The 57,938-nt window shown below is 42.7% G+C and overlaps 1 long non-coding RNA gene across 1 annotated transcript; it reads left to right on the plus strand.

Annotated features, from left to right (window-relative positions):
• Positions 1-523: 523 nt before the first annotated feature.
• LOC134808501 (uncharacterized) lies at positions 524-43,209 on the plus strand. The gene is made up of 5 exons (XR_010151576.1): positions 524-659; positions 5,849-6,118; positions 13,635-13,700; positions 16,092-16,152; positions 40,360-43,209. It is a non-coding gene; the product is annotated as an uncharacterized LOC134808501 (long non-coding RNA).
• Positions 43,210-57,938: the final 14,729 nt, after the last annotated feature.

Raw genomic sequence — 57,938 nt, forward strand, 5'->3', positions numbered from 1 at the left:
CCTACTTCATTATCAAGCTATATTATTTTATTAATGTAGTTCGATGATCTTACAGCAAAGCTGAAAGCTGTATCTTCAAAATATGTCTATTTGACTAAAAAGAAGTTATTCAACAGGAGTTATTTACGAAAAAATACAACAGGAATATAAAAAACTTAAAGAGGATAAAAAGATGTTGGAAAAAGTAATATTAAATCTTAAAAAACATATGGAAAGTACACATTGGTCAAGACACATTGGTGAAGTACAAAAATATAAATTGGATCTAGAAGAAAGGGCAATGCAGGCAATAGAAAAATTAGTAGAAATCCCTTTACAGGTTAGTTTGTAAAATCAGGTAAGTTTATTTATAATTTGCTTTCATTTATTTCACTGCAAATTATATTTTGGATATATATATATATTGTGCTTCCTCTGCCTGTCTTACAGCAATTTGCCTTGCAGAGTTCTAGCAAGAAGGTGGCATGTGTTTTTAATTTCAAATATTTAAATTTCTATCATTATAACAAAATCAATTTTTCAGAGTAATGATTCTCACTGTGGAGTCATTTGATTATTAAGACCCGTTGGCATAAGATTCCATCCTCTGACTATAAAAATCCTGGAAGAAAACCTAGGAAATATTCGTCTGGACATTGCACTTGGCAATGAATTTATGGGTAAGTCCTCAAAAGCAATTGCCAGAAAAATGAAAATTGACAAGTGTGATTTAATTAAACTAAAGAGCTGCTTCTGCACAGCATGAGAAACTCTCTAGGGGGATTGAACAGACAGCCTACAGAGTGGAAGAAAATATTCACACACTATGCATACAGCAAAGGCCTATTATCCAGAATCTATAAGAGACTTAGACAAATCAAGAAGCAAAAAATAACCCCATTAAAAAATAGGCAAAGAACATGAACAGACAGTTTTCAAAAGAACACATATGTGGCCAACAAACATATTAACACATGCATACCATCACTAATCATTAGAGAATGCAAAGCAAAACATCAATTAGATACCATCTCACACCAGTTAGAATGACTTCTGTTAAAAAGTAAAAATAATAAAAATATTTAAATATTCAATAATGAAATGTTATTTAGGTTGAGATAAATTAATTTGTCATTATTCTCAAAACGTGGATATTCAAGAATAACCTTACTTCACATGTAATAACACAACAACTACCTTAAAAAATAAAAGCTGGGGCCTAGCACAGTGTCTCAAGTCTGTAATCCCAGCACTTTTGGAAGCTGAGGTGGGCCGATCACGAGGTCAGGAGTTTGAAACAAGCCAGGCCAACGTGGTGAAACCCCATGTCCACTAAAAATACAAAAATTAACTAGGCATGGTGGCGGGCACCTGTAATCCCAGCTATTTGGGAGGCTGAGGCAGGAGAATCATTGGAACCTGGGAGGTGGAGGTTGCAGTGAGCTGAGATCAGGCCATTGAACTCCAGCCTGGGCAACAGGGCGAGGCTCCCTCTCAAAAATAAATAAATAAATAAATAAAATTAAATGAAGAAAAACAAAAGCTGGAAGTTCTATGAAAATATTAATGCACATACCATCTTTTGAAAATGTTCATGGTTTCTCTAGAGATTTCAATACCTATTCTAGCTTATTATAGTAACCTATAATTTGTATTATACCAACCATGGTATAAAAACCTTAAAATGTATATTTTTGTTTCTCCTTTATACTATTTATGTCATGCATTATAGTCTCAAATATTATGAATTCCATAATATAAAGTTACTCTTTTTTTAAAAAAATAAGACAATTATCTTTAGAGCAATGTAAAATAATTGGGCTATATATCTTTATATCTTCTCTGGCACTCTTTATTTCTTTGTGTAGTTTCAACTTTCATCTGCTTCCATATTCCTTTTGCCTCAAGAAATGATTTTGACATTTATTTTAGTGCAGACCTGTTAGCAAGGGACTCTTGCAGTGTTAATCTGAAAATGTCTTCATTTCATTGTTATTTTCACTATATAGTTAATGGATGTAAGATTGGGGGTTGACTTTTTTCCAGTTATTTAAAAATTTTGTATCATTGGTTTCTGACTTGTAGAGTTGCTGACACGCAGTTCACTGTAATGTCTATTTCTGTTTATCTCTCTACACAGTGTTCCTATTTTTCTGTGACTGAATTCAAGATTTTTGCTAATCGTTGGTTTTCAGCAGTTCGACTAGTGTGATTATTCTAGCGTTCTTTAAATTTTGTATGTATCTTTCTTGGATCTTTTTGAGTTTATTTGGTCTCCTTAGTCATCTTTTTCAAATTTTTCTTCCCTTACATTCTGTTTTTACTCTCCTGGAATTCCAATTAATTGTATTTTACTTAATTTCATGTTACCAGAGAATTCTTGGATTCACTGGAGTATTTTATTTGCTTGGCTCATTGGTTTATTTTGTTTTTCTCTTTCCTCCCTTTGTGCTACCATTCAAATAATTTGTATTGACCTAGCATAAAATTTACTGCTTCTTTCTTTAGCTCTGATGACCAGTCTGCTAATCAGCTTGCTGTTGTAATTCTTCATTTCTGTTCTCATGCTTTCACTTATTTCTAGCTTTTGCCTTTTACTGTTCCCATCTCTGCTGAAATTCCTCATTTTTCCATACATGTTGTCTTTTTTTAAGTAGATTCTTTAACATTTTGATCATTATTATTTTAAATTAGTTGCATTTAGTTCCAACATCTGAATTATCTCTGAATTTGATTCTGTTGACTTTTTATCTTTTGAAAATATTATAACTCATAACCCAAATTTCTAACTTGGTTTTATGTGTCTCCCAATTTCTAAAAAATGCAAATCATCAGATGTAGAAAATCAGGAGATCATGAGATAATTGTTTATGTTGAGATTGTTTTATATTTATGTTTCATTTTGGTTTGTGTCATGCTATTAGTGTGGGCAGGAACAAAGGTTGGTTTTTGCTGCGGTGTCTGAAACATTCAGTGAACCACGTAACTCAGATTTCTCCAGCAGCAGGCTGCTATATCATGTCCCTTGTGTGGGGCCTTAGGCTCTGGAGGGCATATTCCAGTGCTCCTGTTCCAGTTATCTTTCCGTAGTCCTTACCACATATGTCATAGGAGGGTCTCTCTCCACTTTCTTGTTCCTCTCTAACTGTAGAACATCATTTTGTGTGTGTGTGTGTGACTAGGCAGAAAATTCAGGTTGGGGGCAGAGGGATGATTCATGTTATTTTTGAGCCAGTTTCATCATTGGACACTCAGAGAAGGGGTATTTTTAGCACTTCCTGACTCTTATTCTAGTGGGAATCAAACTGTCTGTTATCTGTGTTGTTTTTTGAGGAAGAAATGATACCTTGCCCTCCTCCCACCTCAGTGGTAGAAAACCTTTGATTTATATCATTGCAAGTTTTCAACCCCACACTAAGGACATACTATTTTATTTCTTCTTCCATAGGAACAATGCACCTTTGTCTGTGTCACTGGATGGAGATTTTCCAACCCTTTACCACAGTAGCACAACTCTGCATTAGTGCAAAATCCTGGGCCCCAAAACAATCCTTGCTCCTCTCCTGATGGAGAAGTATTTTTCTTGCATCCCTCCCCCAGAAGCAGTGATCCTTTGCCTGGTCTCAGGTGGGATAGGGTAGGGTATGAGAGGTTTCTTAACCTTCTCGGAAAGCTGTTGTGTTTTGCTGCTTCTTATCTCCCAGAAACAGTAGACTTTTTTGCGTGGGTTCATGGACCCAGATGCTTTTTTGCCACAGAAAATGAAGGGTTTTGATTCTTAGGAGAGAAGCAAATGTTCATGTAGTCAATTTTTTTCTTATTTATTTTTTGCTTTGTTTTATTATTTCGGTAGTGATGAGTATGATCATTATTTTCCACTTATGCCACTTGCAACTCTAATATTTTGTTTTTATTAGCCCCCCTTTGACAGTTCAGCACTAAATCAAATGCAGATGATCATCAGTTGTGTGAATAAAGTGTTTTTATTGAGAACAAAATTGTTGATATAGACACAAATTTTAGGATATTATCCTACTTAGCACAATATGTCACTGGCTCAAGATGTAAAATCCTCTTTAGGCTGAACAAAGAATGGTTCTTAAAACTATTGTCCCTTTTTGACAAATAAAAAAAACCCAATGCTTTTTATCTCATGGATAGATTATTAAAATAATTACATACCTGATCTTCATTTTATGTTCTCTCTCTTCAAGATATTTCCTTCAAAACTACTTTGACTGATTAGTCTCTTTTGAATTACGTTAGACTTTGTATTTTCTCCACAAGCTCATCAGGGTAAATCCTGCCTTTATATTTTTTATAAAAATTCTCTTTTTTTTTTCAAATCTTAGTTGAGCTGAAAGATTTCCACCAAATGTCTCCTATGCCACAAAGCCTTATTTTACTTATCTCCCCATCCTCCTTGCTCAAGCTCATTTAGGAATATTTTTATTAAAACATAATGCAATACTGTTTTTTAAAAAATCTGAACATATAGTATTTTCAATTTGAACACAAAATAGTGCTCTAACTTGAAAACAAGTTTTAGAAACAAATGTTTCTAGAAGGAGGATCAACAGTGTCATAAATATCATAATCCAATTTTCCTGTTTGTACTAAAACATTAGCAAATATTTATTGGGAAATTGCTGTCTGCCTGAAAGTAGAATGCTTTTGATACACATTATATCATAGAAACTATGTACTATTATTTGTAGTATCTTAAGAGTAAAAATATCGAGTCTTAGAGATGTTAAGCAATGTGCTCAAATAGCATAGGGAAAGTTGGAATTCTGAAATTCCGACTATGCCGTAGGTATGATAGGAGAATCAGTGTTTGTCAAATGTAAGTGTCAAATCATTGTGGGGATTCAGATGCCTCTGATTGCTAGGGTCAATACACTTAAGCAGATCATGTCACTACTTAGTTAAATCTATTTCATTAAAGCAAAATTCCACAAAGATTATTGGCACCAAAACCATTATTTTTCTTCCTCCCTTCCTTCTTTCCTTCTTTGCTTCCTTCCTTCCTTCCTTCCTTCCTCGCTCTCTCGCCTGCCTGCCTTTCTTTCTTTCTTTCTTTCTTTCTTTCTTTCTTTCTTTCTTTCTTTCTTTCTTTCTTTCTCTCTCTTTCTTTCTTTCTCTTTTTCCTTCTTTTTCTTTCTCTTTCTTTCTTTCTTTCTTTCTTTCTTTCTTTCTTTCTTTCTTTCTTTCTTTCTTTCTTTCTTTCTTTCTTATCTGTCTGTCTTTCTTTCTTTGAGACAGGGTCTCATTCTGTTGCCCAAGCTGGAGTACAGTGGCACAATCATGGCTTACTGCAGCCCCAGCTTCCCCAGGCTCAGGTGATCCTCCCATCTCATCCTCCTGAGTAGCTGGGAGTACAGGCAAGCCACTATGCCTGGCTAATTTTTTTTTTTTTTTTTTGGTAAAGATTGGGTTTCACCATGTTGCCGAGCCTCGTCTACAACTCCTCAGCTCAAGCAATCCACCTGCCTTTGCCTCCCAAACTATTGGGATTCCAGGTGTAAGCCTCACGCCTGGACAAAAATATTATTTAACAAGTTCAATTTAACTATTAGATTTTGGACAATGAGGGATAGAATTTTCTACATCATAATTCATCTTGTGTTCTTTATTTAAAGTAATACATAAGGATTTCAATTCAATTCAAATATATTTATTAGCAAATTAAATGGCTTTTTCAGGATTCCAAACTTTTGTTGAAGACATAAATGTTAAATGATGTCACTAATTTTAATTAGATTAACAGAAAGGTATTCTGGTGTGTAATAACAGTGACAGAATGGGCTATTAATTTTATTTTCTTTCTCTTTCTCTCTTTCCCCTTTTTAAAATATTTTACTTTTAGGCGCTTTGGAATCCTGCAAATATAATAATGATAATTAAACAAAACACTCAGAGAAACTGCCAACCCTAGGATGAAGTATATTGTTACTGTGCTTTGGGATTAAAATAAGTAACTACAGTTTATAGAACTTGTATACTGATACACAGACGCTAAAAAGGGAAAGTGTTTAGATGAGAAGCTCTGCTATGCAATCAAGAATCTCAGCCACTCATTTCTGTAGGGGCTGCAGGAGCTCCCTGTAAAGAGAGGTTATGGAGTCTGTAGCTTCAGGTAAGATACTTAAAACCCTTCAGAGTTTCTCCATTTTTTCCCATAGTTTCCCCAGAAAGGTTATGACACTTTAGAAGAATGCTTCACTTGTGAAAAACAAATATCAAAGTCTTCTTGTAGATTATATTTAAGGACAAATCTTTATTCCATGTTTAATTTATTTAGCTTCCCCTGTAGCTAATATTTCATGCTGAACACATTTTAAATGCTGTAAATGTAGATAATATAATTTATGGATCATTAATGCCTCTTTAGTAGTTTAGAGAAAACGTCAAAAGAAATGGCCCCAGAATAAGCTTCTTGATTTGTAAAATTCTGTCATTGGCTCAAATTTGTATAGTATCTCAAAATATAAATATATAGACATCTCAGATAATATATTTGAAATAGCAAATTCCCGTTAGAAAATAATAGTACTTAACTAGATGAGAATAACAGGTTGCCATTATTTGAATTGTCTCCTATTAGTTTTTCATTTGTTGTGTTACTCATGTTTTACTTATGGGGGATATATATAACTTCCGCTGTTTTCAGAATTATTGTATGCAGTCAGTATGAGAATGCAATTTAATTTTCCTTGAAGCTTTTTCACACTTCTATTACTAGAAATAAGAATACAGTAATATTGGCAAAGAAAATTGACCAGCTCAATAAAATTTTTTAGTAAATCTGATTGAAAATAAACATTGCTTATGGCTTTCTTACATCAATATTGTTATGTCCTAGACACCTTATCTGAAATTACGGCTTCAAAATTCTAATTATGTGCAAATGTGTAAAATATCAATACTTTATGTTCAAGCTGGGGCCTCCTCAGGCGTCCTGGGCTGAGAGAGAAAGATGCTAGCTCCGCAAGCCGGGGAGGGAACACCACCACATTGTTACACGGACACACCGCCACGTGGACACACGACCAGACTCACATGTACAGACACACGGAGACATTACCACATGGAGACACCGTCACACAGTCACACGGACAGACTGGCATAGTGACATGGACGGACACACAGACATATGGAGAAATTACCACATGGACACACCACCACACTATCACAGGGACACAGACACATGGAGACATCACCACATGGACACACTGTCACACTACCACAGGGACACACAGACACACGAGACATCACCACACTGTCACATGGACACACCATCACACACATGGACACACCATCACACACATGAACACACCAACACACTGCCATATGGACACTGCCACACACACTGCCACACTGTCACATGGACACACCTCCACACCATCACACCACCACACACACTGCCATGTGGACACAAGGACACACAGACACTGTCACACAGATACACAAAACGCTGTCACACGGAGACATCACCACGCAGATACACCACCACATGGACATAGCACCAGACACTCTGCCACACAGATACACCACCACACAGAAATGCGGACACACTGCCACACAGACACCACCACATCGTTGCCACACTTTCATGTGTCAGCTGGCGGTGTGGGCCCCACGACTCTGGGCTCTAATCGAGAAATTACTTGGACATATGGTGAAGGCAAAATTTTTTTTTTATTTTCTGAGACGTAGTGTCGCTCTGTTGCCCAGGCTGGAGTGCAGTGGCGTGATCTCCGCTCACTGCAAGCTCCGCCTCCTGGATTCACGCCACTCTCCCGCCTCAGCCTCCAGAGTAGCTGGGACTACAGGCGCCCGCCAACTTTTTGTGTGTTCTTAGTAGAGACGGGGTTTCACCTTGCTAGCCAGGATGGTCTCGATCTCCTGACCTCGTGATCCACCCGCCTTGGCCTCCCAAAGTGTTGGGACTACAGGCGTGAGCCAGCGCGCCAGGCCAAGAATTTCTTTCCATCTCCTGTGTCATTGCTTTGGCAGTGGAAACGCACGTGGCCTCTAAAGAGTGGGTCCCAAGGTCATGAAGGCCTGTGGGGTGGAGGGCAAGGTCTCTCTTTCCAGGCTGGAATGGCGGAAGACGCGGCGGCAGAGGGGCTGCATGTCCTCCTTGCAGCAGGCCCCTGAGGACCTTTATCCTCCTGAGCCATGAATGTCCCTCAGGAGTGTCTAAAGCGCCCGGTGGGGCAGAGGGACCCCTATAGGCCTTAGGAGCTCTGGCCCATTAGTGGTCAGTAAAACGCAGAGGTGAACACCATAGAACCACAGGTCCAGGAGAATTTTGTAAACGCTCCGAGGATGCCCTTTTTTGTTCTCCCACTGCAAAATTGTTTTAAAAAGGAAAAAAATCCAGCAATGTCTGGGGAAAGTCAATACTGAGTGTCAGCGCGGGATGCTGCCGCTGATACGATCCCGGCGTCCTGGCCGAAAGTGGCCTCGGGGACCGCATCTCCGCGCACCATGGCAGCAAACACCAGAGGTTTGTGGGCAGATGGTGTCCCTGCGGCCATCCCCGCTCCTGAGTGCGGAAGGACAGACAGGAGCGGGGACTTCTGGGTGTTCCTGGTGTCAGCCAGCTTGACGCCGTTGCTGCTCCTTGAAGTCCGGGATTTGGAGAAGCACCTGGTTCCTGATGGAGGCCGTGGGCCTCTTGGTCCCCGCTTACCAGGCAGCGGCGCCAGCCTAGTTCTCAGCCCCGACCCGGTTGGGCGCCGCCTTCCATCATGCCAAAGACTTTCCGAAACTGCCCTTCTTGGGCCTGGGAAGCAGATCCTGGGCGTCCCTGGGGCCTGTGGCGCTGGCAGCAGCTCCACGTTGAGGTCGCCTGCAGCCCCCACTGCGGAGTGCTGGAGGTCCTTGAGCCGGGCGTGGGGAGGCCAATCCGCAGGTGCTGGGCGCCTGGTGCGGGTCGCAGTCTCAAAAGCGCCTGGAGGTGACATCCAGGAGCACCACCGCGCCGCCCACAGGGAGACCCATGGCGAGGCGCGCCCCCTAAGGCGGCCAAGGAAAAAGCAGAAGGACAGGAAGGTGCCCCAGAGCTCGATCTCAGGCCGCAAGCACCGACCAAGTTCCTGGTCTCCGGGAGGTCTTTTTTTTTTTTTATTTCTTCCATATTTTATTATTATTATTATTAAGTTTTCAAGATGCATTAAAGACTTAAATGTTAGACCTAAAACCATAAAAACCCTAGAAGAAAACCTAGGCAATACCACTCAGGACATAGGCATGGGCAAGGACTTCATGTCTAAAACACCAAAAGCAATGGCAACAAGAGCCAAAATTGACAAATGGGATCTAATTAAACTAAAGAGCTTCTGCACAGCAAAAAAAAAAAAAAAAAAAAAAAAAAACTACCATTAGAGTGAACAGGCAACTTACAGAATGGGAGAAAAATTTTGCAATCTACCCATCTGACAAAGGGCTAATATCCAGAATCTACAAAGAACTTAAACAAATGTATAAGAAAAAATCAATCACATCAAGAAGTGGGCGAAGGATATGAACAGACACTTATCAAAAGAAGACATTTATGCAGCCAACAGACACATGAAAAAATGTTCATCATCACTGGTCATCAGAGAAATGCAAGTCAAAACCACAATCCGGGAGGTCTTGCCAAAGACAATCTGGGCTTTCCGGGCAACGTGCTAGAGCTTCTGGGAAGCAGTCGTGGCCCTTTGGAGATTCCACGGCTTCGGATCCCTACTGCAGGATGCTCCACTGTGTCTGCCGGACTCTGGCGTTTTGCTGAGGGGTGACCTCGGAATGGCTAGAAACAAGAACACTGGGATGGCCCAGTCGTGCCCCAGGTATTCCTGCACACGTGGTGGCAAAGGCGCGCAGACAGAGTGCCCAGTCAGCTTGGTCAGAGTTCTTTACAGGTTAGTGACAGACTTGGTCCCGCGCTTGTGTCCTCTCATGTTTTCAGTTAACCTGCGGACCCCCAGGGGCTCCTCCATCTCCACCGTGTTCTCCTCGGGCTGAAGCCCAAAGTCCCCCATTTTCTCCTCAAACAGCTCTCAGAGCCACTTCTGCAGGCAGGAGGACAGCGCGTGGACTCAGTGTCTGACTTGGGAAGCCACCTCTGAAGGAACTGCTGGGTGACTATGGTCGTAAGTCAATCAAAGCAGACTTTCCCTGGCTTGCTGCGCTACATTGATTTTATTTTCGTATTTTAAAAGAAGCAGAAGGGAGGTCCTAGGAAATTTGCCCAATGCAGATGCTGACAAGAGTGGTGACATGAAAAAGATTACCCAGAAGGAAAACAAGAGCTATTTTCTCAACATCTGAAATCTGTGTAGGCTTTTGGAAAAGTGAAACTAGATGCAAAGCACAATGATGTAATTCTGGCAATTTCCACTGACACAGAACTCAGTCAATCTGAATTAATCTAAGGGTTACAAGGAAAATGGCACTCCAAGAAGTACCTATTAACATCACTCAGCTGCTGTGAAATAGGCTTACAGGCAACATGGAGTGTCAATTATCCAGTGTTTAAAGTCAGTGATACAGATTGGACTACCATATCTAAGGCTCATAAAATCTTCTTTAAAGGATTGACAGGTGGTTTATCTGATATGTAGACAATGATTCTCAGCAGTTAACTAGCACAACTTGCTAATATCAATTGCTTGAGAAAATCAGATAATTGCTTGAGAAAATTAGGACATTGCTTTGAGGAAGTTAGGTAATTAAATAAATTACTTTTTTTAAGAATAGTTTAATATTTTGGCAAGTAGACTTTAAAGTAGATTGGTAATATCTTAAAGGCTACTTTTAAAGAAGTAGCAATATAACATATTTAATTATAAAAATAATGTTGGAAACAATTCAACTTTCTATCACAGATAATTTCACAAATGTAGAAATACCATCTCAATAATTAGAAGAAGTAGCAGCAATTTCTGTCATTTTTATGCAAGTTACTCCTAGTCCATTTATTTGGTTTTCAATAGTGTTTTTAAAATTTGTTTTCAAACAGGGCTAATCATAAATAATAGAATATATTTTACAAGAGTTGAAGGTAACAAAAAGTAAGTGCCATTTAAAAAATTGTATTAGATTGTTTAAAAATGTTGTGGGTACATAGTATGTGTATGTATCTGTGGGGTCCATGAGATGTTTTGATACAGGCATGCAATGTGAAATAAGCACATCATGGGGAATAGGGTATCCCTCCCCTCAAGCATTTATCCTTCAAGTTATAAAAAATTCAATTACAGTCTTAGTTATTTCAAAATGTACAATTAAATTATTATTGAATATAGTCACCCTATTGTGCTATCAAATAGTAGGTCTTATTAACTCTCTATTTTTATACCCATTAGCCATCCCCACCTTCCCACAACACCCCCTGCCGCTACCTTTCCCAGCCTCTGATAACCATCCTTATACTCTCTGTGTCCATGAGTTTGTTTTGATTTTAGATTCCACAAATTAGTGAGAACATGTGACATTTGTCTTTCTGTGCCTGGTTTATTTCACTTAACATAATGATCCATAATGTTCCATCAATGTTACTGACAATGACTGGATCTTATTCTTTGTGATGGCTGAATAGTCCTCCGTTGTGTATATGTACCACATTTTCTTTATCCATTCATCTGTTGATGGACACTAAGGTTTCTTCCAAATCTTAGCGTTGTAAACAGTGCTGCAACAAATACGGGAGTGCAGATATGTATTTGACATACTGATTTCCTTTATTTTTGGTATACACCCAGCAGTAAGATTGCTAGATCATATGGTAGCTCCACTTTTAGTTTATTGAGAAACATCCAAACTGTTCACCTTAGTGGTTTTACTAATTTGCATTCCCAGGAGCAGTGTACAAGAGTTCCCTTTTCTCTGCATCCCTGCTAGCATTTGTTATTGCCTGTCTTTTGCATACAAGTCATATAAACTGTGGTGAGATGATATCTTGTTGTAGTTTTGATTTAAATTTCTCTGATGATCGGTGATATTGAGCAGTTTTCTTATACCTGTTTGCCATTTGTAGGTCTTCTTTTGAGAAATACCTATTCAAATCTTTTGCCCCCCCTTTTTTTAGCTAGGTTATTAGATTGTTTCCTAAAGAGTTGTTTGAGTTTTCTATATATTCTGATTATTAATCCTTGTCAGATGAGTAGTTTGCAAATATTTTCTCCCATTCTGTGGATTGTCTCTTAACTTTGTTGATTGTATCATTTTCTGTGCAGAAGCTTTTTAACTTAATGTGATCCATTTGTCCATTTTTGCTTTGGTTGCCTGTGCTTGTGGGGTATTGCTCAAGATATTTTTGCCCAGACCAATGTCCTGGAGGTGTTCCCCAAAGTTTTTCTGTACTAGTTTTATAGTTTGAGGTCTTGGCTTTACATCTTTAAACAACTTTGATTTTACGTTTGTATTTGGTGATAGATACTAGTCTGTTTTCATTCTTCTGCATATGGATATCCAGTTTTTTCAATACCATTTCCCACCAGTGTATGTTCTTGGCACCTTTGTCAAAAATGAGTTCACTGTAGGTATGTACATTTGTTACTGGGTTCTCTATTCTGTTCCGTTGATCTATGGGTCTATTTTTATGCCAGTACCATACTCTTTTGGTTGCTATAATTCTGTGGTATAATATGAAGTCAGAAAATATAATTCCTCCAGTTTTATTTATTTATTTATTTTTGCTTAGGATAGTATTATTTCTTCTACTGAAAGCATTCTATGTTATTTATTATTAGTCTAATTTTGTAGTTTTACAATGCTATCCTCTTTTACAAAGCTATGGTCAACTCAGTGTGTCCAGATCAGGGTCATTTGTAGCTATTTGCAAATGTAGCAATATTCTGGCTGGGCGTGGTGGCTCATGCTTATATTCCCAGCACTTTGGGAGGCCAAGACAGGCAGATCACCTGAGGTCAGAGGTTCAAGACCAGCCTGGTCAACATGGTGAAACCCTGTCTCCAATAAAAATACAAAAATTAGCCGAGGATGATGGCAGATGCCTGTAATCCCAGCTACTCAGGAGGCTGAGGCAGGAAACTCACTTGAACCCGGGAGGTGGAGGTTGCAGTGAGCCCAGAATGTGTCATTGCATTCCAGGCTGGGTAACCAGGCACGACTCTGTCTCAAAAAAGAAAAAAAAAAAGCAATATACTGTGTAATTGTTGATAGCATAATTCACTATTATGTAGATCAGCGAGCAGAGGATTCTGAATGCATGAACATATCATGAACATTTCAATACATTACTCATAATTACTGATGAACTAAAGAGAAACCAAGAAATTATGGTGATAGTTACATTGACCTGGAGAAATGTAGACACAAAAGAACCATAAGATGAGAAATGTGTTAACACAGTCTATAAGGGCATGCAAGAATAAAAATAGGGGAGAAAACAGGAGAGTTTTTCAAGAGCTTTCTGGTCATGTAAGTCAATTTGTATCGGTTAATTTTTAAAAGGTTTATTTACATGCAATAAACTGCACATACTTCAATTGTACATTTTGATAATTCTTGGCATTTGTAGCTCTATAAAACCAGCAACTTATTAAAATAGCAAACATATCCATTACCTTTACCGCCAAAGTTTTCTTGTGTTTTTTCTACTCACTTTTTCCTGCCTATCCCCATCCCTTCCACAGGCAACCACTGATCCACTTCCAGTCACTATCCATGAGTTTTTATTTCCAAATACATGAAATCATATGGTATGTATACTTTCTGATCACTCAGCATCACTATTTTTGAGATTTATTCATGTTGCTACATCTATCAATTGTTCTGTTCTTACTAGGGAGTATTATTTCATTATATACGTATACCATAGTAAGTTTATAAGTCACAAATTCACCTGCCATGGACATTTGGAATGTTTTCAGGTTTTGGCTGTTGCAAGTAAAGCTGCTATGAAGATTCATGTAAAATCCTTTGAATGGGCATATGCTCTTAGTTTTCATCTCTAATAGAAGTGGAATAGACAGCTATCATGTCTGTAATATGCAAACACAAAGGCTGACAAAACTGATTTCTAAAGTGGAAACTCCACTGGATAAACTTGACTCCAGCCTGGCTTTTGAGATTATCTCCTATGTTTGTGCAATGATTGGTCCTGGGGTAGCCACATGACCCAAGGAGGACCATGTTTAAACTTCCGAGTTTTCATCGAGATTAACATGCATTTGTTGAAAGAGAAAGCCCTTTTCTTCTAATCCCCCAGCTGCAAATGCTTTCAGGGATCACATCATGTTGGAACATTTGGTTACAGTGTTTCCTAAACTTCGAGGGTAAAAATTGTTGAAGTAGGTAAAAATGGAGCAAATACAAAGAATAAAGGAGTCCAGAAACATCAAATAAAAAAGAAAGGGCCTCCATAAAATCATTTGAACTTATGATTAATTCATTAGTCATTAAAACAAGTTTAATGTACAAAGAATCATCCCCCCAACCACCCTTTATTCCTTCACCAAGTTTAAGTTACATTTTTTTAAGGTGCAAACAAAAGATTTGTCATTAACTTAGACATCAAAACCCCTTGTCCCCAAGAGCAATCATTCAACTCTGTCCCTCTCATTGTTACCATAATATGTTCACTTCATTCTGCATGCACCTGCTCTTTGCCCTTGTCTCCCTATTCTATTCTATTAAAGTTACATCCAGACATTTATTTCATTTTGTATCAAAGAAACTGTATACATGTTTTTAATCTTAGAAAAATTTCTGAGTAATTTTTTGTCTCATATTTGATTTTAAGCCACCCAAGAAGCATTATTTTTTCATTTAGTATTTTAACTTTACTAACCCAGGACTTTTATAGTAGATATTATGTCTTTTTCTAAATGCTCTGCTTCAATTTACATTTTAAATCTAATTTTTAAAAAGTGTATGTTTTCAATATTTGCATCATGTATCTCAGGCCTAAATATCCCTTGATAACCAATACTGCCTTTTTTTCTCTGCATTTGTCACATATTTCAATAAGGAGCTATATTGCCTGCCACAATAAAAGTTTTTGCCAATATAACATAACACATAGGCAAAATTTTGTTTCCAAGTGATTGATGATGTGGTGCCTTCAGTCTAGTCCCAATCCCTCAATGTAATCATCATCCCTATCTAATGAAATATGAAATAAATATTTCACTTTGTTTCTAAAATTCAGCAGACAAATATATAGCCTGTCACACCAACATATAAAAATTAAAGCAGTTCCTTCTCCACTCCCACTGCTTCACTTGACTAGCCTTGAAAAATAATAATAATAATAATAAATGAAAGCAAAATTGTTCTTTACTTATCTTTGAAATTTAATGGATATACTGTCAGCAAAGCTCTTATATATATATGGAGGGCCTCTATAAAATATAGACTCTTAACTAGAACAGTAGACTTACATGATGGTTAAATTAAAAACGCAATTATATATAGTACCTTCACAAATGCACCAGTACTTATTTCAGAATGCATGATGTAATTGACTAAACCATTTAGGGCTAGACCTCTGAAATAAAAGGCATTCACACTTTGTGATTCTAAGGGGAAAATATTATTCAAAATAGAAGCATGCAGAACCTTTACCTGATCATGATAAAAAATTTTTCCTACTTGTTGTTAATATGCCACAGCTTTTACAAGGTCAGCAAAAAGAGATTATCCCACAATATAAGCTGATGGCCAAAATTATCTGCCTTACTTTAGTTACCATAATATCTATTAAGTGTAAATTTCTTCTGAAAGAAAACAGATACATTTTTCTCAGAAATATCTTCAGATGAAGATCTAGCACATCTGTTAGTTTCTAACTTTTGAAAATTTTGTTTTTATTGATAAATATATATGGGGTACAATGTGGTACAATACATGTAAATATTGTGAAATGGACAAATTAGGCTAAATAACATATCCTTCACCTCAGATATTTATTACATTATGGTGAAACATTTAAAATGTACTATTTTAGCGCTTTTAAGATATGCACTATATTATGAGTAACTGCAGTCACTTTGCTGTGTACCATATCACCAGAATGTATTTCTCCTAACTGAAGCATTATCCCATTGAATATTTCCCCTTTTTCCACCCCCGCCGCCCGACCTGCTCAGCCTCTGATAAACCACCATTCTGCTCTTAACTTCTATGAGTGCACATTTTTGGATTTCACATGTAAGTGATATTATGAGATATTTGTCTTTCTGTGTCTGGCTTATTTTACTTAGTATAATGTCCTCTAAATTCATCCGCGTTTTTGCAAATGACAGAATTTCATTCATTTATAAAGATAAGTAGTATTTTTGTATGCATCCTACATATACTTTTAATTTTCCACAGCTTTATTGAGATATAATTCATACATTATGTAATTCACTCATTTAAAGTACAAACTTCAAATTCTTTTAGTATATTACCTGGGTGGACAAATAATCTTCATAAGATAATTTTAGAACATTTTAATGCTCCTTAAAAGAGACTTGCACCCATTAGCAATCTTTCCCTATTTTTTCCAGCCTTTTTAAAACCCCTCCTAGTCTAGGTGACCACTCATCTAATTTCTGACTATGAATTTGCCTATTCTGGACATTTCACATAAATGGAATCATAATAACACATAGTCATTTCTTACTCACTTCTTTCGCTTAACATATTTTTAATGTTCGTCCATTTTGGAGCATGCATTAACACTTTTTTCCCTTTTGTTTACAAATAAGATTCTATTTTATAGACACACCACATTTTATTCATCCACTCCTCAGTTGATGAACATTTCTGTTCTTTTCTACTTTTTGTTGCTATAAACATTTGTGTACTACTTTTTGTGTAGCATTTGTTTTCTTTTCTTTTTGGTAAATACATAGGAGTGGAATTGCTGGGTCATATGATAACTCTATGTTTAACCATTTGAAGAACTGCCAGACTGTTTTACATTTTAAGATCTCACCAGTGGTGTAGAAGGGTTCCAATTTTTCCACATATTTTTATCCATTCTTCAGTTGATAAGCACTTAGGTTGTTTCTAATTCACGGCTATTATGAATATTGCTGCAATGAACATGAAATTGCAGATGTCTCTTTTTGACATATTGATTGAAATTCCTTTGGACACATATCCAGAAGTGGGATTGATGGATCATAGGGTAAATATATTTATAATTTCTTGAGAAAGCTTCGTACTGTTTTCCAAGATGGCTGTACTAATTTTCATTCCTACCAACAGTGTACAGGGTTTCTTTTTCTCCACATCCTCACCAACACTTATCTTCCATCTTTTTTTATAATAGCCCTAGTAAAATGTGTGAGGTGATATCTCATTGTGGCTTTGATTTGCACTTCTCTGATAATTAGGAATGTTTATGATTTTTTCATGTACCTGGTTGGCCTTTTGTATGACGTAGGAAATGTCTATTCTGATTCTTTGCTTATTTTTTAATAAGCATAGTTTTTTTCTTATTTTTGAGTAGGTTGAGTTGCTTATATATTACTATATGAGCCCCTTATCTGATGTATGGTTTAAAAATATTATCCCATTTGTGGGTTCTCTTAATTCTATCATTGCTTCTTTTCCTGTGGAAAAGCTTTTAAGTTTTATGCAGTCTCATTTGTGTGTTTTTGCTTTTGTTGCCTTTTGGAATAATCTACAGAAAATCATAGCTCAGGCCAATGTCATACAGTCTCCTTCTATATTTCCTTGTAGTAGTTTTACATTTAAACTTTAATTTTGATTTGATGCTTGTATAAAGAGCAAAATAAAAGTCAAATTTTATTCTTCTGTATGTGGATAGTCAGTTTTTTCTACACCATTTATTGAAAATACTTTTCTTCACTGCGTATTTTTAGTTATTTTATCAAAAAATCAATTGACCACAGACACACGGATTTATTTACAGGTTCTATATCCCTTTGTACTGTTTTACGTGTCTGTTTTTATGCCATTGCTATGCTGTTTTAATTCCTATAGCTTTGTAATATAGTTTGGAGTCAGGTAGTCTGATGCCTCCAGCTTTGTTCTTTTTGTTCAAGATTGCTTTGGTTGGTCCAGGTCTTTTGTGGTTCCATACAAATCTTAGCAGTAATTTTTCTATTTCTGTGAAGAATGACATTGGAATTTGATAGTGGTTGCATTTAATCTGTAGATTGCTTTGGGTAGCATTGACACTTTTACAATAGTAATTTTTGAATCCATCAATAAAGGATGTTTCTCCATTTATGCCATTTTAATTTTTTCATCAATGTGCTATAGTTTTCAGTATGTAAATCTTTTGTGTTTTTGATTAAATTTACTCCTTTCTTTTATATATTTATATATCTGTTTTGATTCTATTATAAATTGAATTGCCTTTAATTTATTTTTCAGGTAATAGTTTGTCATTAGTTAATAGAAACAATAATGATATTTGTATGTTGATTTTGTAACTATTAACTTTATTGAATTTCTTCATCAGCTATAACCATTTATTTTGGTGGAATCTTTAAGATTTTCTCTATCTTAAGATTATATTTTCAAAAAACAGAAACAATCTTACCTCTTCCTTCCCTATGTGGATTTCTTTTACATCTTTGTCTTGTGTAATTGTTCTGGCTAGGCAATTACACATAATGTTTTCATCATTTGTAATTTTACATCACATCCATCTATTGTGGCACATTGATTGCTACTTTTCAAGTTGTAAACCTGGACATTTATCACTACTCTTCCTCCAGTACAGGAGTCCATGGCGTGGTGTGGGCCCTACTGTGCCACAGTCCAGGGCACGGCTGGGCGGAGGTTCTCTTGTGCAAGAGTCCATGGCTCTGCAGAGCAAGAGTTCTCCAGTGCCTTAGTCCAGGGTTAGGCAGGGGTGGGGCTCCTTCAGTAGCTTAGTCCAGTGCGCCGCCCTGCGAGTGTCCTCCTGAGCAGGAGTACACGATGCGGCGGGGTCCTACTGTGCCTTAGCCCAGGAAGCGGGCGGCTGGGTCCTCTGGTGCCATAGTCCAGGCTGCCGGGAGCTGGGTCCTCTGGTGCCACAGTCCAGAGCACGACAGGGCAGGATTCCTGCCTTGCTATATCCAGGGTGCAGCGGGGCGGGGGTTCTCTTCTGCAGGAGTCCAGGACGTGGCAGAACGGGAGTCCTCCGTGTAGGGGTCCTCCGGTGCTGCAGTCCAGAGCACAGTGAGGCTGGGTCCTCCCGTGCCATAATGTAGGGCATGGCAGGACAGGGATCCTGCCCTGTGATAGTCCAGTGCCTGAGTCCGCAGTAAGGCAGTGGTCCTCCAATGCTGGAGTTCACGGCGTGGTGGGGTCACGGTCCTTCAGTGTCTTAGTCCATGGGTACCAGGGCGGGGGTCCACAGTTGCCATAGTGAGGACCTGGGAGGAGTGTGGTTCCTGCCTCGCTGTAGTCCGGGGAGCAGGGGGCAGGGGTCCTCTCTTGTCAGAGTCTCTGGCGCGGGGTGGAGGTGAGGTGGGGGTTTTCCTATGCGATAGCCCACGGGGCGGTGAGGCCAGGTCCTCGCTTGCCTTTGTCGTGGGCACAGGGGGGCGAGGGTCTTCGGTGGTGGAGTCCTCAGAGCGGCAGGGTAGGGGTCCTCCAGTGCCATATTCCAGGGTGCGGCGGAGTGGGGGACCTGTCCTGCAGTGGTCCAGGGCATGCGGGAGTGGTAGTCCTCCTGTGCCATAGTCCAACGCGCGGCGGGGAGGGGGTCACCTCGGCCTGCAGTCCACCACGCACGAGACCCTGGTCCTGCTGTGCCTCAGTCCAGTGCGCGGAGGGACGGCAGTCCTGCTGTGCTGTAGTGCAGGACGCGGTGGGGCAGCAGTAGCCCAGAGAGCGCCGTGGCAGGGGGTCCTCCAGTGCTGGAATCCAGTTCATGGCGGGTCAGGGGTCTTATCGTTCTAAAGTCGGTGGCAAGGATCCTCCCGTGCCATAGTCTAGGGGGCGATGGGGCAGGGTTCTCTAGTGCAGGTGTCCAGGGTGCGGTGGGGCAGGAGTCCTCTGGTGCAGAAGTCCAGGACGTAATAGAGTGGGAGTACTCCGATGCCAGAGTCCAGGGCTCTGCGGGGCGGGGTTCCCCCATGCCAGAGTGTAGGGCGCTTTCAGGCGAGGGTCTTGGCGTGCAGTAGTTCAGGGTGTGGTGGGGCAAGGATAGTCCAGATCTCCATGGCGGGGGTTCCTCTGTGCAGGAGCCCAGTGCCCGGTGGATCGGGGTCCCTCCGTGCTGTAGTCCAGGGCACGGCAAGGTGTGGGTCCTCTGGTGCCCTATCCAGGGGGCGGTGGGTCAGAGGTTCTCCCCTGTCTTGGTCTAGGGCCCGGCGGGACTGAGGTCCAGGAGCCCAGGCGGTAGCCCAAGTTGCCTCAGGACCAGGTCCTCTGGATCCACAGTCCAGAGCACAGATGGGCAGGAATAGCTCAGGGCGAGCCAGGGCCGAGGTCCTCGGGAGCCACAGTCCAGGGTGTGGAGGGGTGGGGGTTCTGCAGTGGCACAGCCCAGGACACAGCGGGGCGGGGCGGGGCGGGGATCCTCCGGTACCTTAGTCCAGGGCGGAGCCACGGGAGAGGTCCTTCAGTAGCATAGTCTAGCGCATGGCGTTGCAGGGGTCCTCCAGTGCCTGAGACCAGGGCGGGTCGCGGGTCCCACTGTACTCTCGTTTAGGGCGGAGCAGGTCTGAGGTCTTCTGCTTCAGTCTAGGGCGCTGGAGAGTGGGGGTCCTCTGGTGCCAGAGTCCATGGATCCATGAGTCGGCGTCCTGCCATGTCTTAGCCCAGAACGGGGAGAGGCGGAGATCCTTCTTTGCCCTAGTCCAAGGCATTGTGAGGCCCCGCTCCTGCACAGAGGCGGTCTGTTCCTCTACCGCCGCGGGGAGAAACTGCACCATCTCTGGCAAGCCTAACCCAGTACCTGTCCTTAAAAGATTCCCGGTTGAGTGTGGTTCGGAGCAGCCCTGAGAAGTGTGCCCTTAGATGGCTTCAAGGGCTCTGGGCAGTGTTTAAGGAATCCAGCTGACCTCAGTTACTCCGAGCCCTTTTCCACTCAGCAGAACTTCTGGCCACCCGGGTCCTCCATCTGTGGAGCCCTTCTATCATCCCAGATCCCCACAGGGTGGACTCCCTCTCATCCTCACAATCTCAGCTCAGGCCTTATTCATCACTGCATTCCTGGCACCAGGCCTGGCCCATGAGAAATGGGTCAGATTAAGAGCTAAATGTGTTTCCATGGTCACTTGTTTTCTTCAGGCCTCCTTTCTTTGTGCCAACATCTTTGGGTTTCTGGTTAAAGTTTTCAGCAGCTGCATGCAGTTCCATTTTTCTTACCAAGTAAGAGACATAGCTTCATGAAAACAAAGGCAGAACGCTTGTGACCAGAAAACTCCCAGTCCTCTCCCTGCATAGGAAAACTGGACTTCTCCGGAAGGCTCCAGCTCCTGGGCAAATCTCTAGGGCCACTTAATTGGGCTATCCCCCACCTTTGTTTCTGGTTTTGAAGGGACCAAAGTTGGGAATCGTTTCTCAGTCTCTACACATGGAGCCCTTCTTTGGTGGGAAAGTCTTAACATATACCAGGATTCTCACTGACCTTTCAGAGCCTTCAAGAATCCTGAGCTGCTTTGGCTTCTGTTCCTGGAAGAGAGGCCACTGAACTGCTCTGGAGCTGGAGTTCAAGTTCAAATATTCATCGCTGTTACTAAGCCTTTACATAGCATGTGATTTCTTTCTGGCAGGCTCATGGTCACCTAGGTTTGCTTATATGTAGATGGAGGGTCTGCATCCTTATTCAGGTAACACCCTCAGTCTTTCATGCTGAGATTGGCCATTTTATTTGTAACTCACTGTACAATCCATTTGCTCTTCCAGTGTCCCTTAGAAGGATGCAGAGTGTTCTGTAGAATGCCATAGAGACCTGGGTTTAGGGAAAATATTTGACCAAATGTCCACCAACTCACATGAGTATCTCCCCACAACTTGTACAGTGCTAGTCTCTGGGTATATAGTAAATGAAACCGTGCCTGAGCAGATGTTACAAACACCCTCCACTGTGAGACTGCAGGGCTGCTTTATTCAAGCAACAGTGTGCTCTAATAAGGTCAGAGTTGAGAGAAACAAGTTTTCATTCCAGCTTTCTCAAAAACTCCCTTTGTGACTTTAGACACAATAATAATAACACTACCTAAGTAGTGAACACCTCTGTGCCAAGAAATATCATGGTCATTGCCTGAGTTGTAATTCTCACAGTAGTCCTACAGGATAGCTGCTATTACTGCTTATTATGCAGATGGACAACCTGAGGCTCAGATGGAGTTAAGTGGCTTAATTGGTAGCAATCGAGCCAGGATTTGAACCCAGGGCTGCCTGATCACCAAATAAAATTGTATTCAACATGATGCACTTAACTTTTCTGGCCTCATTTCTCTCACCTGTAAAAATGCAGGTTTCAGATGTTTGTAATATTTTACCTGTGGTTGAAAGAGTTACCAGCCCTCCCTTGATGACCCATGGTAAGACCCATGAGCCTTTGAATATAATTATAGAAAACATTTGGAGAGGGATAGAGAGAGACGAGATCATGGCTCCTTTGATAACGTCAAATTTTCAGTGCACTAAGCTATACATAGTGCAGTTTTCTAGCTTCCCTTTCACAAACGGTGTTGAAGAAAGTAAATTAAGCAACTCAGCTATCACTGGGAATGCAGTAGAAGTAATCAAGTCCAGTGCTGGAAGATAGTTGCCATGATATTCCAACATGGACACCAGGATCACAGTCGATGACTATGCCCTCCCTTGAAAATGGCGGCTTGCCTCTCTTTCTGTAAGCAAATGTCATGTCATAACAGTATTAAACAATTACAAGTAATGTCCCCATCTGCTTCTACGCTGCCTTCAAAATATTATTTCAGATCTGCCAAAATAAATTGCAAACTCATTAACAAGAAAGCAGGGTGGGGGGTGCATTCATCCCTGCCTTCCTGAGTAGTCTGTTCACCCAAAGACAAAAGGATGACCAGCTTTCATCAGGGATATTCAAAGACACAGTCACCCTGCCATGCAGCCAGAGGCTGGCAAAGGTCCAATCCGCTTTTTAAGAAGCTTGTTGGATGAGCTCTGTAAACATACAACCACAAAGGAAAGGCACAGCCAGTGTGAGGGAGGCTGATAAGATGGGCATCTTGTTTGCTTCAAGGTTAGAATGCAACTTGTCTATCAAAATGTGGTTATCTGACCTCCACAATGCTGCAGTCCAGTTAAATACTGCAAATATTCATCCACCATTTACTATGGATAAAACAATAATGTGCTGTGGGGAATCCAATTACACAGACACACACACACCCAAGAAAGTGCACACACACGTGTGCACACACACTGCTCCTGCTGCCTCAGAGCTTCCAGGCCGGCAAGGAGTAAGTGCAAACATTAGTAGGTAAGTCTGCTACCAGGAAGAATATGATAAGTAGATCCAACAGGGTACAACACAGTATGATAGGAGCAAACAAGGTTGAGATGAGTTCTGACTCCCTTTCACTTATAAAACTGATTATGGAATAGTTTATGAAAGACTCGCCTGGATGAATCTCATATTTTCCAAGTGTTTTCTATCCCAGTGATTGGAACTTTTATTCATCTATACCATTGTCCAAAAAGAAGGAACAGGAGATTTTCCTAAGACCATCCTCTGTCTTATCCCTCATATCCCAAACATCACCAAGCCCTGTCCACTTTTACCTACTCAGTTTCTCTCCACTTGCTCTATTTTCTCCATAAGCACTAGCAATACCTTGGTTACATGACATTCTGAGAAACTTCTTTGTGATGTGTGCTTTCATCTCACAGAGTTGAATATTTCTTTTGATTGAGCAGTTTGTAAACAGTCGTTTAGTAGCATCTGCAAAGGGATATTTGTGAGACCATTGTGGCCAATGGGGCAATAGGAAATATCTTCACATAAAAACTAGACAGAAACTTTCTGGGAAACTTCTTTGTGATATGTGCTTTCATCTCACAGAGTTGAACCTTTCTTTTGATTGAGCAGTTTGGAAACAGTCTTTTTGTAGTATCTGCAAATGGATATTTGGAGCACTTTGAGGCCTATGGTGAAAAAGGAAGTATCTTTACTTAAAAACTAGACAGAAGCATTCTGAGAAACTTCTTTGTGATGTGTGCATTCATCTCACAGAGTTGAAGCTTTCTTTTGATTGAGCAGTTTTGAAACACTCTTTTTGTAGAATCTGCAAGTGGATAATTGGAGTGCTTTGAGGCCTATGGTGGAAAAGGAAATATCTTCACGTAAAAACTAGACAGAAGCATTCTGAGAAACTTCTTTGTGATGTGTGCATTCATCTCACAGAGTTGAACCTTTCTTTTGATTGAGAAGTTTTGAAACACTCTTTTTGCAGAAACCGCGAGTGGATATTTGGAGTGCTTTGAGGCCTATGGTGGAAAAGGGAATATCTTCACATAAAAACTAGACAGAAGCATTCTGAGAAACTTCTTTGTGATGTGTGCATTCATCTCACAGAATTGAACATTTCTTTTGATTGAGCAGTTTGGAAACCGTCGTTTTGTAGAATCTGCAAAGGGATATTTGTTAGCCCATTGAGGCCTAAGGGGAAATAGGAAATATCTTCCCATGAAAACTAGACAGAAACTTTCTGAGAAACTTCTTTGTAATGTGTGCTTTCTTCTCGCAGAGTTGAAACTTTCTTTTCATTGAGCAGTTCGGAAACCGTCTTTTTGTAGAATCTGCAAGTGGATATTTGGAACCCTTTGAGGCCTATGCTGAAAAAAGAAATATCTTCACTACATGATGCCCACCAGCAGCAGCAGCCGGGACAACCAGCACCCTGTGGAATTCCATACGGTGCATAGAATACATCCTCCCTTCAGTCGGCTTGGGTCAACTTAGGTCATGGGCCACCTGGCTGATAGCAGTTTCCACAGAAATGCTTCAAGATGGTAGAATAATCCAAATCTCTTTGCATGGGGCATGGTGTGGCTATCTGAGAAAATCCTGGCTTTTATAGGAAGGAGAAAGAAGAATGCTTCTTGAGGGGAAGAAACCAACAGGAATGTGCCTCAGGGAAATGTCACCAGAGGAGAGTGAGCTGTAATGAGTATTTTGGCAGATGATTTCTTGTGGTTCTTGTGTTCCTTGGCCCTGCACAGAGCTACCATTTACTCATTTGACAAATATTTGAGTGGTAGACTCCAGGGTTCAATAGTGATCAAAAATGCACAGAATTTCTTCCCTAGTGGAGCTTAGAATCTAACAGAAAGAGCTGACATTAGTCACAAAATTATGTAATAAGGGAAAGTGCAGCAGACCCAGGTGTGCTGCAAGAGCCTGTGAAGGCGGACTGACCCCAAGACAGAAGCAGGAAAGGATGCCTCCAGGAAGCAGCAATTGAGCCAAAATCAGGGAGAAAACTAGGCAAAGACACAGTATTCAGGAGGAGGTAGAAGCTGGCCCATGAGGACGGTGGTGTGGAGAGGTGAACCAATACCCAGGTCCTTGGATTTATTGTTGAGCTGCTGAATGAACCAGGGCTGGCTCTTGCCCAACCTCTGCACTTCTTGTTTTGCAAGGTTATAAATTTTTTTATTTAAAAGCTAGTATGAGTTGGGATCTGTTGCTTTTCTGAGACCCCATCCTGTGAGGTAGACAGGGGGCCTCACTGTACTCTGGGGAACTAAAGATGGAGAAGGGTTTTAGAGTGCCTGGAGAAGAGGCCCTTTAATAGATCATTTAAGAAGAGGGTGCTACTGCTAGACTGCCCAGATTCCCTTTCTGTCTTTGTGACCTTGGACTCTCTGTGTCTGTTTTCCAATCTGAAAAACGGAATAATGATAGTATCTGCCTCTGCCTGCAAGACCCTGACCTATCAGACCAACTACCTTTTCACTAGAACTCTCTTCTTGCACTGTACCCCAACTGGACCACTCATTAAAACTTAAAATGGGCATATTTTCCTTTTCTAGATTTTGCTCAAGACATTTCCCTCATCAAAATTAAATTTGGTCCATCTCCCCCTATTGGAATTAAACCCATTCTCCAGAAATCAGTTCAAATTTTATCACCAGAAAGCCTCTCTCCATTACCCCCACCTTCTTTTATTCTTTGGGCCATTTCTGCTATCATTTCTGTTTTTCTTTTTTGCTACATATTGGTGTAGGTATATATGATCTCCACTTCCACTCGAATGTGAGGTTACTGTGGGCAGTCCCTATGGGTATAGTCATATCCCAAGAGTCCTGGGCAGAGGGTTTCCCTCTTTCACCCAGGCTGGAGTGCAGTGGTGCAACCAGAGCTTACTGCAGCCTCAACCTCCTGGGGTCAAATGATCGTCTCAGCCTTTCCAGTAGCTGGTACTAAAAGCGGGCACCACCATGCTTGGCTAATTTTCATATTTTTCATAGAGACGGGGTTCCACCACGTGGCCTTGCTTGGTCTGAAAGTTCTGAGCTCAAGCAATCCACCTGCCTTAGCCTCTCAACATCCTGGAATGACAGCATGAGTTGCCACACCTGGCTGCATGCCGAATACTTTAGAGTTGTTTATGCCTGGCACTTCCAGGGCATGCAGAACTATGGTGGCATTAACCGACACATTAACCAACTGCCTCGCTTACTTTTCTTTTGACTCAGTTTATAAATTTTCTTAATTTAAATTTTAATTTCAACATGTATACATCTTTGAAATAAATAAAATAATCTCTTTGAATGTTTGACGTAACATAGAAGAAATTGACAAATGGACATCTTTACTTCATTTTCTGTCTCAAAATGTGGTACAAATACCCTCCCCTAAAGTGATCCCAATTATTACATAGCCATCTTGCTGTGGCTAATGTAGAATGTTTTTGCAGTATCACATGCACGAAGGGCATATCCAAAAAACATTTGAGTGAAGATAATACTAGATTCCAGAAAGTATCTAGACACTTAAGAGCAGGTGGTGATGATGTTAATTAATAATAACAATGTTGAGGGGCTGGCTTTTGCCCTTCCCTACTAAGCATAAAGAGCATATAAACTCAGCAAATTTGCTCTTATTTTCTTCATTATTTGGTTTTTGAATCAGTAAATGCTTTCCACAGGGGTCATCTTGTTAGTCATCTTGTCATTTTGCTGTGTCCCATCTTCGTCCTTGCAATTTTTCCTTTTTCCCATTTTGGCATGTATTGAGAGGAGTGTTATGCTGATGAAATGCCCTGTCCTGAATTGCTATCTGATTAGAACTTCCCTCAATTTTTAAAATGCTTCTTGACATGGTTTGGATTTGTGCACCCCCCACCCCCAATCTCATGTGGAATTGTAATTGTCAGTGTTGGAGGAGGGGCTTGCTGGAAGGTGACTGGATCATAGAGGTGGTTTCTAATGGTTAAGCCTCATCCACCTCGTGCTGTCTGATGATAAAGTTCTCCTGAGATCTGCTTGTTTAAAAAGTGTGTAGCACCTCCCCTGACTCTTTTCAGCCATGTGAATATGTGCTTGCTTCCTTTTCACCTTCTGCCATGATTGTAAGTTTCCTGAGGCCTCCCTATAAGCATAAGTCTGTACAGCCCACAGAACTGTGAGCCAATTCAATCCCTTTTCTTTTTGAATTACCCACTCTCATGTATATCTTTATAGCAGTGTGAGAACAGATTAATACACTCCTCCTCAGAAAGCATTCAATTTAGCTGTGTCTAAAGTATGCCAGGTGTCCTAGGGTGTTATCTTAGCCAATAATTCTTCCTCTTCAGCAAGATCTATTTGCCTGTGACAGCTTGACCTACATTTCCTACCATACTTGTCAGTAACAAGTAGCCCATAACATCTGAATGGACTTCATTGAAATCACAGAGGTTCTTTAGTTCTTTACTTTATTAGCAGGCATTAGGGAAGCACATCAACTTTCTAATTTAATAAGGTGCCTGTTGCTTTGAAAAACTGCTCAAAAGAAGATAGGAGAGGCTTACTTAAAGATATCACTATAGGCATGGCATGCTGGTTCACACCTGTAATCCTAGCACTTTGGGAGGCTGAGGAGAGAGGATCACTTGAGACCAGAAGGTCAATACCAGCCTAGGTGACATGGCAAAGTCCCATCTCTACAAAAGAAAACAAAATACAAAAAAAATTTAGGCATGGTGGCATGTGTTGCATTCCCAGTTACTCAGGAGACTGAGGTGGGAGAATCACTGAGCCCAGGGAGGTTGAGGCTGCAGTGAGCCATGATCATGCTGCTGCATTCCAATCAGGGTGACAGAGCAGGAGCCTGTCTCAAAAAAAATGTTATCACTGTACTATCTATAACTATTCTTAATTGGAATAACTAGGTTTTTTTCAACAGTGGAAACTCAAAACAGACAAAATTGTTGTACCTCAAGGTGCGTTGTCATAGTCATTTAGTTCCTTTGCTTGTAACTGCCCAATAAATGGATGAGGACTCACTTCACCCATAAATAAGAAAGGTGAACAGCACATGGGGCCTGTAGATGCCTTTTGCAGGGCCCTCTTTTCCTCTTCCTAAAGTTGCAATTTGAGTATTTCTCTAGATGGGCACATCATAGAAACTGTCATCCTAGATCAGAGCCTGGGGAGAGAGATACAGGTGTCATGCTTACATCTGCAGAGTGGGAACAAACCCAGAAAAATCAAGATGATTAAGCAGAGAGCTTCCATACTGGAGATAAACCAGCTGTGTAAAAAATCATGCTTATTGAACAAAAAAGCATTGCACCATCAAAATAACTGCTTTAACTAAGAAGTAAAGGAACTGATGCCCCAGCAGAGCACAGAGAGCCACAGAGACAGGAGCTGCATTTCAAACAAGGTCATTGCTGTTGTCCCCACCCTGAGTTAAGTATCTCTGCTTCACCCTTCCTTACCAAAGTTCTGCTTGATCATCCTTTTGTTTTGTTTTCTTTTTTCTGTACTTCACTTCTTTGAGAAAATATAAACCAAAACCTTACATAAAACAGGAATTGAGCTTTTGACAATGTTAGCTCTTGAAACAACCGAACAAAAAGTTTCTATTATTTCTCATCTCTGTGCTACCCAGTACAGTAGCCAATAGCCACAGATGACTATTAAAATTAAAATTAATTCAAATAAAACAAAATTTACAATTTAGTTGGTCAGTTGTACTAGCCACATTTCAGTTACTCAATAGCCACATGTGGCTATTGGCTACTAAACTGGCCAGCACAAATGTAGAACATTTTCATCATCATAGTTCTCTAGGCCATGGAAAAATTACTGAACTCAATTTCCAGTGTGCACATTTATTTGCGTACCTAGGAGCTTTTTGACCCTGTGTTGAGATGCCTAACCAGCTTCCTGATTGACCTTCTGATATTTCTGCAAATGTGGACTAAGAGGCCAGGATTCCTCAAGGCCCAGGTGACTCAGGTTATTCCAAAATTATATTTGGACTACCAGTCCTCTGCTTGATTTGGGATGCAAAAGGGGACTTCTCTCCCTAATCACTAAAGTAGCTTTTCAGTGTCCCCCTCTCATCACGGTAAGAGTCTCATTTCTTGAGACTCATTTCTTTCCATGACTTATGTTTTGGAGAGAGTGGATTCAGACAGAAGAGCTGGCTCTGTGCTGGTTTTCCAGGGGTCAGCCCTTTTGTCAGTGACGAGTCTGCCTCTCTACATGATGTACATTGTGTCCCACTACTGGTAATAGTATCTCAGCAATTGATTGACTGTTAGTTTATTTTCAAAGCTCAATATTCACAATAATCTAAAAGACATCCACATAACCACGAGGACAGACAGGCTCTCATAACCTGCAAAGGACAAGGTGCAAATTTCTTCTTTCCATCCCAGCAACAAATCGACAACTCAGCCAGCACTAAAAGTTGGGGTAAAAATTAATTAAAAGAAAAATGTATCAAGGATAGATAAAAGAACAAAAAAGCTATTGCAGCTGTCTTCTCCATGACAGAGGCCTGTGATCTGAATTTTAATGTTTTCATCTACTTTCTACTTTTATGTTTCTTTTATTATTTTTTTCACTGTCTCTTATTTGTAGATACAAATTTTTAATATTTAAAAGCTATTTTAAATACAATCTTTAAAAGGAGAAACATTCTTTTTTTTTTTGCACAAAATACTGAAGGTGAGATCCACTGATTGCAATGCAATGGGACAATATATCTGGAAGCAATTTTATCCAGAAAAATCAATAGCTTTAAAACAATTCACAACCTTGGACCTAATACCTCTACTTCTAGGAAGCTGGCCTATGAAGGTTTCTGCTGAAGGATGTTTATCACAGTATTATTTATAATGTGAAAAAGCCAAAGAGGAGACCTAAAATGTTTCAAAGATGAAAATGGTTTGATAAAATCATTTTTTTTTTGAGACAAGTTCTCAGTCTTGCCCAGGCTGGGGTGCAGTGGTGCAATCTCGGCTTACCACAACCTCCACCTCCCAGATTCAAGCACTTCTCCTGCCTCAGCCTCCCAAGCAGCTGGGAATACAGGCACACCCCACCATGCCTGGCTATTTTTTTGCATTTTAGTAGAGATGGGGTTTCACCGTGTTGGCTAGGCTGGTGTCAAACTCCTGAGCTCAGGCAATCCACCTTCCTCAGATTCCCAAAATGCTGGGATTACAGGTGTGAGCCACCGTGCCTGGCGATAAACAACATATTTAAACTCTAAAATGTTATGCAAGCATTCCAGGCATGCTTTGGAAAAACTATTAATCCCACAAAAGATGTTTATGTTATTATATAGACTAACAGACCAAGATTCTCCAGGACACTTACTTTGTTAAGTGTCTGAAGTAAAATGCAATGCTGTATATAAAATGTGACCTGAAGTCAGGTCCCAGTCTTTTCATCTGGAAAATTCTGTTAATTATACTGCCCTTCCCCTTTATAGGTTTTCTGTAGGAGTTAAAATACACTTTTTCAATTGCTTAACATAATGTTCAACACTGGTAGGGGAGCTATAAATGTCAGCTATTGTCCTATGTGCCAAAAAAAAAAAAACCCACACAGACAGACACACACACACACAAAGACACACATGGAGGGAGAGGAAGTAAAGATTAGAAAGCAGCACATAGTGTATCGGTAGGCAATGGGACCACTAGTGATTTTCATATTCTTTTTTATTTTCTTCTTTATACTGCTTACATTTCCAGTGTTATATAATGAGCATGTATTACTTCTGTAATCAGAAGAAGGTGGTATAAACCTGACCTTAATATAATAAAACAAAATTACTGGCCAGGCACAGTGTCTCATGCCTGTAATCCTAGCACTTTGGAAGGCTGAGACTGGTAAATCTCTTGAGCTCAAGAATTTGAGACCAGCCTGAGCTCAGTGAGACAGTGAGACCTCGTCTCTGGAAAAAATACAAAAATTAGCCAATGATAGTGGTGTACACCTGTAGTCCTAAGTTACCTGGGAAGCTGAGGTGGGAGGGTGGCTTGAGCCCAGGAAGTGGCTGCAGTGAGCTGTGACTGCACCACTGCACTCCAGCCTGGGTGAAAAAGCCAGACCCAGTCTCATACAAAAATAAAAACAAACAAAAAAGTTATTACTTAAATCTCACATGCTATCTTGGAGCCATCTCAGTGTTGAGGGAGTCAAGAGACTGGAGAGACCAATGGGTGAGACAGGAGGATTTTATTAAAGTGACCACTTGCCCAGTGGATTTGCATCCAAAAGGCTGAGCCCGGAAAAAAGATGGGGCCTGGTTTTTAAGCATGCAGCTTTGCAAAACTTACAGGGCAGGCTTAGCAAGCTTACAGAAGCAGAACAAAGGCAGTTAATCCAACAGTGACAAGTGTATGACTCAAACATGTCTGGTGACCTCTGCTGGGCCACCCAGCAGGCTCTCAGCAGATGGCAACTATTTTAGGCTTGCACAGGCATGTCTTGTGACCTTCTCAGGGTCACACCGATGGAAAACAGGAACTTAAAAAATCCTTATAAACTTACAGAAATAGTTACAAAAATAGTTATGAGAGCAGAGCAAAGAAATATTGGCCTGGGAAAGAATCTCAAATGGGGAAGCTGATAAGAACTTGTTTTTCTCATCCCTGTTCCTGGAGTCCATTCCTTCTGGGCTCTTCCTGGCCTTGTATATAAAGTTATCTCAGTCCTAGCAGGGCCTTGGACTGAGTCAGCCTGGAACAGGCCAGAACTTAGGTTTTTCTCCTTTTAATTTCTGCTTTAGTAGGCCAAGGTTCTGATTGTCACTGCTGAGAAAGTAAGGTGTGTTCAGGCTGCCCATGGTTCTGGGCTCCCCCGCGTCTCTGAGGAGGGCTATCCCCTCCATCACAGAGAATATCAGGACACTAGCCTGTTCCTAGTTATACTTACACACTCCTCTCATGTTGTCTGTGGAGTGGATGCTGCAGGGAGGGTGACATCCTAGTTAGTCCTAAGAGCCAGACTGCCTGAAGCTCACTGTAACAAGTCCTGCCTTGAGGAAGAAGGAAGTTTGCCTCTGTGAACCTCCCACCTGGGCCGAAGGGAAGCCACTCTCTCTGCTGCCTCTCCCCAACCTTTGCCTTCTGTGCTCCTAGTGAACCTCTCACCCCCTGCCTACAGGCCTGGAATCTCAAGACCATGATGACCTCTCATCACTCCTGAATCCAGAGCTTTCCCTTTACAAAGGGGAAACTGAGACCTGGAGCAGGGCTGATGTTCAGCCAGTGCACAAGGGAATGGCTGAATTGGTGGTAAAATACTGAAATAGTTCCAGTGTGGATGGAAAGGGGCCACTGCCCTGAGCATCTCTACTGCCCACCTCATCCCTTCCTCCAGGACCCTGGGTCAGCACCAGGAGTGTCAAAGTGGCCAGGATTGGCCGGAGCCCATGCTAATGGCTCTGCCAGCTCTTCTCCCCACCAGAGAGGGCAGGGGGATTCAGGCACTGTAGAGGTAGCATTGTGACCGTGTCTGCAGTAGTCAATCCTTGTGTGCCACAGTCCCTGACTTTGTTGATAAGGGCATCAGCCTACATCCCTCTGGTACTCAGTGATAAGCATCTAAAATCTTAAAGAAAAAATTTAAAAAGCTTTCAAAATATACGACTTAACATATGAGGCTGCATAAATATCTTCTTAGCAGTTGTCCCACTGGTGCTTCTGGTTCTGCCTCCCCAGAAAGTGGATGACCGGGCCACCCTCCACCACTGCCCTGTAAGGCCATGGGACACAGAGGCCACCAGTTCTTTTCATGTGGTCATCCCCTGTTAGATGGGAGAAAATACACCTGCCTCATTTTTGTAACTTCTGTGTGAACATTCCACAGCAGAGCTTCACTAAATGTGTGATGAAGAATTGAATGAATGAATGAATATGAGAGAAAATGAATAAATGGTTCAGATCCTGGGCTGGAAGGCTGTGTATGAAGATGGTGGGTAGAGGAGGGTCTGTTTTTCTTGCCTTTAAGTCACTAATTGTCACTTTGGGGCAGGAGCACAGGCTTTGAATGCAGACCGACTGGACTTTAATTCTGGCTTTACTAGTTGTGATTGTGTGACCTTGTGCAAGTTACTTAAACCCTCTGTGCCTGTTTCTTTATCTGTAAAATGGAGATAATAAGATGTCAAAGGACTGTGGTAAGAATTAAATGCTTTAAAAAAATCACAGTTTGTATTAAGTCCTCAATAGATTGGGTTTAGCATCATGAGTGCATGTGTTTCTGGAGCAATGCTCATCTTGGGCTGGATGGTGCCTACACAGAGAAAGACTCTGGCCCCTTCTCATCCACATGTATCTGTCTTATGCTTGGTTCCCATTCCCAGATCCTTGGAAGATCCATATTGCTGAAACGGTGAAGGGTGATGGGCACCTCAGGACAACTAAGCTGCTCCCCAAACATCTTCCCCCTCCCAAACTCTCCTGTGGTCTTTAGCATTTAACAGGAATCTCTGGACACTCCAAGGGGTGATCCTCTCATGGAAGACCAGTGGGGAGGAGGCTGTGGGAAAGGTCAGGCACTGTGCACTTCCCTGACAGCTGCAAATCGTTGTTTCCAAGCCCACTGGTCACTACAAAGAAGGCAAGTTATATGACCTAATAATGTGATTCTTTGGTGCCTCAGTCCACACTGGCACTTTAATACTCCTAGAGTGGATTGCATGGTGGTCTATCAAAAGATATGTCTACCTGGAACATGTGAATGTGCCTTTATTTGGAAAACAATCTGCAGATGTAATTAAATCCAGCACCTTGAGATGATTAGGATGGGCCCTAAATCCAATGACAAGTATCCTTATAAGAAAAGCGGCAGGTAGGGCACAGTGGCTCACACATATAATCCCACCACTGAGAGAGGTCAAGGTGAGGGGATCACTTGAACTCCAGGCTTTCAAGATCTGCCTGGGCAACATGGTGAGACCCTGTCTCTCCAAAATGTATATAAAATGTAATAGCCAGGCATGATGGCACCCGCCTGTAGTCCCAGCTACCAGCTACTCGGGAGGCTGAGATGAGAGGGTAGCTTGAATCTGGGAGGTTGAGGCTTCAGTAAGCTGTGTTCATGACGCTGCTCTCCAGCCTGGGGGGCCTCTCCAGCCTGGGGGGCCCCTGGCCCCTCCACAACCTGCGCTAGAAGAGCTGGGCCCTGGCTCTGGCACCATGCAGCCTCTGAGGTGAGGCTGAGAGCCAGTTTCTGCCCTCCTGCAGCTGGGGACCAACACCCCTGACTTAGGCGTCGTGGAGTCTTCTGGCCCAAGGGTCCGCGCTGCTGGTGGCGCTGGCAGGGTCAGAATTTGCCACAGCTGCTGCTGCACGCCTTGTGCAGGTTACCACTGCAGTTGAATCTACAGCAGAGGCAGGCAGGGCTGGTCCCAGACAGCCTGGGGGTCGCTGAGTGGACGGCCCTTTCACCCTAGAGTCAGCTCTTTCTTGTAGGTGCCCAGATCAGGGTGTGCAGGGGCTGGGCACAGGGCAGCCGCCAGGAAATGGCTGAGCTGCCGGTTCCCGCCCTCCTGAAGCTGGGGCCGGACCACCTGAATTGGCCGCTGGGCGGCGCCTGGCCCTGGAGTGTGCCTGGCTGGCGTGAAAGCCTGGTCTGGGGTTGCCATCAAGGCTGCTCCCCCGCCATGTGCAGGTGGCTGCTGCAGCTGAGCCCATGACAGAGGCTGGCAAGGCGTTTCCCAGGCAGCCTCAGGGTCATTGAGTGGACCACTATCCCACCCTAGGGTCAGCTGTTCCTTTGCCTGAGCCCAGAGTTCCGGGTCGCGGGCACTGGGAACTGTGCAGCCATGGAGACTGGGCCGAGGGCAAAGGTTTCTGCCCTGCTGCAGCTGCGGGGCTGACTGCCTGAACTAGGCGCTGAGGCTGCGTTGTCCCCGGTGTCAGGGCTGTGGTGCAGGCAAAGTGCCGGGTTGCTCTGCTGCTGTCGTGCCCTTGTACAGGTGGCAGCTGCAGCTGAGCTCTCAGTAGAGGTCGGCAGGGTTGGTCCCAGAAAGCCTTAGGATCGCGGTGTGCACCACCCTCCCAGCCTAGGGTGCACTCTTCCTTGGCACGCGCCCAGAGCTCGGGGTTTCGGGCGCTGGGCCCTGTGCAGCTGCCCAGAATAGGCTGTGCGGCTGGTTCCCGCCCTGGCAAGGCATCCAGCCATGGAATCTGCACTGCTGTTGGGGGCAGGCAAGGTCGGGGGATGGAGGTGTGGTTTCCACCATTGCTAACGGGCGCCACCTGGCCCCGTGCAGCTGGTAGCTGCAGCTGGTGGCTGCAGCTGGTAGCTGCAGCTGAGAGCATGGCAGAGGCTGGCAGGGCTGGTCCCAGACACCCTGAGGGTCGCTGAGTGCACCGCCTTACCACCCTAGAGTCTCCTGTTCCTTAGACTGCTCCCAGGACGTGGTGTGCGAGCGCTAGACACTGAGCAGCCTCCAGGATGGGGCTGAGCGGCCGATTCCCGCCTTGCTGCAGCTACAGTCTGAATTAGGCGCCGCCGCATTATCTGGCCCTGGGGTTCGTGCTACTGGTGGCATGGACAGAGATGGGGGCTGCCACAGCTGCTATGGGGCTGAGCAGCCGATTCCCGCCCTCTCGCAGCTATGGGACCGGCCACCTGACTTAGATGCCTTGGAGGCGTCTGGCCCTGGGGTCTTTGCTGCTTGTGTCTGAGGGCAGGGTCAGGGCTGCCACTGCTACTGCCATGCACCATGCACAGGCGCCAGCTGCAGCTGAGCCCAAGGCAGATGCTGGCAGGGCTGGTGTGAGGCTGCCCAGGGGTGGGTGAGTGCACCGCCTTTCCACCCTAGGGTCCGTTATCCCTAGACCAGCGCCCAGATTGCGGGGTCGTGGGCGTTGGACACTGTGCAGCCATGAGGATCTGGTTGGGCGGAGATTCCCGCCCTCCTGCGGCTGAGAGGCCAACCTCCTAACGCGCTGCAGTGACCTCTGGCTCTACGGTCCGCGCTCCTGCTGGAGCTGGCAGAGACCAGAGCTGCCACCGCTGCTGCTTCCAGGAGTGTGCAGGTGGCAGCTGCCGCTGAGCCCGCGGCGGAGGATGGCAGGGCTTGTTCCAGAAGGCTTGAGGGTCCCCGAGTGCACCGCCCTCCCACCGTAAGGTCCAGTCTTCCTTGTCCGCGCCCAGAGAGTGGGATTACAGGCGCTAAGCACAGTGCAAGCGCTGGGTTGGGGCTGAGCTGCAGGTTTCCTCCCTCTGGCTGCTGGGGGGCCGACCGCCTGAGTTAGGGGACGCGGCGGCTTTTGGTCATGGGGTCTGCACTGCCGGTGGCTTGCACAGGGTCGGGGGCTGCCACAGCTGCTATAGTTCACCGTGTGCACGTGGCAGCCGTCCCTGAGCCCACCGCTGAGGCTGCAGGGCTGGTCCGGTCCCAGATGGCCTGAGGGTCATTTGCCCGCGCCCAGAGCACCGGGTGGCGGGAGCTGGGCACTGTGCAGCCTCCAGGAATCCGCTGAAGGGCGGGTTGCAGCTCTCCTGCAGCTGTGGGCCGACTGCCTGACTTTGGCCACTAGGTGGCCTCTGGCTCTAGGGTTTCGGGGCCGCTGGTGTCGGCGGGCAGAGTCCGGGTTTGCCACCGCTGCCCACAGGCTCACCATGGCCTGACTAAATGCTCGCACTGCTCATACATCCACTTTTAAAAATTGGGTTGAACATGAGAACATAATCATTCATATTTTATCCATTCGCATGTATTCAATAACATCCTTTCGCTGTTCTTGTCTCTGCAGCCTTTTTCTTTAAAGAATGAATGTTTCCATGTTTTATATCCACAGAATTTCTGGTTTTTCCTGTTGGAGCCCAAGGAGCAAGGGCAGAATGAGGAACATGATGTTTCTTACCTACAGTTACTCATGACGTCTCCATCCAGGACTGAGGGGGGCATCCTTCTCCATCTAGGACTGGGGGCATCCTTCTCCATCCAGTATTGGGGGTCTTCCTCCTCCATCCAGGACTTGGGGGTCATCCTCCTCCATCCAGGACCTGAGGGGTGTCCTTTTCTGCGCTTCCTTGGATGGCAGTCTTTCCCTTCATGTTTATAGTGACTTACCATTAAATCACTGTGCCGTTTTTTCCTAAAATATATGGGGTGTGTTTTTTGTTCTCACTTCTGTTAGTCCTTTGGTCCCTAGCTCCAGTTTTTTTGTAATTTCTTTTGCAACCTAATATGAGTCCCATTTAGTAAGTATTACATATACTAGGAAATGCTGTATATTCAGCATTTGTTGTGATTTTAAAATCTTTTATAAACACATAACATTTTTGTCTATTTCCCATTTAAATTCAGAAGTATGAGTTCCAGCGTCCCTCTCTAGACCTGCTCTTCCTGTTAGTTTCTTTGTATGTCCTGGAGGCGAGGCCAGCGTTGGACTTGACGTTGCTTCACCTACTCGGTTCTATGGTCCCTCCATGTGCAGTGTCTCTCCTGCTGTTCATTATTTCTTCCTTAAATTTTATTTGAACTAAAATTAATTTTGTGGTAGCAGCTTGCTTTCTGTGAATATTTACTTAAAATTTTTATTCCCATTATTTTTCTTTCTTTAATTTGAAAGTGCTGCTTTGTTACTGATATTTTGTATTTTAATATATGAGGTTAATCCTTCTATGTTTGGTAGGAAAAAGTGATATATTTGAACTTATTTCTAGCATTTGATTTTGGATTTTGTATCCCAAAGCTTTATCCTCAATTCTCTTTTCCTTTTTTCAGATTTCTTTTCTTTTCTTTTTTTGGGGGGGTGGGGGATGGAGTTTTGCTCTTATTGCCTAGGCTGGAGTGCAATGGGGTGATCTCGGCTCACCACAACCTCTGCCTCTCAGGTTCACGCGATTCTTCTGCCATAGCCTCCGAGTAGCTGGGATTACAAGCATGTGCCGCCACACCTGGCTAATTTTGTATTTTTGGTACAGACAGAATTTCTCGAACTCCCGACCTCAGGTGATCCACCCACCTTGGTCTCCCAAAGTGCTGGGATTACAGGCATAAGCCACCGCGCCCGGACTTCCAGATTTATTTTCAATCAGCATTTCATTTTCCACTTCCTTCCTATGCTGACTTTTAGGTTTTCCAGGCTATTTACCTTTAGTGTCAAAAATTATTTTGGGAACTTTTGAGTTGTCAACCAATATTGTAAGCATATTGGATATTGCTGTTTTTCTCCCAGTGCTCTGGTTATAATCTCTCCTATTAATACCCGGTAGCCTTATTGTCGTAGTTATTTTTTTCTATTAATTTCTGAGATATAAGAATTAGAATTGTCAAATTGTGGATTTATGCATTTATCCTTTTAATTCAATAACTTTTGCTTTGTGTATTTTGTTATTTTTCTTAGGTGCATACATGCTTATGCTTATTAGGTTTTCTAAGCAAATGGACTTATTGCATAAAACATCCTTCTTTATCCCTGTTGATGCTTGTCTTTCTTGTAGTCTGTCTTATCTGCCATTAATACACTGGCTGCAGTTTTTGATAACAAAGATTTGCATGGTGTATATTTGTCCATCTTTTCAGTTTGAATCTATTTGTATCTTTACCTCATAAGTGTATTTCGTTTTAAAAGCTGATATTGAGGTTTCCTTTTTACCTACTTTGACAGTCTCTGTTCTGCCTTCCTGGTCTTCTTCTGGATTATTGTAGTTTTCATTTGTTTGTTTGTTTGTTTTATGGGGTTTTCTTTTTTTTTTAGTATGGATTTTGTATCTTGTGTTTTTCTTAACTATGACTCTTTGTTTCATTTATTTATTTTTAGTGAGTTCTTTAGAAATTAAAATAAAAATACTTAAAGTATATTAAATATCATAACACTGTATATAAAATATAAAAACCTTACCTTACCCTCCTCCCTTCTCTCATCTTTTGTGCCATGTTGTCATAGATTTTTCTTCTGCACATGTTGTAATTCCTGGAGGATGTCATTAAAACAGCAGTTTCCCCTCCACATGTTTACTATTTTTGGCACACTTTCATCTTTTCTGAGAACTAGAATTTCCAATTGTTATCATTTTTCTTCAAGCTGAACAGCTTTCTTTTGCATTTATTGTGGTTTGGGTGTGATGGCAACACATTCTCTCAGACTTTCTTTAATTGAAAATGTACTTTTCTCAACTTCAGTTCTGAATGCTGCTTCAGCAGGTTCAGAATTCTAGGGACACCTTTGACTTTGAACAGCGTGAAGTCTCTGCTCAGCAGTGCTCTAGTCACCATCTAACATATTATTATATCCAGTTGTGTCAAATCTGTCATCGGCCATAGAACCCTTTAACAGGTGCTTCTTGTTGCTTCAGTTCTAAGTATTTCATAGTCTTCAGAGATATGGAGAAGTAGCAGTGCTAGTAACAGTACCAGTAAAACCAGGATAAGCCCTAAAATAATTAAGCCATCGCATGCACACACATGAACGTTTGACTTCAGCTAAAATGCTTTCAAGTGTACTATTTTATCTTTACACAAGGTTATAATACAAATTAAAAATTTAAAAATATTTCCACTTTATATATGTGAAAACTGCAGCTCAAAGAATTTAAAAGACATGATTGAAATCCCATAACTAGGTAAAGATGGTCAAGTCTGGAGCCCACATGTCTCGGTCCCCCCACACCCTGTTACGGAGAGTGCGAGGCTTCACCAGGAAGCTCTTTTGGCTCAAGGATTAGCTCTGGGGAAGTGCAGCAGGCAGGCCTGCTTTGCATCCTTTTACCGGCAGAAATCCTACGTTTGTTTCAAGTTTCTAGTTCTTTTTGTTTTGTTTTGTTTCTTACCAGCATGGCTCTGGGAGTTATTTACACAATTTAATTTTAAAAGAGACAGTCCCCATCACTAAGGTTCCTTGGAAACTTATCATGCAAAAATAATAATAATAATAAATGCTGGTCGATGGGAAACTTCTGCAAAATTGTTTTTTATATATATAATTGTAACTAAATAAATATGTGTATTATAGTAATAATTTATTACTGTAATTTTCTTGCCAGATTTGAAGGCAATTTTTTAAAGCTCTCCACATGTGGTTTACTGTGGACCAAACACTGGCAGCTTCAGGCTTACAATCTGCTGACAAACCCTTCTTAGTTCCTTCAATTGAAGAATGTGAGCATGCACTGCTCATGTGCCTCGCAAGCACGCAAACCACTCAGGAGAAGGACAGTGGCCACTCAGGTCATCAGGTGAACTTGTGACGGGGCCATCAAGAGGCTGCACGTGAGCTCCAGAACATGAAATTCCCACTATCAACCTATTTTCCATTTCCACCCAATGCCCCGCCCCTGCTCCAAATCAAGGTCTCCGCCTCTTAGAAATGCTTGATTTTCAGTATTGCTAAACAGGGATCAAAGAAAACAAACTGAACAAAGAAACAAATAAAGCCTTTAACACCGTGAGCAAAGACACAGCACCTACGCCTTCCCCGGGCCCCGCAACAGCTCCAGAGCTGCACAGCTGCTCCCAGAGCCTGAGCATGGACCTGAGCTCTGGCTCATGGATCTCACCAATGCATTTCTTCCCTCTGCGTCAAAAAAGCATCCAGAAATTGGATTCATTTACTTGGGACATAAAATAATGTATACCTACAGTTTTGTCCCAGAACTGTGTAAACCAGCATGCTGTCTGCCATAATACAGTCCTCCCCCTGCATCAGGAGCACAGATAGGGGAAACCGGCGGTGCTGGAGGCCTGGGAGTCACAGGTGCTTGGAGGGGAGAGAAAAGCACCACAGAGAGCCAGGCCTTGCCTACAAATCACATTTTTAGGGGTCTAGTGGTCTGTGCAGGCTGGGAGATGATCTCTAAAGGAAAGGCAAGAAATATTGCCCCACATCTCCCACCACCAAACAGAAAGTGCAGGTGGTCAGCCCCAGGGCTCACCTGCCCTTTGCCAGGGTCATGAGCTAGGCCCAGGCTGCGCGCTCCACAAAACCATCAAGGGGACTGCCTGCCAGGCTGGGACAACTGCACCAGGCCCTGACATCCTGGGAAGAACAGGGTTGCATTTAACAGAAACAACTAAACCTGCAGGGATGAGCTTGCCTTTCCCCGGGGCCACGGGATGGTTTATAGAAAGTTCTGCCCATCAGGACGAGACCTCACATGACACCATCAGAGGAACTGGTACCATGCCACAGAGGGAGGAAGACGGCACATGCCATAGGTCCGCTGGTCACAGCACACACACGCTCCTGGGAACTTCAGAGCCAGCAGTGTGGCTCAGGTGCCAGGTCAGGATGTGGGAGGACACAGTGTCTGGGTGAATCTGTCACCTTTGCTAGCTGCCTTGTCCCACCAGGTAGAAGATGTGGCAATGGGAGCACAGCAGTAGGAAGCCCAGTGTCCCCCAACCTTCCACCTCACACCCAGGACCTCTGAGGTGCATCTATATCCTGCACATCTAGGCTCTGAAAAGCAGGAGGTCCTGGTTTCCAGAGCTGTGGGGCTTCTAGACAGGACAGAGCCAGGTTCTCTGAAAAAAACAAGCTCTGGGTGCTGCTTTGTTCTCAGGCTGCTCCTCCATGGGACCTGCGGGCAGAAAGATGTGTACCACCTGGACCATGGTGTCAGCAGGAGCAGGGCTGTGCTGCCTGGGGAAGAAGTGGCTCTACGCAAGCGCCTCTCAGTACACAGCATTTGATGGTACCTGGACAAGTGCGGGAGCCCTAGACCAAGGACTCAGTGGTGAGCAAGACTCAGGACCCCTTAGGGGCGAGGGCCTGGATTACACCACCAGGGGGTCACCTGGACCCTCAGCAGAAGGTGAAGGGGTGATCATTACCTTTACGACCCTGAAATGGGTGGCAGCCACAGGACACAGGGTTGATTGAACCCACCTTGTGTAACTATTGCCCAGGAAAAGGCCCAGAATTTAATAAAGACGAGGCCCCTGGCAGTGCAGTGTTGGATGGGGCGCACCCCCTGGGGCACCCCTGACCCTCCCCCAGGGCCTTGGCTGTGAGCTTTGATTATAGACACACGTATGCCATGGCCCCTTCAGACTGCTCCCTTCACCTTTGAAAAACCAGACAGGATGCTTCTGTTCCTGGAAACATGAATGCCCTTCATGTGTTTTTTTCTTTGACTAGAAACTCAACTTCAACCAAAATATAGACTCCCACACAATAATAATGGGAGTCTTTAACACCCCACTGTGAACATTAGGCAGATCAATGAGTCAGAAAGTTAACAAGGATATCCAGGAATTGAACTCAGCTCTGCACCAAGCAGACCTAATAGACATCTACAGAACTCTCCACCAAAATCAACAGAATATACATTTTTTTCAGCACCACACCACACCTATTCCAAAACTGACCACATAGTTGGAAGTAAAGCACTCCTCAGCAAATGTAAAAGAAGAGAAACTATAACAAACTGTCTCTCAGACCACAGTGCAATCAAATTAGAACTCAAGATTAAGAAACTCACTCAAAACCGCTCAACTACATGGAAACCGAACAACCTGCTCCTCAATGACTACTGGGCACATAACGAAACGAAGACAGAAATAAAGATGTTCTTTGAAACCAATGAGAACAAAGACACAACATACCAGAATCTCTGGGACACATTTAAAGCAGTGTGTAGAGGGAAATTTATAGCACTAAATGCCCACAAGAGAAAGCAGGAAAGATCTAAAATTGACACCCTAACATCACAATTAAAAGAACTAGAGAAGCAAGAGCAAACACATTCAAAAGCTAGCAGAAGGCAAGAAATAAGTAAGATCAGAGCAGAACTGAAGGAAATAGAGACACAAAAAACCCTTCAAAAAAATCAATGATTCCAGGAGCTGGTTTTTTGAAAAGGTCAACAATATTGATAGACCGCTAGCAAGACTAATAAGGAAGAAAAGAGAGAAGAATCAAATAGATGCAATAAAAATAGAAAAGGGGATATCACCACCGATCCCACAGAAATACCAGCTATCATCAGAGAATACTATAAGCACCTCTACGCAAATAAACTAGAAAATCTGGAAGAAATGGATAAATTCCTTGACACATACACCCTCCCAAGACTAAACCAGGAAGAAGTTGAATCTCTGAATAGACCGATAACAGGCTCTGAAATTGAGGCAATAATTAATAGCCTCTCCCTGGGAATGGGCGGGCCTGCGTCCAGTCCACAGGGCCCCTCGTGGGCCCTGACGCAGGATGGAGTTGAGGTGGGGGCAGCGCTGGACCCCAGGGCCCCTGCCTGCCTCCTGGGGAGCCCGGTGACCCAGGCAGCCCTGGTGAGGCTGTGGGTGTCTGGGCCATAGCGAGGCCCCCGGGCTCCCACAGGACAGATGCGGACAGTGAGGCCGGGGAGGCCCTGCTGCCCTCCGGACTGTCCCTCCAGACCCCAGCTTTCTGTGGTTCTCTGGACCCCCTCTGCAGAGGGGCAGGGGAGCACACCCTGGATCCTGAGACGCCAAACTTGAGGAACCCCAGAGCTCTAGCGAGGCTGCTTCCTTTGCGGATGGTGAAACTGAGGTCCAGAGGAGGGCAGGGGCAGGTCCCGGGTACTCCCTAGGCAAAGGGAGCCGATCTCGGGGAGGGGGTCACAGGGAGCGTCCCTGCGACTTCTAGGGCCCGAAAGCTGGGGAGGATGAGAGACCAGGGGTCTTTCGTCGTCCCCTGGGGCTGGGCAGAGGCTCAGCCTGTTTTGCCACCCAAGGCTGCTTCTGGCAAGTCCGAGGCGCGTCCCTTTAAGAGGGGGTGGAGCTTCCCGCCCTGTCCGGGAGGGAGGTGGGGGGTCAGCCCCCCGCCCGGCCAGCCGCCCCGTCCGGGAGGTGAGGGGCGCTTCTGCCCGGCCGCCCCTACTGGGAAGTGAGGAGCTCCTCTGCCTGGCCACCACCCCATCTGGGAGGTGTACTCAACAGCTCATTGAGAACGGGCCATGAAGACAATGGCGGTTTTGTGGAACAGAAATGGGGGAAAGGTGGGGAAAAGATTGAGAAATCGGATGGTTGCTGTGTCTGTGTAGAAAGAGGTAGACATGGGAGACTTTTCATTTTGTTCTGTACTAAGAAAAATTCTTCTGCCTTGGGATCCTGTTGATCTGTGACCTTACCCCCAACCCTGTGCTCTCTGAAACATGTGCTGTATCCACTCAGGGTTGAATGGATTAAGGGCGGTGCAAGATGTGCTTTGTTGAACAGATGCTTGAAGGCAGCATGTTCGTTAAGAGTCGTCACCACTCCTTAATCTCAGGTGCCCAGGGACACAGGCGCTGCGGGGGGCCGCAGGGTCCTCTGCCTGGGAAGACCAGAGAACTTTGTTCACTTGTTTGTCTGCTGACCTTCCCTCCACTGTTGTCCTGTGACCCTGCCAAATCCCCCTCTGCGAGAAACACCCAAGAATGATCAATAAAAAAGAAAAAAAAAAAAAAAAAAGAGGGGGTGGAGCTTCAACCTGGCACGAGGGATGCTGCCAGCGTGCGTGTCCCTACGGAAGCCGAGACTGCACTTCCTTCGAGGCCCCTGCAGCAGCAGCAGCGGCGTGGTCAGAGCGAGCTTCGGAGAAGCAGTGGTGGGTTCCATGTGATGGTGGAGTAGGAGGCAGGTCTCCGCGGTAAGTGGCGGGGGCGCGGACCCCACCGGGAACCCTCCCGGCTCCTTCCCTGCCTCTCCCTGTTTTCGTGCTTTCACTTCTTCGTGGGCATCTGGGCCCGAGTCCTCCGCGTGGGGGCGGTTGTGGGGTCCTGGCTACTGCAGCGTCCGCACCCCGACCGGGAAGGCTATGCCAATGACCGACCCGCGTCCAGCGTATAGGAGCGCCCTGGCCCACAGCTGGCGGTGAAACGCCGGACCTGGGTCCCTCCGAGCCTCAGGGGCCTCTGAGCTGGAGTCTAGGATTATTTTTGATGCCTCAGCACCTTTCAAAAGAGACCTCTCTAGAGCAGGGGACATCTGTAGTTTCAGTTCTTTGAGGAGTTTCCAGCTATTTAGCTGTTTTCCATGGTGTGTACCCTAATTTTCATTTCCACCTACAGTGTATGAGTTTCCCTTTCTCCAAAACCACACCCGCATTCCTATTATTTTTGGTTTGGGGTTTGTTTTGTTTTTGTTTTGAGACGGAGTCTTGCTCTGTCTTCCAGGCTGGAGTGCAGTGGCGCCATCTCGGCAGACTGCAACCTCTGCCTGGTTTTAAGCAAGTCTCCTGTCTCGGCCTCCGGAGTAGCTGGGACTACAGGCGCCGCCACCATGCCCAGCTAATTTTTGTATTTTTAGTAGAGATGGGGTTTCACGATATTGGTCAGGCTGGTCTCAAACTCCTGACCTCAGGTGATCCACCTGCCTCGGCCTCGCAAAGTGCAGAGATTACAGGCATGAGACACCATTCCCAGCCCCTCTTATTTTTTTTATAAAAAAATCTAGGAATATTCAATAAGTGTGAGATTATCTGTGTGTGGTTTTCAATTACAGTTTTCTAATGAATAGTTTATTTTGAGGACCTTATCTCTTATTTGTTGTTCGATTTTATGGCTGTGCAGAATTGTCTGTTCAGGTTCTTTGCAAAATATTAGATTGGATGCTTTTGCTACTTTGTAGTGTTTTTTGTGTACATGTTAGATGACAACTCCTCGTGAATTACATGATTGCCTGAAATTTTTGCCTAATCTATAGGATGCTTTTTAATTTGGAAAGTAGTTTTCTTTGATGTGCAGAAACTTTTCATGTTGACATAGTCCCATATATTTATTTTTGCGTTTCATGCATGTAATTTTTGTCACCCACATAAGAAAATATGTATCAGTGACAAAGCATTTAATTGTCAATGAGGTTTTTCTTCTAGGGTGTTTGTTTATTTTCCTCTTTGCAAAGGTGAGCAGAGATTCAAGTGACCCAAAATATATGCTCGTCCTGTGTTTTAGTTAAAAACATTTTGTGGTTTATGGTCTTTTGTTTTGCCTTCAATTTGGGGGAGGGGGTGTTCATTTTCATACATCGTGTAAAATAAGGTCCTATTTCTCGCTTCTGCATCTGAATATCATTTTTCTCAAAGGTATTCATTCTCTGCCTTCCACATTGCAGTGTTCTTTATCAAAGTCAGTTGACTGTGTCCATATTTGTGTTGATCATGTTTTTGTTCTCCCTGTTTTTGTCCATAGTTTATGCAAGTATCATATATCAGCTGTATAACTACAACTTGGCAGTGTAGTTTGATATTGAGGATTGTGGGTCTTCACTTTGTATTTCTGAGGATTCCTTTAGGTATTCATTGCTTTTGTGGTTCCCTGTGATTTTTAGCAATACCTATTTATTTCTATTAACTTTTTTTCACAACATAAAGGTCCATAATTAGGGGTACATTTTCATACATATAGATTGGGTAATGATCAAATCAGGGTACTTAGGATCTCTATTTGCTCGTCCAGGCATTTTTTTTTTTCTTTTTTGTGGGGAGAACATTCAAAATTCTCCCTTCTTGCTCTAGAAAAATATGATATTGTTAACTCCAGTCACCAGGCTGAGGAGGAGAACTTCAGATTTATTCCTTTAATGTTAAGATAACTTTGTTTCCATAATCAATCCTTCCCCATTCCCCCTCTATCTCCCAAACTCTGGTAACCAATATTGTGCTTTCTACTTCATTAAGATAAACATCTTAAGATTTCACATGAGTGGTATCATGCAGTGTTCGTCTTTCTAGGCCTAGCTCATTACATTTAACATAATGTGTTCCAGGCTCATCTGTGTTGCTCTAAATGACACTGTTTCATTATTTTGATGGCTGGAGAATATTTCCTAGTGTATGTAGATGAGAGTTTCTTGATCTCTTTATCTGTGGATGAACAGGTAGGTTGAATTTATACCCAGTAATGGGACTGCTAGATGATATGGTATTTCTTTTTTTCCTATTCTTTGCAAGACCTCCAACTGTTTTTTATAGTGTTAATACTAATTTATGTTTCCACAAACAGTTCCCCTTTCTGGAAATTCATACCAGGAATTGTCTTTTTAAATATTTTGATCTTTTTGTAATGTTCATTCTATTGGAGTGAGATAAGATCTGAGTGTGGTTTTGATCTGCATTTTTCTCATGAGTAGTAATGTTAACCACGTTTTTGTAGACATTGGGTCAGTTTCCTGTCTTCTTTGGAAAAATATCTAATCCGGTTATTTGCCCAGTTTTTGTCTGGCAATTGTTCTGTTTTTTTTTTTTTTTTTGCCAGCTGGTAGTATGACTCGCTTGTACCTTTTCAAAAATAATCCCTTATCCCAAACTTGTAATTTTTAGTGTGCCTTTTTATTTTCTTTATTGTTTCCTTTGTTGGGCACAAACGCTTCAGCTTGACGTGGTCCCACATGTGCATAATTTCTTGGTGGCTGTGCTGTTGGTTACTAATCAAGAAAAAACAAAATCACAAATCACTACCAAAGCAGTTCATTGTCAATAATTTTTTCCCTTGTATTTTTGTTTACTTTTTGCGAACCCTGAGCATACATCCAAGTTGCCCTAAATATACGCACACCTGAGGTTGTCTTTATAGGAGCTTTATGGTTGCAAGTTTTGTGTATAATCTTTAATCATTTTGAGTTGATTATGGTGTATCTAGTACCATAAGAGTCCTGTATTATTCTTTTGCATATGGATATCTAGTTTTGGAAATCTTCCCCGTTGTGTCATTTTGGTGGTGTTTTGAAAAATGTGTTCATTCCATATCAATTTTTGTTTATTATTGAGCACATTCATTTTGCTCACTGGTCTGTGTTTCTCTGTGTACGCCAGTAACATATGGGTTTGTTAACTACAGATTTTCATTTAATTAGAACTCAGGGAATGTGACGCATCCCATATGGTTTGTATTTCTCAGAATAACTTTGGAAATTCAGGGTGTTTCACATTTCCACATAAATTTTGGCATTGTTTCTTTATATTTCTTAAAACACTATTTGTCATATACTAAATGTATACAATTAAAAGGTACAAGGAAGATTTTGATACGTGTATGTGTTGAGTAATGATAAAGTCAGGTTATTTAGCATCTCTTCATCTCATATAGTTATTATTTTTGAGTGGTAACAACATTCAGAATCTTTCCTTCTAGCTACTTTGAAACATATGATACATTTGTGTTAAGGCTAGTCACGCTGCTGTGGAATAGAAGGCCAGAATTGATCAGTCTCATCTGAGAGTAACTTTGTACCCATCACTGATTCCTTCTGAGACTGCCTCCACTTCCCCAGCAGTCTCTGGTAAGCCTTATTGAACTTTCCACTTCTAGAAGATAAAGCTTTCTTCAGTCTGCATGCCTGAGATCACGTGGCATGGGACTTTGTCTACCAGCCTTATTCTTTGAACCTCATGTTCTTCAGGTTTCTTCATGTGGCTGCAGATGGCAGGATTTCCCAAAGGTTTATGGCTGAAACATATTCCGTGGTGTATCTGTACAGCAGTTTCCTCATCCCTGCAGCTGTGTTTGAACAGGTAGGTTGGTTCTCTACCTTGGCCACAGTTAAGAGTGCTTTAGTACCCGTGGGAAGGCAGATAGCTCTCTTCAACCTAGGGACTTCAACTGCTTTAAATGTGGAACCAGTGGTGGGGCTGTTAGCTGACATGGTAGTTGTACTGTGAATTTTTTCAGAAACCTCTAGCTGTTTTTTATAGTGTGTATACTAATTTACATCCTCACCAATAGTGTTTAAGAGGTTACCTTTCTGTAAGTCTACACTGGATGTCACCTTCAAAAATTTGTGTTTTGTTTTTGGTAGTACTCATTCTGAGTGGAATGAGATGGAATCTTAGTGTGGTTTTCATGGACATTTTTTTGTGAGGTTTAGTGATGTCGAGAAAGTTATTTGAGAAATCCCCACGTTGCTTTCCATGGTGTCCGAACTAGTTTGCATTTCCACCAACAGCAGACCAGCATCCCTCCTCCTCTGCCTTGCTGGTGTTCATTCTTGTGGACTGTGTCATAATTGTCATTCATCAGAATGTGTGAAATACTATCTCATGGGCCTTTAGCTTTGCATTTCTCTGATGATTCCTGAGGTAAAGAAATGATATCTTGTCTGTTGGTTGCTGTAAACCTTCTTTTGAGATGCATGTTTTCATGCCCCTTACCCTTTCTTCATTGAGTTTTTGTTTTTCTGATTTATTTGCTTAATGTATTTGAGGTAGATCCTGGATATTAGACTTCATCAGATGCGTATGTGGGAACATTTTCTCCCATTGTGTAGGCTGTGTGTTTACTGTGTTGGTAATTGCTTCTGCCGTGCAGCAGCTCTTTTGTATATTAGGCCCCACTTGTCAATAATTGTTTTAGTTGCACTTGCTTTTGGGGACTTAGGCATAGCCATGCTCTGCCAAATCCTCTGTCAAGAAGGGTATTTCCAAGTTCTCTTGCAGGCTTTTCATAGTTTGAGGTCTTGTGTTTACATCTTTCATTCATCTTGAGTTAATTTCTGTGCAGGGTGAGACACAGGGGCCCACTGTTTTTCTTCTGCAACTGGCTAGCTCTTTATCCTGGCACCATCTATTGAGAGGAGGGAGTCCTTTCTCCAAAGCTTATTTTTGTGGATTTTTTTGAAGATCAGATGGTGTTAGGGGTGTGGGTTTACATCTGGGTCCTCTAATCGGTTCCACTGCTCTGTGTGAAATGGGGTCCCTAGCTTTTCAATGAAAATTAAAATCGGGAAGTGTGACACAACCAATGTAGTGTGGACTTCTCAGGATTGCTTTAGAAATTCAGAGTGTTTTGTGGTCTGCATGAATTTTAGCATTGCATATTTACATATTTTTTAAAAGGTTGGCCATATAGTAAAGGTATACAATGGGGGGAGTTAGAGTGGGGCATTTTGCTTAATGCAGACACTGAGGAATGTTAAAATCAGGATATTTAGAGTCTCTGTTATCACAAACAGTTGTTAATTTATTTGTGGTGAAAACATTTGGAATCCTCTTTTCCAGATTTTGTGAAAAAGCTGTGATGTTTTGTTAACCTCTGGTCACAGTGCTGTGGAACAGAGAGGAACAATTCATTCCTCTCATCTAAGTGTAATTTTGTACCTATTTCTGATCCCTGCCCATGCCCCTGCTTCCTTCCAATCTCTGGAAACCACTGTTGTGCTCTCTAGATCTATTGCAATAAAGCCTTTTATTTTGGTTCTACATGAGTGAGATGTGGCAATGTTTCTCTTTCTCTACCTGGTTTAGGTCATTTACCATGAATCCTCCAGGTTCAACAGTATGGCTCCAAATGATGAAATTTCCTTCTGATTTTCTGGCTGAAGACTATTCTTTTTGTGTATGTCCACCACAGTTACTTTATCCCTTCATCTGTGGATGGGCAGGTAAGTTTATTCCTTATCTTGGCGATTGTGAATAGTGCTGCAGTCCACATAGGATGGCTGATACCTCTTGCATAAACTGATTTCTTTGGCACTGAAAGTATACTTAGTAGTAGAATTGTTAGATGAAGTGGTAGTTGTAGGTTTAATTTTTGGAGGAACCTCCCACTGGTTTCTGTAGTATGTATACTAATTAACATTCTTTTTGTTTTGGATGGAGTCTCACTGTATTGCCCAGGCTGGAGTGCAGTGGCATGATCTCAGCTCACTGCAAGCTCTGCTTCCTGGGTTCACGCCATTCTCCTGCCTCAGCCTCCTGAGTAGCTGGGATTACAGGCACCCGCCACCACGCCCAGCTAATTTTTTGTACTTTTAGCAGAGACGGCATTTCACCGTGTTAGCCAGGGTGGTCTCGATCTCCTGAACTCGTGATCTGCCGGCCTCGACCTCCCAAAGTGCTGGGATTACAGGCGTGAGCCACAGTGCCTGGCTGTATACTAATTAACATTCTTACCAAATGAGTTTTTCTCTGGAAATTTCCACCAGCATTTGTGTCTCTTTTAATATATTGTATCACTTTGATAACATCCATTTGAATTATAGTGAGATATGTGTGTTGTTTTGATTTATATCTTTCTCATGGTTTGTGATGTTATTCAAGTTTTTAAAACTTGTTTTCAATGTTATGTCTTCTTTGTAGAAATGTCTATTCAGGTTTTGTTTGGTTATTAGTTTCTCTTTTGTGTTTTTGCTAGTAAGTAGTGTTAGTTGCTTAGACATTTTGAAGACAGCCTTTCATCAGATGTATGTGTGTCGAAACGTTTCTTGTAGAATGAAACATATATGGAAATGTTCTGTGCAATAAAAACAGCAGTGGTAACAGAGGAGATGTAGGCTCTGAGTGTCTCACTGGAGACTGAAGTCCACAGATATGCAACAAAGCCTTTGTCTCCCTGATGTTTTTGCCTCCTGCTGGTCATGTGCTTTCACACATCAAGAGAGGACATTTAACATTTGAGCCACAGTGTCATTTGCTGTTGTCTGATGGGTGAGATTTTTGCTGGCGTAGTCCATATTGTCATATGTTCTTGGGGCCCACAAGATTATTCTTGGTCATCTAAGATGTTACTGATATCTTATCACCTTAAGATGTTGCTGACTTAATCACCTTCAACTGACTCCTATTCGTTCTTTGAAATAAGCAGACACATGTTGTTTCAGTGATTCTTTCAGTTGGTGATTTGCCTGGTGCATTGCTATGTGAGGTCACCTCCCGTCAAATGACCCACAGGTGGTAACAGTCTGTGAACAAACAGTTTACAGGAGGGACCAACCATGTGCGGACGGACATGGGGTGGGTCATTTCAAAGTGAGGTAGTCAACCTGTACCCTAGACTGGCACAGACAGAAGAAGCCACAATCCTTTAGAGAGAAAAAAATTACAAAGTATAAATATCCTTTGTTAAGAGAAACAGAGACCATTTTCAGAGGGCATAATAGTATTAAAATGTGTTCTCATTGTTCAGCTCCCACTTACGAGCGAGAACATGCAGTGTTTGGTTTTCTGTTCCTGTGTTAGCTTGCTGAGGATGATGGCTTCCAGCTTCATCCCTGTCCCTGCAGAGGACTTGATCTCATGCCTTTTTATGGCTGTGTAGTATGCCATGATGTGTATGTAGTACATTTTATTTTTCCAGTCTATCATTGATGGGCATATGGGTTGGTTCCAAGTCTTTACCATTGTGAATAGTGCTGCTATAACCATACATGGAGCAGATGGTTCTCAAAGCAAGATGGACCTCTGAGCAAGATGAGCTCCAAGCTTGATGGAGCTCAGAGCAGATGGAGCTCCAGGTGAGATGGAGCTCCGATTAATATGAAGCTCGGAGCAGATGTTTCTCAGAGTATGATGGAGCACCAAGCCTGTGGTCTAAGAGCAAGATGGAGCTCCGAGCAGATGGTACTCAGAGCCAGATGGAGCTAGGAGTGACTGGGGCTCTGAGCAAGGTGGAGCTCAGAACAGATGGTGCTCAGAGCAAGATGGAGCTTGGAGTGATTGGAGCTCCAAGCAAGATGGAGCTTGGAGCAGATGGAGCTCTTAGCAGATGGAACTCAGAGCACCATGGAGCATGGAGTGTCCAGCTCAGAGCAAATATAGCTCAGACAAGAAGGAGCTGCAAGCAAGATGGAGCTTGGAGCCGATGTTCCTCTGTGTAAGATGGAGCTCAGAGCAAGATAAAGCTTGGAGTCGTTGGAACTCTCAACAGTTCTCTGAGCAGTTGGAACTCTGAGCAAGATGGAGCTCTGAACAAGATGGTGCTCAGAGCAGATGAAACTCTGAGCAATAAGGAGATCTAAGCAAGATGGAGCTTGGTGCAGATGTTGCTCAGTTTCAGATGGAGCTCAGAGCAGATGGTGCTCAGAGCATGATGGAGCTCAGAGTGATTAGAGCTCCAAGCAAGATGGAGCTCAGAGAAGATTGGAGCGGATAGAGCTCTGACCAAAAAGGAGCTCCAAGCAAGATGGAACTTGGAGCAGATGTTGCTCGGTGTAAGATGGAGCTCAGAGCAGATGCTCGTAACAACATGGAGCTTGAAATGATTGGAACTTAAAAACTTTACTCTGGAGGATTGGAACTCTGAGCAGATAGTGATCAGAGCAAGATCAGCCTCGGAGTGATTAGAGCTTCGAGCACAATGGGGCTTGGAGCAGATGCAGCTCTGAGCAAGATGTAGCTCAGAAAACATGTTGCTCACAGTAAGATGTAGCTTGAGCAGATGGTGTTCAGAGCAAAATGAAGCTGGAAGTAATTGGAGCTCTCAGCAAGATGGAGCTCGGAGCAGATGGAGCTTGGAGCAAACGAAGTTCGGAGCAAGAAGGAGCTCTAAGCAAGATGGAGCTTGGGGCAAATGTTCCTCAGTTTCAGATGGAGTTCAGAACAGATGGTGCTCAGAGCCAGATGGTGCTCAGAGCAAGTTGGAGCTCAGAGAACATGCTGCTTACAGTAAGATGGAGCTTCGAGCACATGATGCTCAGAACAAAATGAAGCTGGAAGTGATTGGAGATATCAGCAAGATGGAGCTAGAAGATGCAGCTCTGAGAATATGGAGCTCTGAGCAGAGGGTACTCAGAGCAAGATGGAGTTTGGAGGGATTGGAGCTCTGAGAAAGATGGAGCTTGGAGCAAATGGAGCTCTGAGTAAATGGAGCTCTGAGCCAAGTGGAGCTCAGAGTGATGGAAGCTCTAAGCAAGATGGAGCTGGGAGTAGATGGAGCTTCAAGAAGATGGTGCTCAGAGCAAGATGGAGCTTGGAGTGATTGGATCTCCGAACCAGATGGAGCTCAGATCAGATAGACCTCTGAGCAAGAAGGAGCTCCAAACAAAATGGAACTTGGAGCAGATGTTGCTGGTGTAAGATGGAGCTCAGAGCAGATGGTACTCAGAGCAAGAGGGAGCTCAGAGTGATTGGCACTCTGAACATTGCTCTGAGCAATTGGAGCTCTGAGCAAGATGCAGCTCAGAGCAGACAGAGCTCTGAGCAAAAAAGGAGCTCTAAGCAAGATGGAGTTTGGAGGAGATGTTGCTTGGTTTTAGTTGGAGCTCAGAGCAAAATGGAGCCCACAGTGATTACAGCTCCAAGCAAGGTAGAGCTCAGAGCACATGTAGCTCAGAGTAAGATGAGCTCTGTCCACATGGTGCTCAGAGCAAAATGGAGCTAGAAGTGATTGGACCTCCCAGCAAGATGGGGCTTGGAGTGATTGGAACTCCTAGCAAGATGGAGCTCAAAGTGGATGGATCTCTGACCAGATGGAGCTCTGAGTAAGATGAATGTCTATGCAGATGTTGCTCACAGCAAGATAGTGCTTGGAGCGATTGGCACTTCGAGCAAGATGGAGTTTGGAGCAGATGGAGCTCTGAGCAAGATGGAGCTTGGAGTAGATAGAGCTTGGAGCAAGAAGGAGCTCCAAGCAAGATGGAGCTTGCAGCAGGTGCTTCTCAGTGTAAGATGGAGCTCAGAGAAGATGATGCTCAGAGCAAGATTGAGCTCAGGGTGATTGGCACTCCAAACATTGCTCTGAGCCCATTGGAGCTCTGAGCAAGAAGGTGGGAAGTGAGCAAGAAGGTGAAGAAGTGATACATTCCCACAGAACATTACAAGTTTAGCGGAAGCTATTATTGAATGTAAAGAGAAGAATGCCCCAGAATTCTATGTGGATTGTCGGGACAATGCTCATTTCTGTAATCAGGCATACTTTCTTTTAAAAAGTTTATCATATCAAAACCTCACAAGGACAACCAGAACTCTGCGATATCCACTCTACAAACCTCAGACCCCTACAGTGTAGTAAAGGTGGCAGCCAAGATAGAAAGACAGAAACACACTGTTTGATGACCAGTCTTTGGAAGCTGAGACAGCAAATGTGGATTTACTCAGATTATTTTCCTGTTAGCACCTCCAGGTGTTATTTTGATGGTACTTTGCATTGGGCTGATGACACAATGGGGAAACATAAACTGCTGACGCTGGACTTCAGCAGTACAGTAACAGCCATGTGCAAGGCCATTGAAAAAGTAAAGACTGGTGGTTACATTGCCACGTGTTTTTCTGCATGGCATCATCATCTTAACTATGGACTTTATGTGCTTTCACAGCAAGATGTTTCTAGTATTTAGAAATGGACCTTATGCATTGTATACTTCATAAGAGCTTGGAAAGCTCTCACCCAGGTACTACCAAATGCCAGACATCTCTCTATGTGGGCCATTTTCTGCCACAGCCAGAATTCATTCTGGGTGACATGCTGTTCTTGGCTGCTAAGGAAGTGATGTGGGGGAGCCAAGTGTCTCTCGCTGTCTGTGAGTCTGTGGGAAAAAGGAGAATACTGAAAGGCACTAAGTTTACTGCCACGTTTAGAGGAGCTCGTCAAGGCAACACAAGAGTGTTGTAGTCCTATGTGGCCAACACCAACCTGAGTTTTTACAGCAGTTGTTGCATAATGATCACAGTCACATTCAAGTTCACTTTCTAAATCTTAGGTTCTACAAAAACTCTGTCTGATAATGTCCTATAGACCTTTCGGTAGCTAAAATCAATGAGTTTGAAAAATAATTTGAATTTGGCTTGCTCACATTTTCAGCAGAATGCACTTGTGAGTCCTGCTCTGTCATTGTATTTTACATGTGCGGCTGTCCCTCTTGCTGTGTTGGAAGTCAGTGTTCCAGAATGTTAACTTCTACAAATACCTATGTATAGAGCAAAGAGAAAACTCTTCAAGTCAAAAGAGTGTATGTTATTTCAGGGCAGCTCTCTAGCCTTGGATTTGAAACTATAGTATTTGTTACACAGAGAGAAGATGGTTCTTTTTTGTATTTTATTTTTAATTTTTGTGGGTACATAGTATTTATGGAGTACATGAGATGTTTTGACACGGGCATTCAATATGAAAAAAAGCATATCCTAGAGAATGGGGTATCCCCTCAGTGATTCTTTGAGTTACAAATATTCCAACTACACTCTTTATGTTATTTTCAAATATATGATTAAGTTATTATTGACTATAGTCACCTGGGTTTGCTATCAAATAGTAGGTTTGTATTATATATTATTTCTTTTTTGTTTTTTGTATCCATTAACAATTCCTGCCTCCCCCTCACTCTCTCACTCCCCTTCCCAAGCTCTGGTAATCATCCTTCTACTCTCTATGTCCAGGAGTTTAATTGTTTTTATTTTTAGATCCCGGAAATAAGCGAGAACACATGCTGTTTGTATTTCCGTGCCTGGCTTATTTTTCTTGACATAATCATCTTCAGTTCCATCCATGTTGTTGCAAATGACAGGCTTTCATTTTTATGGCTGAATAGTACTCCACTGTGTATATGTACCACATTTTCTTCATTCATCTGTTGATGGACACTTAGGTTGCTTTCAAATATTAGTAATTGTAAACAGTGCTGCAGCAAACCTAGGAGTGCAGAAGTCTCTTTGATATACTGATTTCCTTTCTTTTGGGTATATACCAAGCAGTGGGATTTTTGGATCATATGGTGGTATATCTGTTTTTTTCAGGAAACTCCAAACTGTCCAAGGAGATAGTTCTGTTGTGATTACTTCATTGAGAAATTTAACTTATGAGCAGTTGAAAGGAATGCAAGTTGCTGCAAAATCAGAATGAAGAGTGCAAAATGACCAAGCTACAATGTTTTGTCATTATTCACCCTGATGTGAAAAAGGCAGTGAATTTAATAGAAAATAACTTCGTAGAGTAAAATCTCAGGTGTGTTTTTTTAGTGCCGCAGTCTTGGATGATGGGTTCCTAGAAGCTCTCAACATCTCTTCTTAATTGGAGAAAGTGTTAAGCCCCAAAGTAGCTGGAGCAGTACATCTTCAATTTTTGACAAGAAAGCAGGAACTTGATTACTTTGAGTGCTATTCATTAGTTTCTGCTGTCATTGAGAATGCAACAAAAGCCAACTAGGCTGCTGCTAACTCCTTGCTGGACTTCTTCTGCCACTGTCACAGGAACTGTAATCTCACTGGACAGTTAACTAGGGAGCCTTTCATCTTGAGTGACTGCTGCACAAATGATCTTCAAAGCATTTTAGCCACCAGAGGAATTCTCTTCAAATACCCAAAATCCATCAGTATCTTGAATCATGCTGGATTTTGAAGAATTCTTAACAAGCCATGTAAAGGGGGCTCTCTGGCCTTGAAATAGTGATGTTTTTTATACAGAAAGGAGAATGCAGAATGGTCAGACTACCATGCACTGTTAAATTTGATTTCAAGAAATTACAGGAAAACTTTCCAAAGTTCCATCTCACAGAAATTATTTTTACAAAGAATTCCAAGATAAGTTTCGTTTTATGGAAGATTTTTATGTGGTTTTTACTCACTCTTCATCTCAGACATCAACAGATGATTACATCACTTATTTAGCTAGTAAATTTATTAATATAAAACTCAGAGACATTCCAATATCCACATTGCTTACACCATTAGGCATAGATTCAGTGTCAGCTATGACAATTGAAAATAAGCTGTTTTGTGATTTAAAGGTTTAAATTTCTCTAACCAAACTGCTTGATCCAGATGCAGGACTGCAAATGTTAATATTTGTTCTGGAAGAACAATCAAATAAGACTTAAGAGGAAAAGGAATGGCCACAATCCACCTGAATTTTTTTTAAAAAAAGTGTGCAGCCTACTAAATCAGAATGAAAATAGAAGTACAAGATTATAAACAAAATGCAATCAAACTTTTCTTAAGCTTACCTAAAGTTATTTTATC

The sequence above is a fragment of the Pan troglodytes genome, chromosome 16 (genome assembly GCF_028858775.2).
Source record: "Pan troglodytes isolate AG18354 chromosome 16, NHGRI_mPanTro3-v2.0_pri, whole genome shotgun sequence".
Lineage (NCBI taxonomy): Eukaryota > Metazoa > Chordata > Mammalia > Primates > Hominidae > Pan > Pan troglodytes.